At 43.3% G+C, this 72,089-nt stretch overlaps 3 protein-coding genes across 3 annotated transcripts; 1 reads left to right on the plus strand and 2 right to left on the minus strand.

The window, feature by feature from the left end:
• The first annotated feature begins 10,574 nt into the window (after positions 1–10,574).
• LOC143924274 (gamma-crystallin-3-like) lies at positions 10,575–13,072 on the plus strand. The gene is made up of 3 exons (XM_077448479.1): positions 10,575–10,647; positions 11,369–11,611; positions 12,736–13,072. The coding sequence occupies exons 1-3, from the start codon at positions 10,639–10,641 to the stop codon at positions 13,009–13,011; spliced, it is 528 nt and encodes a 175-aa protein (XP_077304605.1). The 5' UTR covers positions 10,575–10,638; the 3' UTR covers positions 13,012–13,072.
• Positions 13,073–28,379: 15,307 nt separating this feature from the next.
• On the minus strand, positions 28,380–33,162 carry LOC143924275 (gamma-crystallin-3-like). The gene is made up of 3 exons (XM_077448480.1): positions 33,075–33,162; positions 30,388–30,630; positions 28,380–28,788 (listed from the first exon to the last, which is right to left on the minus strand). Exons 1-3 carry the CDS (start codon positions 33,081–33,083, stop codon positions 28,513–28,515), a joined length of 528 nt encoding a protein of 175 aa, XP_077304606.1. The 5' UTR covers positions 33,084–33,162; the 3' UTR covers positions 28,380–28,512.
• A 19,310-nt stretch (positions 33,163–52,472) lies between these two features.
• On the minus strand, positions 52,473–53,649 carry LOC143924276 (gamma-crystallin-3-like). The gene is made up of 3 exons (XM_077448481.1): positions 53,511–53,649; positions 52,966–53,208; positions 52,473–52,789 (listed from the first exon to the last, which is right to left on the minus strand). Exons 1-3 carry the CDS (start codon positions 53,517–53,519, stop codon positions 52,514–52,516), a joined length of 528 nt encoding a protein of 175 aa, XP_077304607.1. The 5' UTR covers positions 53,520–53,649; the 3' UTR covers positions 52,473–52,513.
• Positions 53,650–72,089: the final 18,440 nt, after the last annotated feature.

Here is a 72,089-nt window from a genome sequence, read left to right on the forward strand (position 1 = left end):
GGCATTTTGGAAACAAGTTCTGTGGACCGATGAGGTTAAAATAGAACTTTTTGGCCGGAATGAGCAAAGGTACGTTTGGAGAAGAAAGGGCACAGCATTTAATGAAATGAACCTCTGTCCAACTGTTAAGCATGGGGGTGAATCAGTCATGCTTTGGGGTTGTATTGCAGCCAGTGGCACAGGGAACATTTCACGAGTAGAAGGAAAAATGGATTCAATACAATTTCAGCAAATTTTGGATGGTAACTTGATGCCATTTGTGAAAAAGCTGAAGTTAAAGAGAGGATGGCTTCTACAAATGGATAATGATCCTAAACACACCTCAAAATCCATGGGGGATTACATCAAGAGGCATAAACTGAGGGTTTTGCCATGGCCTTCACAATCTCCTGACCTCAACATTATTGAAAATCTATGGATAGACCTTAAAAGAGCAGTGCGTGACAGACAGCCCAGAAATCTCAAAGAACTGGAACACTTTTGTAAGGAAGAATAGGCAACGATACCTCAAACAAGTATTTAAAGACTCTTGGCTGGCTACAAAAAGCGTTTACAAGCTGTGATACTTGCCAAAGGGGGGCAGTACAAGATATTAACTCTGCAGGGTGCCCAAACTTTTGCAGACACCATTTTTTTGTTTCCTGTAATTTTGAAAGTGTAAATGATGGAAATCAAATCTAACTTTTTTTTGACATATTATAAGAATGTCTAATCTGTAATTTGATGCCATTTGGATATCTTTTCCATCTTTCCTTGGCTTCGTTATGCACATTAATACACACTTTTACATGGGGTGTCCAAACTTTTGATCCCCACTGTATATATATATATATATATATATATATATATATATATATATATATATATATATATATATATATATATATTATTACTTTTTTTTGTATTGTTGGTTGTTTGACACACGTAATAGGGTGCTATAAAGCCCCCTCCTTAATTATACTTTGAATAATGTTTTGCATAAATTGAGTTTTGGTTATGAGTAGGCAAGTGGATGGGCTTTTCCTTTTTTTTTTTTTTTCTCTCTCTTTTTTTCTTTCTCTCTTTTGAAGAGGACATGATCAAGGATCCGGTGTGTTTCCTTGGGTGGAAGTGGGATTGGGGGGGGTTAGTGTGGTGTATGTTAATGAAAAGATTTATATAGATATATTGTGCAATGTGTATTTCTATGTTGCATGTTGGAATTTGTCTTAATAAAGAAAAAGTGATTATAAAAAAGAATGATTTGTTTTCTGAATTGATTCATATTTTTGGAAGTTCTGTTATTCTTTTGCTATTTCGGAAGATTAGTTATATTAGTTTTAACACAATCATTTGTTAGTTCTGTAAATTAGTTATTTGTATATTGTATTGAATTTAACAGAATATGTAAAAAGGAAATCAAGGATGCAAAAATTCAAAATGAAAGACAAATTGCAAAAGACAGTAGGACAAACCCCAAAAAATTCTTCAAATATATTAATAGTAAAAAGGTTAAGTCTGAGCATGTAGGCCCTTTGCAAAATAATCTGGAGTGGGTGACTGGGGACAAAGAGAAGGCTAACTTATTAAATACTTTCTTCAGCTCTGTGTATACAAAGGAGCATGGGGGAGCTCATGTCCACAATGGGGGTGGTACTGACGCAGCCCCTAATCCACAATGGCTCATAAGTGATATAGTCCAGAAATATTTGGACAGAATAAAGGTGGAGAAAGCACCTGGACCTGATGGCATCCACCCACGGATCCTAAAAGAATTGAGCTCTGTAATTTCAAAGCCATTGTATCTAATTTTTAGGGACTCATTAATGACAGGAATAGTACCACTGGATTGGCGCAGGGCCAATGTGGTGCCTATATTTAAAAAGGGAACAAAGTCTTTACCAAGTAATTATAGACCCGTTAGTTTAACTTCTATAGTTGGGAAGATACTGGAGGGATTAATAAAAGACCACATAGATGAGTTCTTGCAGGAAAAAAATATTTTGAGCAACAGACAGCACGGATTCATGAAAGACAGAAGTTGTCAGACAAACCTGATTTCTTTTTATGAGGTGGTAAGTAAAACCTTGGACAGAGGGGTGGCGGTGGACGTGATATATTTGGATTTTGCAAAAGCATTCGATACTGTTCCGCACACACGGCTCATGTGTAAGGTAAAGTCTACAGGTTTGGAAACATCAGTTTGTAGATGGATAGAAAACTGGCTAAAAGACAGAATTCAGAGAGTCGTGGTTAATGATTCTTACTCTGAATGGTCTAAGGTTATGAGTGGTGTACCCCAAGGTTCAGTGCTGGGACCCTTACTTTTTAATATCTTTATAAATGATATTGGGTCTGGGATCAAGAGTAACATTTCCGTCTTTGCAGATGACACCAAGCTATGTGGTGCAATAACGTCCTTACAGGATGTCACCAATTTACAAGCAGACCTCAATGCTCTGTCTAATTGGGCGACTATGTGGCAGATGAGGTTTAATGTTGAGAAATGTAAGGTTATGCACTTGGGGGCTAAGAATATGCATGCATCATACACGCTAGGAGGAGTACAACTGGGGGAATCCATAGTGGAGAAGGATCTGGGGGTTTTGGTAGATCATAAGCTCAATAATAGCATGCAATGCCAAGCTGCGGTTTCCAAAGCGAGCAAAGTCCTTTCCTGTATTAAGAGAGGTATGTACTCCAGAGAGAGAGATATCATTTTGCCCCTGTTCAAATCATTAGTAAGACCTCATCTGGAATATGCCGTTCAGTTTTGGGCACCAGTTCTCAAAAAGGATATCGGGGAACTGGAGAAAGTGCAGAGAAGGGCAACCAAACTGATAAGAGGCATGGAGCAACTCAGCTATGAGGAAAGATTAGAGGAACTGAATTTATTCACTCTTGATAAGAGGAGATTAAGGGGGGATTTGATCAACATGTACAAATATATAAAGGGTCCATATAGGGAACTTGGTGTCGAGTTATTCACTTTAAAGTCAACAAAGAGGACAAGGGGGCACTCTTTACGTCTAGAGGAGAAGAGATTTCATCTCCAAATACGGAAAGGTTTCTTCACAGTAAGAGCTGTGAAAATGTGGAATAGACTCCCTGCAGAGGTGGTTATGGCCAGCTCAGTGGATTGCTTTAAGAAAGGCCTGGATTATTTCCTAAGTGTACGTAAAATAACTGGGTACTAAAATTTATAGGTAAAGTTGATCCGGGGAAAATCCGATTGCCTCTCGGGGGATCAGGAAGGAATTTTTTCCCCTGCTTTAGCAAATTGGATCATGCTCTGCTGGGGTTTTTTGCCTTCCTCTGGATCAACTGTGGGTATAGAATTGGGTATATGGGCTGGTATATGTATGTGTGTATATATATATATATATATATGTATGTATATGTATGTATGTATAGTTTATTTTATTTTATTTTATTTTTTTTGGTTGAACTGGATGGACTTGTGTCTTTTTTCAACCTGACTAACTATGTAACTATGTAACTATGTAACTATGTATATAAAGGAAATATTCAGAATTATGTTTTATTTAGATGCAATGGAATTAAAGTGGTTGTAAAGGCTAAAGAAACCTTTAGTGTGCAGTTCCCCCACAGCCCCCTCTAATACCTAACCAAGCCTGATCCTGATCTAGCTGTAATCGAGAGCAGTGGGTTTCCTGGGTCTCTCTCTCTGCAATGGCTAAGACAAAGCAGTAGGAGCTATTGGCTCCTGCTACAGTCAATCACAGCCAGTGAGGAAGGAGCATGCACAAGTGTCTTATGGGTGCACAGAGGGGGCTCGGAAGTGAGCATGCACAAGTGCCTCTTTAGCAAGTGGCTTACTAAGGGGGCACTCAGCAAGGGGGAGGGGCCAGGAGCGCAGGCCATTTGAAGAGGCAGTTTTCTTGGGTCCTAGCAATGTTTGGTGTAGACAAGTTAATATTCATGGCCTCGGACTTAGGTTTATTTTAAGATTGGAGACAAATCCATAATGAGCAAAAGCTTTTATGAGATTGGGTAGAGTGATGTGCGGTTTTGTCATGAAAAATAAAAGTTTGTCCACATAGGCTGCAGTCTTGTATACCCTATCAAGGAGAGAGATGTCGTTCACTGAACTATCCCTGTTGACCGTTCGGGTGAAGAGTTCTAATAAGAGAATGAAAAGTAGTGGAGACAGGGGGCAGCCCTGTTTTATACCATTCAAAATCTCTCAAAATCTCTAGTCTGTCTGACAAAGTACCGCTAATGTTTATTCTAGCTGAGGGTTTTTGATAGATTGCTGTGATCCACAACATTATGTGAGGAATTAGTCCTATGTGATTGCAGGTCGCGATCATGAAGTCCCAGGAGACTCTATCAAAAGCCTTCTCTGTGTCTGTGGACTGGAGAAGACTCTTGACGCACAGAGTCTGGAAGACATGTGTTAAAAGTAGTGCTTTAATGATGTTGTCTTTCACTTCCCTGCCAGGCATAAAGTTGACTTGTTCTGGGCCTATGATGATGTCTAAAAGTGGTCTCAGCCTATAATCCATAATTTTAGCTAGAAGCTTCAGGTCTATATTCAGTAATGAAACACACCTGTAGTTGGAGCAGTCTGTGGTATCCTTGTTGGGTTTAGGTAGGACCGTGATGTGCGCAGTGAAGAAGTCAGGGGGCACCAAGCAGGGGCTGGACATGGAGTTAAAGGCTTTCCTTAGTGGATCCGTCAGTATGCTCAAAAAGTCTTATAATACTGTAGATGGATGTGTCACCTGGGCCGGGCTTTTCCCTGGTTTTAAGGCTTTGATGGCCTGTTGGATCTCAGTGGAAGAAATCTGGTCTTCTGGTTGGGCTGTGTCAGCATCTGATAATTTGGGGAGACCGCTACTATTCAAATAGTCTTGTATTGCCTGAGCTGTATACCCCATTACATCAGGGGGCATGTGTTGTGGGGGTAAATTATACAATTTGGAGTTATATACATGAAAATGAGTCACAATGGCCTCTGTCGTTACGTCTAGTGTTCCATGCGGTCGTTTGATGCCCAAGATATTCTTGGAAGTATTAGGTTCTCGTAGAGCCCAAGCAAGTAATCTGACGATTTGTATTTAGTAAATCTTCCTTTTGAAGAAAAGTAGACGTTCCCTTTTATTTTATAATGTCTGCTGTAGTGCTTTCCTCGCTTCTAGTAGTTCTGTAGCAGATGTCTCAGTCAGGTACTGTTTATGTTTTATCTCTAGATTATATTCTGCTTCATTTTGTCCTGGAAGAGATAGGAACTACCGTCTGGGCAGGTTCCTCTGTGATATAAACAAGTAATCTATGCAGGCGTAATGGTTATGTGGTATGGAACGAAAGGTGAAGTCCCTAGCCTCCTGGTGAAGGAATCACTAGGTGTCAATTATGCCGCGTACACACGGTCGAACTGTTTGACGTACTTAGTCCATCATACAATCCGACGGACAATCCGTCGTACTTTCCACTGAACGGACTTGACCACACACGGATGCACAAACAGTCTGTCGAAAGCTTGCGCGATGACGTGTACAGCACGTACGACGGGACTAGAAATAGGAAGTCCAAGACACAGCAAAGCACCCTTCCGCCGTGTAAATCCTTTCTGGGCATGCGCCATTCTTAGTCCGTCGAACTAGCATACTGACGACTGTATTGTCTGCTGAAACCAAAGTACGACGGACAGATTTTTGGAAAATCCGAAATTCTTAGTACTCCGGACTGCACGCTGAAAAAGTCAGCTGAAGCCCACACATGAGCGGATTGTCCGCTGAAATGTGTTTCAACGGACTAAGTACGTCAAACAGTTCGACCGTGTGTACGCGGCATTAGTTGCATTGAGCGTAGGAAGGACTTAACCCTTTTAAGGATCTTGCACTTGATGCATGTTTTTCCCGAGGAAAAGTTAACTAGGGGATTTAGAGGGATATTAACGAGGCAGCCTGATGTGAACCCTTGGAGTTCTTGTATCATGCGTTGGCAAAAAGTTACATGGGCTGAATTAAGGAAGTAGATATTCGCTAGGGTAATGGGTGGGCCCCCATACTTGTCCTTGAGGAAGATGTATCTTCCTTCTGGGTCCACAGGCAGTCTGTCAGAATGAAGGGGGCTCCTTTGCTCACCAAAATCGAAACTCCTTTCGCTTTGGCAGAGTAATTTGTGGCATCAAATGCCTCCGTGAAAAATGAGTTTGTCAGTTTTGGGATCTGGTTAGTCTTGAAGTGGGAAAGCAACGTGTGGCCTACCTTTCTTGAGTTGTTTTAAAAGTGTAGACCTTTTTTCTGGTACATTCAGCCCTTTCACATTATGCACTATGAATGTAGGGCCGGGTCCCAGGGAGCAATGAGCCATCTGGAGGGCTCATGAGTGCGGAGATCTGATCTAAACCTATAAACTAAACCTTAAAGCAGGGAGGGAGAAATATGAGATAAGGGAATAAGAAAGGAGTTAAAAAGAAAGAGGGAGAGAAAGGCAGACTTATCAGAACACTTTAGAAAGTGTTAACTGTACTAAAGTATGCAATTAGTGGTTCGTGGGTCCAGAAGTCTCGGACCCAGACCCACATTGTGGCAACGTGGGTAGGCTGCAACAGAGATGTCAAAGAGATAATGTGCACAGCCTCTTATACAGATTTATTCACAGCCAATTACCCACCCTTATTAAAATAAATAACGACATTGTTAAAACAATGGTCTCAACTCCCATTATCCTGTATAGGAAGAATAAATGCAAGTAAAATTACCATTTTGCCCAAGTTATTATATCTATTTCGAGTGTTACCAATTTCTATCCCATCTTATTATCTAAGATTGGTGCAACAAAGAGTATCAAAATTTGTCTGGGGCCCTATCAAACCATGCATACTGGTATATACATTATTTGCACCTAGAACTAATCTTGGTCTTCCCAATTTTGCCAGCTATTACAAAGCCGCCCACCTGGCCAGTATCACCAAGTACCATACAAAAAAAGAAATCCCATTATGGGTATTAATAGAAGCGTCGGAATGTGATCCACTTTCAATCACTAACTTAATATAGCTTCATCCTAAAGATCGTTGTGCACTAAGAAACCTTGTAACTAAATATTTTGTATCTCTTTGGGACAGTCTGAAAACAACATATCAACTGCAATCAAAACATAATCCTCTATTATCCTTTTTCAAAAATCCTGCCTTCTACTCGGCCTGGATATATCAGAAATCTTTTAAAGCCTGGTCAAATGCTAATCTCTTAAAACACCATGCATTTATTACTCTTAATTCCTTCCGATCATTTCCGGAACTTAGGGAAAGCTATGGTTTACCGCAGTGTGAACTGTTCAGATACCTACAAATCAAAAACTTTTTTACACCTCTCACAAATACTGAACCACCCCTACCTCACCTTTCCACTTTTGAATCAATGTGAAAAAATGACCCACTTGCTAAAGGTATGATATCATCTCTTTACACAAAAAAAAGGATTAAACCAAAATCAGATAAATTAACCTATGTCCAAAAATGGGAGGAAGATTTGGGATGAAAACTGGACGATGCAGAATGGTCCACAATATGGTTAACTACTAAATCCTCCTCACCCAATATTACTGTGATGGAAACAAATTATAAAGTCCTAACCCGCTGGTACCTTGTACCTGCCAGAGTAGCTAAATACACTCCCAATTATTCAGCCCTCAGTTTCAGGGGTTGTACAGATCCAGGTACACATTTACATATATGGTGGACATGTCCAGTAGCAAAATCTTTTTGGGAGAAAATCTTTGAACTTGCCTCCAAAAGGTTCCAAATGCCACTAATACCGGACCCTTTCATTGCATTGTTTAATCTAAAACCTGACCATCTAACACTCTCCCAATTTAAGCTTTTTGTTCAACTTTCAACCACTGCTAAACAAACAATGGCGAAAGCATGGAAATCAACAATACTGACATTGGCTGAAACTAATAACAGAATTCTGCAATGTCTCATGCTAAAATGTCTGCTATTGAAGGTAACCAGTTTCCAAAATTCAAGAAAATATGGAATCCATGGATTAAAACTCATTTACCCCCAAATCTCAATGACTTAGTCCTTCAGCCATAGTAACTGATTATTGAACTGATTACCTGATTAGTTAACAAAACCGTATAGTCACGTCTTTTTCATATATATGGAATAACTAAACTGAACCATGCTCTGGTACCTGGACTGACCTTGTGAACTTACTCCCTATCTATTCTTCCCTTTCCCTCCTTTCTTTTTTTTCTCATTTTATTTAACTGTACAATTTTTGATTATCCATATCTGCTATTCAATAATACATACTAGAACTATGTATATGCTAAGACTTTTAGGATAACCTTTGTTAGATGTTTATAGTTGCAACATCCATACTAACTTGATAAAATAACATAGAGCAGTTACTTACTTACATGTATGTGATGAAGCTTATTACAAATCAACATACTATGTGATTATATATATGTGATTAGTTATTGTTTAATAAAGAGCGTATGTTTACACATCTTTGTACATGTAACTACTGTACTTCCATTTTATTGTGAAATCAATAAACCTTTTTGACAAGGAAAAACCACATACATATACATACACAAATTTGCAGGAGAAGAGATATATACTCACAGGAGGAAAAAGGAGGGACAAGGGGGAAAAAAAGGAGAAAGGGAAACCTATACCGTACCTAGAGTGTTCTATAATTTTAAATGATTATCATGTAATTTTGTGGATTTCAGGGTCTTCATTGAGCACTCCGGCCTAAATAGCTTGTAATTTCCACTAACATAGTAAAACAGTAAAACATTAACTGGAATGCTGATGCATTAACCCTACAAGAAAAGAAATAACTGTAGATTAATCAATCCTGAACATGGGCACTATGGTATGAAAGAATGGCCTAGAGACACTGTGGTGCGAAAGTGGGTAATCCCCATCTCTTGCCATTGTTGTTAGCTGTTCATTTGTTGTCCTCCATTTGCCAAATTACACTGTTCATGAGTGAAAGCTAGTTCTCATAGCACGGGGTAACCTTGGCTGGAAATGTCTGCGGTGACTGTCACACAGTGTCTGGCTCAGGCCTCTAACTAGAAAGTTCTGTGTACCTCAGATCATCCTCCAAGTAAAAATATGGAAGTCAATGCGAGAGTCACAGTGAGCCGATCAGCATTCAAGCCTAACAGGAAATGTCTGACCATGTTCAACTAGGCGGACAATGTGTATGGTATCCCACTTAAATATACCATATGTGATCAAAAGCATGTGCGGTAGGCCTCAGTTACCAGGGGTGGGTGCCCACGCTGTCCTCATCTGAGGCCCTGGAGGGGGGCGCTCTCAGGTTGAGAGTCCCAGCATGTGAGCTGGAACCACAATTATGTTTCATCTTTTTAGACAATCGTTTTTCAGGGGAGGAGAATGGGGTTCGGTTTGGGCCTCCTTCAGCACGAGGGAGTGCAAATTCCTGGTACATTCCAGGAGAGCTATGAGATCCAGGCTCAAGGATTCATAGAAGTCAGGCAGATCTGTTGGGCTACGCAGAACATGTTGTTTGCCTGCCTGGGTGACAATGAGGGCGAAGGGGAATTGCCATGTATACTTCAAGTAGTTTTCCCTTAGTTTGTTTAGCAGGGGGTGTAGTGCCCTACGGTTATTGGTGACAGGTCTTGAAATAGCATAATGGTTTCCCCATTGAAAACAATGCTATCATTTCTTCTGACTTTGTTCATTATGGCTTCCTTCACTTGAAAACTTTGCAGGCAGCAAATGATGTCCCTAGAAAGGGCTGTGTCAGGGCCTTTAACTCTAAGGGCTCTATGAGCCCGCACAAATTTGATTTCAATGTCCTCCTGTCTCTCTAAGAGGCTGTTAGGATTAGATTTAAGGTCTGTTATGGCTCCAGGGAAGGTAGTTTTGATGTTGGCTGCAAAGTCGGACATGTCAGCGTAGGTTAGGGGTTGATCCGTCTGTTTATATCCCCTACCTGTGTCCTCTGCTGTAGACTGCAAGTCCTCACTGAAGTCCTCCTCCTCCCTCTGTGTTCCCGCCATTTTGCTCCCCGCCATGCTGCTACGGGAGACTGACTGGGATTTGAACAGATCTGATATGTAGTAGTTGCCGTGCTGTGTCTGGAATGAGACTGCAGGGTTTGGTGAAGCTTTTTGCCAATTTCCAGGGTGATAAGCCTGGTTTCTTTACGGAGCTCTGCTAGTGTGCATCCATCTCTGTTGCACGCCAAGCCACGCCCCCTGGTTTAAGAGTTTTTTTAGCGTTGGTTATTATGATTGTAACCTTTCTTGTTTGTCTAGTAATACCTGATCACCTTTGCGCAGCTTATTTGCTTGCCTTTGATATCCTGCACTGATTCTTAAAAAACAATAAATACATTGAAACAGAAAATGTATGCTATGCTGTATATTAACTTTCCAGCATTTTCTGATGATCATTGGACAGCTCTTTTTTTCCATGTGTGTAACAATGAACTGTAGCTTCTGGCATAACTAAACAACAATATACGCAGGGAACAGACAAAAGATATACATTTTCCTTAGTGGACAGAAATGTCACTATTCTTTCAAATGTACAGTATGCATGCATCAGCGTTACAGAACTATATAACTGGGCCCCCTCTGGTCCTGATCAAGTATTGAGTTTCTTGCTGTCAGGACTAGATCAAAATGGGGAAGGTAAGTGGCTTTTGTTAAACCAGTTAATTGGAATTTCATATACCGTATATAATAGATATCATTTTACAATTTTACAGACAACACCTATACTGTATTAAAATGTGTGTTTATGAGAAAGAAGAAATCCTATACATTTTTTTTTTTTAACTGCATAAAATAAAATTTGTAATAACGATGAAAGTTATAGTCTAACTTCATATAGAATCTTTTCTCAGGACATAAATGCACATCATGTAAATATGATTGATGTTCTGTAATTCACTACCCACAGATACAGATAATACATACATAAAGCTGGAAAGTGCAAAATAAGACTCACTTCTGCTTAGAAACGAATGAGCTTCTAACCTCGGCTTCTTCAATTAAGCTTTGGTAATAAAACCTGGAAGCTCATTGGTTTCTATGCAGAAGTGAACCTGGTTTTGCACTTTACAGCTTTAGTAAATAAACCCCATTGTGTAATTAAAAGTGGGGTATGCCTGTACATAAGTCTTTGTCAGGGTCGTGTAATTAGACAAATGTAAGATGATTTCTGATTTACTGATATAGCTAGATGCGTAACATTGCCTGTTACTAATACAGGTTTTGAGTTTCTACAGTAATAAATGTACAATAATTGCTTTTCCTGAAGTACTCAAAATTTAGTTTATTTGGTTTATGTGTTACATTTTAATGTAGATTTTTGTTTAGCATAATTAATAGTTTTGCATCTTTTTTGCAGATATATTTCTATGAGGACAGGAACTTTCAGGGCCGATGCTATGAATGCAGCGCTGATTGTAGTGATATGTCCTCTTATTTTAACCGCTGCAACTCCATCCGTGTAGAGAGTGGAAACTGGATTCTCTATGAACACACCAACTATAGAGGACGCCAGTATTATCTGTGGAAAGGAGAATATCCTGACTTCCACCAGTGGATGGGTTTCAATGATTCAATCAAATCTTGTCACCTGTCACCTCAGGTATTACATTATAGAGTTATTGTATATTACTTAACTTTCCCTCAGTTCTAAATCTGTTATATTGTCAATATAACCAAGGATTTATAGGTATCAACACAGTAAAAAAAAAATGGTCTTCTTAACTCCCTCAGTGGTCATTCAAGCCTAACACAAATTTAGCATCACCAGTTTACATCAGGTAGTTGGTAATAACTTTATAGCTAATTTTCTTAGGTATATGATTTTCACATGTTTTTAAAGCAGAGCTTCACCCAAAAGGGGAAGTTCTGCTTGTTTGCAGCCTCCCCCCTCTACTGCCACATTTGGCACTTTTTGGGGGGAGGAGAAGGTACGTGGTTTTGACAGTTCCAGGTAAGATTGCTGATCAGTGATCTACGACATTTCCGGCCCCTCCTCCTCCCCCCCCCCCCCACTGTCTTCTGGGACACACACAGGTCCCAGAAGATGATGGGACCATTTAGAAAGTTTTGCCTAATGTTAAGCAGGAAATACACAGACAGAATATCAGCCAGTTCAGCAGAAATCAGCCAAATTTTAGTGCGTGCGTACCACTCTCTGTTCAACAGAAGCCGGTCTAATGACCTCCTGCCAAATGCCTGCTCTGCACTTTGACATTTCTTATATAGGTAAGAGGCGACAAAGACTGGTGCGGGAAAACCCATTGACAGCTGATGACTCATTGGTTGTTAAGGACACTGCAGCCAACTTCCCGGCCTAGCTTCTTAACAAGCATCTTACACTTTGCCCAATCAGGGTGCAGAATCCACTGTGCAGTGCTCAGTGCATTGCAGGGTTTTCGTCTGGGCGAACACCCGGCAAACACCTTGCAAATTCGGGTGTTAGGTGAAAGGCCAAGCAGGAAAACGTCCGCCCATCCTTGTTGGAGACCCAACTTTCGATCAGCGCTTGTAGCCTTAGGTGGGAGGGCACGTTTATCAGAATACAAAGACACAGTGGGAGAGATCACTGTATCAACATTTCTTGTGTTAATGCAAGGATCTGTGAAGATCTGTGAGTTTTTTTAAGCCGCTGGTTGAGCAAAAAAAAAACCCTCAACGTATATACCCTGCTTTATATACATGACAACGTTAAGCTCATATACATTATTTCTTTTCCTTTTTAAGCATAATGGCCCTTTTAAATTAAGAATTTATGAGAGAGGAGACTTCAAAGGCCAGATGATGGAATTTACAGAGGACTGCCCCCATGTCTATGAGAGATTTCGCTACAATGACATTAATTCTTGTAACGTACATGAAGGTCATTGGATGTTTTATGAAGAACCCAACTACAGAGGACGTCAGTATTACCTGAGACCTGGAGAATACAAGAAATACTCTGAATGGGGCGCTGTAAATGCTCGTATTGGATCCTTAAGAAGACTGGATCAGATGCATTAAAATGAAATAGTGTTCTACAGCATGTATCAATGCCAATTAATAAAACTGGATTTTTCCTGTATGTGAGTTCTGCATTTATGATGTTTCACTTTACAGTGTTTTTTGACTACTATTTTTTCATACTCAGGATTGAAATTAGCCTATACTAAATGCCAAATCATAGAAAAATGTGGTGATACCATAAAATCAAATGCACTTGATTTTTTTTACAAATATAAAGCAGTTGATTGTTTTACAAATATAAAGGAGTTGATTTATGAAGTCCAACTTATGTTATCAGTAAAGGATGAACAGTGCTTGCTTCCACTTGGCACAATGATGCTTGGTTTGCTTACCTGTATTAGCAATGACAAATTTGAACACAATCATGCTTATTGGTTCATCTCTTACATATAGGTTGCAATAGATGATTATAGTGGACCTAAAAATGCAAGGTCCACTTATTTACCCAGGGCCTCCTTCCCCAGGACAAAATACTGCATTAAAAAGAAAAAGAAATAACCTGTGGATAAAAAGGTTAGTATGCTTACCTACCCCCACTGCCACCTGCAGAGCTCAGACGAGGCACTGGGAACTTTTAGACTTGCAAATGGCGTCAGATGTGGGAACACTTCGAACAATCTCAATAACTCTGGGGAAGTGACTCCCACGCAGCAAGGTTTCCTTCAATGGGCACCCAACAGTAGATTAAAGCAGGGTTCCACCCTAAAGTGGAACTTCCGCTCATCGGAACCCTCCCCCCTCCGGTGTCACAGTTGGCACCTTTCAGGGGGGAGGGGGGTGCAGATACCTGTCTAAGACAGGTATTTGCACCCACTTCCGAGCATAGACTCCCAATGGGAGTTTATGCCTCTTCCTGTCCCGGTGCGCTCTCTGTCCCGGCGTGGGTCCCAGAGACGCGCTCTCTGTCCCGGCGCTCTCTGTCCCTGTCCCGGCGCGGGTCCCAGAGACAGCGCAGACCATTCCTATTGCGTTGCACGACTTGCGCATGCGCAGTAGGGAACCAGGAAGTGAAGCCGCAACGCTTCACTTCCTGATTCTCTCACCTAGAATGGCGTCGGCAGCAGCCAAGAGCCGAGCGATCGATCAGCCTTGGCTGCCGTCATTGCTGGATCCTGGGACAGGTGAGTGTCCATTTCTTAAAAGTCAGCAGCTGTAATAATAGCTGCTGGCTTTTAATATTTATTTTTCCAGTGAAATCCCTCTTTAACCTTTTCGCTGCCAGGCTTTTTCCATTACAGCTTTCAGAGTTTTTGAAAGACCCCTCAAACCATACAATTTCCGAAATCATAGGACCAGTAGAATCAAAGAAAGGTGCTACTGATTTTCTTAGACCCTGCGATATTTGCGGAAATGTTTATCAAAATATTTTTTTGCTAAAAATACACAAAAATCAATATTAGTAAAACATTCCTGCTAAATTCCTACTAAATATAAAAGTTAAAACTGCATTGAGTTCATAAATAACAAACATTTGTATTTATTACATTTTTACTTTTTTGTGAAATGGTGAAAACTGAAGCTGCACAAAACAGTAAATAAAAACAATTCACTCTAAAAATCTGTAGGTTGCCATTTTTCACTTACAGTCTCCAGAATTTATAAAAGATTCCTCAAACTATATATTTTGTGAAAGCACACAAAATATAGAATTAAAAAAATTGCTACAGATTTTTAAGGCCCTGAGATATCTGCGTAAATGTTCATCAAATCACAATTTTCACAAAAATGACACTAAAATCATTACTGAAAGGATCCCCTGTGTGGTGGACTTTTAAGGCACGAACTGAACCAAAGAAGTTTAAATAGCATATATGGATAATTTCAAAAGGTTTATTTAGAAAAATATAAAGAATAATATGTATAAAAACATGAAATGTTGGAACATCTCTTAGAACCAATACACCGTCATACATGTGGATATACAATACAGTTTTAGGTTTCTCACACCTGTTGGGTGGAAAGCTGGTGGCTGCAGGGTAGCCAGGGTAGCCACAGGGGCTCGGGGTTGCAGGGGGGGTATCGGAGCAGGAGGGAAATTGGTGCAGGGGGTTGCATTGGCAGAGAAAAAGGCAAAAGAGTGTGTGGTGGCATTGAACAGTGTGGAAGGTGAAGAGGCTGGAGATACTGAAAAGCAGACATCAGCGGCATCGGCGGGTGGATCACATTTTAGGTGAATAACTCTGATCAGCAGATTGTCATCTGGATGAACAGAGCAGGAGGAGGAATGTCAGGTCCTTATGACGTACAGACCTCGCCAGCTGGAAGCAGTGCTGTAGGTCCGTATGGCATACAGACCTGGTAGCAAAAGGGTTAAACCATAAAAATATAGCATAGAGTGCCAGACCAAAATCAGATAAAACTGTGCAAGACAATTTTACTTGAACAGTTTTAAAGCGGAGGTCCACCCTAAAATGGACCTTCCGCTCATCGGAACCCTCCCCCCCTCCGGTGCCACAATCGGCACCTTTCAGGGGGGAGGGGGGTGCAGTTACCTGGATAATCCAGGTAACTGCACCCACTTCCGGGACAGCTCTCTGCGGAAAGGGGCGTAACTTACGCCCCTTTCCGCAAGTGCCCGCCCCTTTCCGCAAGTGCCCCGCTGCCTGCTGGGGAACACACAGCTCCCAGAGGCAGCGGGGAGCGTCCTTATTGCGCAGCGAAAGGCTCCATTTCCTGATTCCCATACCCAAGATGGCGGCGGCAGGACCCGACAGACGACCTAGCGATCGGCTTCGGGTGCCGACATCGCGGGCGCGCTGGACAGGTAAGTGTCACTATTTTAAAAGTCAGCAGCTGCAGTATTTGTAGCTGCTGGCTTTAAGTCTTATAGAAACATTCAAGCTGTTTCAGGGGCAATGCCACTTTCCTTTTATCAGGATAAGTGATTGTCCGTCCATAGGGGGCGCATGGGCGCCGCCCCCCCCCCCCCCACCCAGCAGTCACATGAAATAAATAAAAAAAAGGTCCCTTTAAAAAAAAAAAATAGAAAAAAATGTTCTTTAGGTGCACTGTGTTCGGGCACCGGACATAGTGCACTATGTAAAGTGCTACATCAATTCAATGACGAGGTTGCAGACGATGCGCTTCATGTGCAGGCTTTTGGCCTGCTTTGCTGTGCAATCCAAAGCACCGAGCAGCTCCCCCCGTAGTATTACTATGGAAGGGAGCTGCTTTGTTCAAGTGAGGATGGGACAGGAGAAGAGCGGAGCATGCTTGGATTGATGTTATGCACACCACGTGACTCAGACCAGGAAGCAGAGTGAGTGTACAGCTCCTAGTTGGGGGGTAGAGGAGCTGCCTATTGAAGTGTGATGGACGGTGAGGACTGACACATCATACAGAAGACAGTTTGTGCAGGTAGGACCAGAGACTAATCAGTTTTGCTGTTTGCTGTATGTAAAAAGGGATTGTGTGGGTGAAGGATAGAGCAGGGAGAAGAACCAATGTAAATAAAGAGCTCTGGAGAAAGGGATTGATTATAGCTCAACCTGGCTATAATCAATCCCTTTCAACATGCATTGCACTAGTTTTATTCCATTTTCGGTTTAAGGGCAACAGCAGTAATCAAGGAGGAGATTTTTATACACAGTGACTGCCACACACAAGCAGTTCTAAATATGAGCAGTAAGGGTTGCTTTGCTGTATGAGTTTACTTGTGCATGTGTATTTTTTTTATTTCATTTTGGTTTTTTTAACATCCAAAATTTTACGTTTTAAAAAAACATGCCTGTGCACATATAGTTGCGTATGACATTTTTTGTAATACATGTCTATGGGCAAAACTACGCTCTTTAAGTGCACTGTGTACGGGCGCCGGACACAGTGCACTATGGGAAGCGCCACGTTAATGTAATCACAAGATTGCAGACGAAGCGCTTCATTTGCAGGCATTTGACCTGCTTTACGGCACAATCCTAAGTGCTGAGCAGCTTCCGCCCGCAGTATTACTACGGGTGGAAGCTGCTTTGTTCAAGTGAAGAGGTTACTTCCGGGTTTCCCTGTTCCAGGTGAAGTTCAAAAGTCCTAATTTTAGCAACTGCAGCTCCGGAAGATTTACACCCTTTATGACCTGGCCATTTTTTGCAATACGGTACTGTTTTGCTTTAACTGACAATTGCGCGACCGTGCGACGATGTACCCAAACAAAATTGATGTCCTTTTTTTTACCACAAATAGAGCTTTCTTTTGGTGGTATTTGATCCCCTCTGTTTTTATTGTTTGCACTATAAACAAAAAAAGACAGACAATTTTAAAAAGAAAAAACAATATTTTTTACTTTTTGCTATAATAAATATCCCAAAATAAATGTAAAAAAACAAATCAGTTTAGGCCAATTTGTATTCTACTACATATTTTTGGTAAAAAAAAAATATTCAATAAGCGTATACTAATTGGTTTTCGCAAAAGTTATAGTGTTTGTTGTCTGCAAAATAAGGGATACTGTGTTTCCCCGAAAATAAGACCTACCTCAAAAATAAGCCCTAGCGTTATTTTCCAGTAGGGCTGTAATATGAGCCCTACCCCGAAAATAAGTCCTAGTTTAAAATGCTTGTGCAGTCCTAAAATACACTCTATTACAGTAGTATATAATGCACAATGTGTGTGTTTCTGTAATATAATTGAGGGGAAGAGAACTCTGGCGGGTCACAGAAGTATTTGGCACAATTATATTACAGAAACACAAACATTGTACATTATATACTACTGTAATAGAGTGTGTTATAGGATTTTACAAGCATTTTAACTCAGTTCACACTGGGGATTCCTGTCAGGCAGGGAGGGGGGGAGAAGACAGCACATTACATGGTAAGATCTACCCTGAAAATAAGCCCTACTGTGTCTTTTGTTGACAAAATTAATATAAGACCCAGGCTTTTTGGGTATATTTATGGCATTTTTATCATTTTTTTATACTAGTAATGGTGGTGATCAGCGATTTTTAGCAGTACTTTGATATTGCTGCGGACAAATCGGACACTTTCACACTCTGTAAATATGCACTGTATAAATGACACTGGCAGAGAAGGGGCTAATACTAGGGGCCTATCAAGGGGTTAAATGTAGTCCCTGGGAGGTATTTCTAACTGTGGGGGGACTGGACTGAAGGGAGTACAGAGAGATCGCTGTTCCTAATCACTAGGAACAGATGATCACATGGTACTCCCCTGACAAAATGGGGATCAGTGGCCCAGGCACCGCCCCCTCTATCCTCACCACCTTCTATATGAATAATGGATAGATTCATGCATAGCATGACCAAAAGGGCCTGGTATGGATTCTGGAGTGGACCCCATGCCGCTTTTTTTTCTTAATTCTGTCATAGGGTTCCCCTTAATCAATTCAATGCAGTGCACTTTTACCCACTTCCTGCCCAGACCAATTTTCAGCTTACAGTGCTCTCACACTTTGAATGACAATTACTCAGTCATGCAACATTGTACCCAAACAACATTTTTATCATTTTTTTTACACAAATAAAGCTTTCTTTTGGTGGTATTTAATCACCATTGGGTTTTTCTTTTTCTTTTTTTTTTTTTTTTGCGATATAAGTAAAAAAAGAGAAAACATTTTCTCTATTGTAAAATTTTGCAAATAAGTAATTTTTGTCCATAAATTTGGCCCAAAATGTATACTAGTACATATTTTTGGTAAAAATAACCAAATTAGTTGTTATTATTTAGTCTGTGTGAAAGTTAGAAAGTTTACACGCTATGGTGCAAATCATAAAAATGTATCACACCTGATATACTGATGGCCTATCTCATTTCGTGAAGCCCTGAAATGTCAGGACAGTACAAATATCCCCCAAATGACCCCTTTTTTGAAAGGCGACAGTACAAGGTATTTAGTAGGATAATGGTGAGATTTTTTAAGTTGTCATTTTTCCTACAATTCTTGGGAAAATTAAAAAATACATATTTTTTTACACAATCTTTTCATAATAACAAGTTATTTCTCACAAACAGCATATGCATACTTACAATTACACCCCAAAATACATTATGCTACTCCTGAGTATGGCGATACCATATGTGTGAGACTTTTTCACAGTCTGGCCACATAGAGAGGCCCGACATGTAGGGAGCACCTTCGGGCGTTCTAGGAGCATAAATTACACATCTAATTTCATTCCTATTTGTCACACATTTGAAGGTCCCGGAGCACCAGGACAGTGGAATTACCCCATTTTGGAAAGAAAACACCCCAACATATATTCTATAAGGCCCGGGCTGCAGATAAGTACACGGGTACTCTGATGTGCTGTAGATAGGTACTCGGTTGGTCTAATGGGCTGGAAACAGGTACTTGTGTACTCTGATGGGCTGCAGGAGGGAGGGAGTATTCCTGCTGGCCTCATTTTACAATGTGCTGGTAGGGAAGTGGTTAAAATCCCTATATATGAGACCCAAAGGGTCCCCCTCACGCCGTTTTTTCCCCCAATTTTTTAAATTTACATACAGGTGCGAAAAAATTGGACCTTGGGTGTCGGTGGCGCCTGAACACTTTAACTCCTCACAGTTACTCTTGCTTGGTGCAGGCCCCTGCTGTTAAAACGGAGAAAAAGAAAATTGAATTGAATTGAATTGAATTGAAATTACATGCACCTGTCAAACAGGTGCAGAAGAATTGGGCCTTCTCTGCACGTTGTGGCTCAATAACAGGGCAAGCTCTGGAAAAGAAGAAGTGTGCCCCGCCTGCAGAGGATGAACCATGTCCACCACTTTTCACTGTAGACACAGAGGCTGCTTGCCCTCTTTTACTTTTTATTATAGAGTGTGGGATGGGAATATGGTGCTTGGGTGCAATACTTTTGTGCTTGTGCACTATAAACAGTTTTATTATAAAAAATAAAAAAAAAAATAATAAAAAAAATAAGGGTGCAGCATTTATGAAGATTTTTTTTTTTTACTGCTGCAAAAAAATAAAAATAAAATAAATGTAAACAAAATTAAGAAAGGATAAAAAAAATAACCGTGGTGATGCAGAAGGAACAGCAATAATGATGATTTTTTTTTTTTTGCTGCTGCTGCTGGAAAAAGAAAAAAGCCCAAAAAAGAGAATAAAAAAGGGAATCACTGCTGACACAGAAAGAGGAACACCTGGGATGCAGAAGGGGGGCAGAAATTATGCCCTAAATATTCTTAGTGCTGCTGCCCTGACGCAGAAGAAATAACACCTGTGACACAGAAGGGGGAGTACTAAGACAGCAGCGACAGAGCCTGATACTGAAAAAAATGAAAACAATTATTAATAAATAAAAAAAAATGGGATCAGTGGTGACATAGAAGTGTTGTACACACCAACACTTCAGTAGCACTACAACGCTGTGTTATTCACACCACACTATATGACTCTTGGCTGTCTTCTTCCCTGGAGATTTGCCCAGCAGTGTCCTCCTGCTGTCCTCTCCTTGCTCCTGTGCCTCCTGGTCAGGATCCCTCCATGTGTCATGAGAAGGGTCCCTTCTGCACCAGGCCTGAGTTCACCCCCCAAGACTAGGGGGTTACTCTCAAAGGCCTTCGACAGCCTAAGGCCGCGTACACACGGGCGGATTGTCTGGTCAACTAAGTTCGTCAGACAATCCGACAGACAGTCCGTCCTACTTTTGAATGAACGAACTTGACCACACAGACAGTCCGCTGAAAGCTTGCGCGATGACGTGTACGGCACGTACGACGGGACTAGAAATTCGACGTCCAATACACTGCAATGCAACCTTCGGCCGTGTAAATCCTTTCTGAGCATGCGCCATACTTAGTCCGTCCAACTTGCCTACTCACGAGCGGACTGTCCGCTGAAACCAAGTTTGGACGGACAATATTACGGAAATTCCGAAAGACTTAGTCCACCAGACTGTCCGCTGAAAGAGTCCGCTGAAGCCCACACACGAGCGGATTGTCCGCTGAAACACGTTTCAGCGGACTAAGTTGGACGGACAATCCTCTCGTGTGTACGCGGCCTGACACTCCATCTCCATTTTCTGTTGGCGCTATATCACCCATGCTGTGAAGCACTGCACAAACTGTTGGTGATATATAAATCCTATGTAATAATAATAATCTTCCACCCAAATTCCACACTGCCCCATCTGGGCAGACCCTCAGTATTTGAGGGGGCCTGCCCCCTGCCAGTCAATCTGTTAGAGATTTGTCAGGGCCCTCAGACCACTCCAGACAGCTCCTCCTAGACTCCTTCCAACTGCTTCTGGAATCTTCTTTAAGTTTCCAGCAAGCAGAGGGAGTCACCAGAGATGCTTCTGCTGAGTCATACAGCCTGCCTGAGTCACTCAACCCTGACCCAGAAAAAAACAAACAGGCTTGGCTGCCAGCAAGCCTGAATTTACCTACACTAAGAAAAATCCTAACACTCTAGCCAGGCTAGGGGATGCTACACATTTATTGTGCAACCTCTGAAATGTGTTAGTAATTTAACCACTTCCCATCCACGCTATAGCTGATATACATCTAAAGCGTTGGTTCTCCAGTGGTAGGAGGGCATCCTCCCATGTGCACACCTCATGTGCGCATCAGGAGCACTCTGTGACCACTGCGTGCAAACACAGATGGGGGTAAAGGAATAATCACAGTGGCCCTTTACCAGGTGATCAGCTGTGTCCAATCACAGACGTCACAGTGTAAACAGACTCAATTCCTTTACCAGTTATCGGTTTTCCTTTCCTCACACAGAGTCCGAATCTGTGAGGGGCACAGTGAATACATTATCTCACACTGATACACAGTGCCTTGATCATCAGGGCAGCCTCATCAGTCCCTGATTATAGGTGCAGACTCATCAGTGCCAATCAGTGTAGCTTATCAGTGCACATCAGTGAAGTTATGAGTGTCCATCAATAACCATCAGTGCCACCTCATTAGTGCAGCCTCATCAATGCAGCCTCATTAGTGCACATGAGTGTAGCCTCATTCCTGTCCATAAGTGTAGCCTCATTAGTGCCCATAAGTGCAGTACAGTCATATCAATTCAGCCTCATCAGTGCCCATCAGTGCATATCAGTACAACTTCATCAACGTACATTAGTGAAAAAGAAAAATTACTTATTTGCTAAATTTTATAACAGAAACTAAGAAAAATGTTTTTTTTTTCAGAAACTTTGGTCTTTTTTCATTTATTTAGCAAAAATAATAAGCCCAGTTATGATTAAACACCACCAAATTAAACCGTCATCTGTCTCAAAAAAAATGGTCAAAATTAAATTTGGGTACAGTGTTGCATGACTGAGTAATTGTCATTCAAAATGAGATAGTGCTGAAATCTGAAAATTGGCCTAGGCAGGAAGGGGGTGAAAGGAAAGTGTCTGGTATTTAAGTGGTTAAACACATAATTTTTATTACACAATACTTGTTTGCATACATACTGTATGTGCTTCCTAATTACACATACAGTACATATGTTTAATATATGTTATCTAACTAGATTAATACTGTCAAAAGGAGGCTGACAAGCCACTTATGTGATAGAAAATGGACAGTGACAGGCACTCTTTAATCTATATTATCTATTTTAATCTATTGTTATTTTAATGCCTCTTCTGTATCCAGAATATGCAGATGGTAACAGATAGCCTCTTGCAGGTACACTATATTGTCAAAAGTATTGGGGCATCCCAGTCATAGTCCATAGGGTTCAATATTGAGTTGGCCCACCCTTTGCAGCTATAACAGCTTCAACTCTTCTAGGAAGGCTGTCCAAAAGGTTTAGGAGTGTGTCTATGGGAATGTTTGACCATTCTTCCAGCAGCGCATTTGTGAGGTCAGGCACTGATGTTGAATGAGAAGGCATGGCTTTTAGTCTGCACTCTAACTCATCTCAAAAGTGTTCAGGGGTTGGGCTTGGCCCCTTAGTTCCAGTGAAGGGAACACTTAAGGCGTCAGCATACTAAGACATTTTGGACAATTTCATGTTCCCAATTTTGTGGAAACAGTTTTGGGGTGGCCCTTTTCTGTTCCAATATGGCTGCACACCAGTGCACAAGGAATGGTCCATAAAGACATGGATGAGCAAGCTTGGGGTGGAGGAACTTGACTGGCCTACACAGAGTCCAGACCTCAACATCACAGAACACATTTGGGAAGAATTAGAGTGGAGGCTGAGAACCAAGCCTCGTTCAACATCAGTGCCACTATGAAGAAGTAATTAGTAGCTTAGACTTTTATTCATCTAGCAGCTATTTTTTTTTAACTTTTGTCTGCCCCACCATTAAAGCTGCAGTGGTAGCAGTAAAAGGATTTAGAAAAAAAATAGAATAATTTAGCATATATGTTCTTTTTTTATCTATTTATTATAGAAAAGGCCAAAAATAAATATTGAAAATATGAAATATCACATATCACAATATTTTGTGTTCTCATTTTCAGCCAGCAAGTGAAGATTTTCATATTTTCAGGTGAGCATGTATTTGAGGACCCTTTTAAGGAGTGATATTATAAGATTAATAGGATACTGGTCTGTTTAATTTATTTATTTTTTTATTATATTTTGAAAAAAACTTAAGAATAAAAGTTGAAGAAAACAAATGACAGGATGAGGACTTCTGCTGTCCTCAGGTCCTCACATGGAGATTGATGTGCAGTAAACTGCTGTCAGGAGCTCAGGGTTACATTTTAGTTTCTAAAAGTAAGCTTTCATTTTTTCAGCATTATTTATTTATAATGTACATTATATTCCCTGGTCAGGACAAGTGCTGATTTATTCTGGTGGTCCAGCGTAATCTTATTAATTTAAAGCATATTTTAATAAGGACCACTATATTTGGTAGCTTGTATATTTTACCTATAAATGATTATTGGCATATTTCCATTAATGTAGTAGCTAGTAGAAGACCCTTTTAGTGTGCGCGTGAGAAGCAGCTCATTACCTGGCAGTGAATTTACCCCTATTCTAGAGCATTTCAAGACCGGTGAATATTAAATGCACTGTTGGATAGTGATGGACGAATTTCCGACGGGACGTTTCGCGAACGCGGCCGATAGTTCGCGAACCGTAACATTCGCGGCGGGCCCCATTGACTTCAATGGGAGGTGAACTTTGCAAACCTACAGGTCAAATTTGCAGCCACAAAATAATTAATAGCTGTGCAAAGTCCCACCACATGGCCAATGACATAACACACGTATGAGGTGAATCTGGGATCGACAACTACAAGCATTCTTTTTTTATATGTGAAATTGTTGTGACAATTCAGGACTGTGGAGTGCATGAAGGCAATGGAGGAGAGGGAAGGTCAGGGTAGGCAAAAAAGAGGGTGCAGGAGATGATCACCAGCAGCATGACATACAGCAATGACACCTGCACCGTGATAGAGTCATCTGACACCAGCACCGTGATAGAGAGCACTGACATCAGCAGCGTGACATACAGCAATGACACCTGCACTGTGATAGAGTGATCTGACACCAGCACCATGAGAGAGAGCACTGACATCAGCAGCGTGACATAAAGCACTAACACCAGCACCGTGATATACAGCACTGACAGCAGCGCCGTGATAGAGAGCACTGACATCAGAAGCGTGACATACAGCAATGACACCTGCACCGTGATAGAGTGATCTGACAACAGCACCATGATAGAGAGCACTGACATCAGCAGCGTGACATAAAGCACTAACAACAGCACCGTGATATACAGCACTGACAGCAGCACCGTGATAGAGGGCACTGACATCAGCAGCGTGACATACACCAATGACACCTGCACCGTGATAGAGTGATCTGACAACAGCACCGTGATAGAGAGCACTGATATCAGCAGCCGTGGCCGTGTAAGATCTTCTGAAATGGGCCGAGATTTTCCTTTCCTGCCGCAAGATGTCCTGGACCCCAGGGTATTTGACAATGAATCGCTGCACGACCAAGTTTAAGACGTGTGCCATGCATGGCACGTGCGTAATTTTGCCCTGTTTCAATGCGATAAGCAGATTGGCACCGTTGTCACACACCACTTTACCAACTGTCAAATTGAGCGGTGTTAGCCACTGATCTGCCTGTGAACGCAAAGCTGAAAGGAGTGCCGGGCCAGTGTGGCTCTTGGCTTCCAGGCACAACAGACGCAGCCCGGCATGGCAACGTCTCACCTGGCATGTCGAATAGGTTCTGGGGGAGCTTGGGCGGCGCAGCGGAAGAGACACTAGCAGCAGAAAAGGAGGAGTCAGCCAAGGAGGAGAGGGAGGAGGATGGAGTAGGAGGAGGAGGAGAAGAAGAGCCAGGCCTGCATGCAATCCGTGGTGGTAAAACCAAATCTACACGGGTGCCACGGGTTACATGCTTGACGGCCGTCAGAAGGTTCACCCAGTGGGCAGTAAAGTGATATACCTTCCCTGCCCGTGTTTGCTAGACCACGTGTCTGTGGTCAGATGTATCTTGGCACCGACACTGTGTGCCAGAGATACATTCACTTGCCGCTGAACATGGCCATATAGCTCTGGGATGCCCTTCTGTGAGAAATACTTCCTTCCTGGGACCTTCCATTGTGGTGTTCCAATGGCCACAAATTTGCGAAAGGCCTCCGAGTCCACCAGTTTATATGGCAGTAGTTGGCGGGCTATGAGTTCTGACAAGTCAGCCGTCAACCGTTGGGCAAGAGGGTTATCCAGGGTCATCATTTTTTTACGCTCAAACATTAGGCCCACGGAAGCCTGCCTTTTTGCAGAAAAACGTGAGCTTGGCGTGATGGAAGGTGGAGTGGAGGACAATTGTGAGGAGAGAGGAGAAGGAGAAGTAGAAGACGAGGCTGGACGGTGAGCGCCTGGAGTGTGGCTTTGTGTTTTCCGTTGCTCCCACTGGGCTCGTTGATGGCTGCTCATGTGCCTTCTTAAGGCGGTCGTCCCTAGGTGAGTGTTGCGCTTACCGCGACTAATGCGTTGACTGCAAAGATTGCAGATGACAACGCTATTGTCAGCAGCGGACACGTTAAAAAAAGCCCACACTGCGGAGCCATGTGCCAGTGTCCTGGAAGCGCCAGATGTGACCGTACATGGTCGATGACTCGCTCCTGATACATTTGCAGTCTGCTTTGTCCCTCCTGTGCAATGTAAGTTATTCCTGCTTCTCCTCCCTATCTGCTGGTCCAATGTCACCTTCCCCACCGCTTTAAGTAGAGATCTTGGAGTAGGCAGCAACACCGGGGACCAACCTCCTCCTTGGGCTGATCTGGGTACTGTCGTCAGACTGCTGAGTAGCGGTTGTTGCTACCTCCTCTTCCTGATCCAATACCAAGAGCGGCTGCGCATCAGAAATGTCTTGATATGAATCGGAAAATAATTCCTGTGACTCAAGCGGAAGGTATGTGGTGGTGGTGGTGCTGTTGTTGTTGGTGGTAGTGTCTTTGGGGGTGCACATAGCAGAGAGTGAAGAAGAGGGTGCAGATCGAGAGGATGAGGAGGGTGCAGAAGAGTAAGGCTGAGTGAGCCACTCAACCAAGTCTGGTGCGTCCTTTAAATGAATTGAACGCACCTTCTGCAACTTCCCACTTTGGCTCAAGCCTGTTGCTCCTGCCCTATCCCTACCACCCCTGCAGAAGGGCCTGCCTCTTCCTCTGCCTGTCATTTTTTAAATGACCCTGTGACAAAACTCTCAGTCCCTATACTGATAAAGGACTGCTGCAGTATAGGGCAGCGGTCAGCAGTAGTGCACCTCAACCCTATGTATTGTGGACCTATACCAGTCCTTATGGAATAGCAGACTGTACCTCACTCAACCCTATGTACTGTAGCACCCTAGACCTTACCAGTCCTTATAAGGACCTTTGTGGAACAAGTAAGTTGTGAATGATTAGCAGACTGTACGTCAGTCCCTATGTTGATGAAGGACTGCAGCAGTATAGGGCAGCGGTCAGCAGTAGTGCACCTCAACCCTATGTATTGTGGACCTATACCAGTCCTTATGGAATAGCAGACTGTACCTCACTCAACCCTATGTACTGTAGCACCATAGACCTTACCAGTCCTTATAAGAACCTTTGTGGAACAAGTATGTTGTGAATGATTAGCAGACTGCAGCAGAAGGGCAGCAGTCAAGTATAATATTCTTTCTATATTTAGAAGAAAGAATATTATATGTGTACAAGCCTATTACCATACCAGTCCTGAAAAGAACCTTTGTGGACCTAATAGTAACAGCTACTGATTAAACTGACTGTCCCTCACTGCCTCACACACAGCTTCCTGCCTGTCCCTATATAAACTGACAAAACAGAGGCTGCTGGAACAATAACTTGAATTGCACTTTTGTGGACCTAATAGTAACAGCTAATGATTACACTGACTGTCCCTGCAGCACACAGCGTCCTGCCCCTTTCTCTACACTGACAAAAGACACTCAGGCTGCCGCAACAATCACTAGCACAGCACTGCCTCAAACCTATATCCTGAACTATACCTAACACCTATACCATGATACCAGTCCTTAAAAGAACTTTTGTGGACCTAATAAATAGCGATTTGGGTCACAGAAGTCTCTCCCTGCTCCACACAGCAACCTCTCCCTATAGCGACAGAAGAAAGAATGTAAAATGGCCGCCGGATCGGGTCTATTTATAAGTTAGGGGGAATGTCCAAGTGTCCATGTGCTGTAATGTCTCAATTGGCTGTCCTGTACCCCATAACGGATGTGTCATCATAGGTCAAAGTTCTTTTACACAGTAAACACGTAAGTCCGCCGGGCGAACGGCGACAATAGTCCGCGGATCGGGCGGACAGCGAACAGCCGAAATTCGCCGCGAAACGACCGCCGGGCGAACCATTCGGCCATCCCTACTGTTGGATATAAAAAGTCTCCATGGCCAACCCAAGAGTTCACATTCAGTTCTATTTACTGGGTATCCCATCCACATAAACCATAAACAAATGTTGATCCCCATATAGGGGGATCCCCATAAGATGCAACTAAACTTAAAAAGTATCTAAACACCAGCCAGATGTTCCACTCCTTCGGATTTTTGAATGCTGAAGAGTGTGGCTCAGCTGCTTGTTATTTAATGAAAAAAACTGACCAGTGTAACACATAAAACCCTGTGATGATTTAAAAAGTATATGTAGAACAGGCCAGGTCTTGTACTAAAATTGAGGTGTTAAAGGACTTGGCTCTTTTTTTAGCTACAACTTGTATTCCATCGTTTGCTGATTCTTTGAACACCACTAATTTGTAAGCTTAGATTGAGTGTGAATTGTAACTTTTTTTTTGTTAAGTTCTTTCTCTTAAGTTCTTTTTTTCCCTCTGTCTATTTGACCTTTCAATCTCCATTTATCTTATAGTTGCCTTCTACTAATTTTTTAACTGGTCCTCACCCCTAAAATTTCTTCCCACCATCTAATGTGAATGACTTAAAATATTCCCTGTGTACTCAGATTGGGGTATTTAAATGTGTTTATTTACAGTAAATCAGCCATTTTTTTTGCTAAAGAAATAACTAATGCAGTCAACTATGAAACAAGAACATTGTTCAAATTATTGATTGCACTGATGTGAATGTAATGCTTCTCTAGTGGAAATATTGAACATGTTTGAAGGAGCCAATTTTGGGGCTTGTGGCTCCCCATTCAGTGTATCTTCTGTACTCTCCAGGTCTCAGGTAATATTGACGTCCCCTGTAGTTAGGTTCCTCGTAGAACATCCAGTATCCATCTTGTATTTGGACAGAATAGATGTCATGAAAGCGGAATCTTTCATAAACATGAGGGCAATCTTCAGTGAATTCCATCATTTGACCTCTGAAGTCTTCTCTCTCATAAATTCTAACCCTAAATGAACCTCGATGCTGTGTTAATAAAAGACAATAGTTAACATTTAATTACATTTCCAAAAACATCATAGTATACTTGAATTGTAAAAAAAAGTAATAGAGAGTAATAGAGTAATTGACCTGTTATTAAAATTCACTTCTATTTAACCACTTTCAGACCGGACCAATTTGCTGGTCAAAGACCAGACCACTTTTTGCGATTCGGCACTGCGTCGTTTTAACTGACAATTGCACGGACGTGCGACGTGGCTCCCAAACAAAATTGACGTCCTTTTTTTCCCACAAATAGAGCTTTCTTTTGGTGGTATTTGATCACCCCTGCGGTTTTTATTTTTTGCGCTATAAACAAAAATAGAGCGACAATTTTGAAAAAAACGCATTATTTTTTACTTTTTGTTATAATAAATATCCCCCAAAAATATATAAAAAAACATTTTTTTCCCTCAATTTAGGCCGATACGTATTCTTCTACATATTTTTGGTAAAAAAAATCACAATAAGCGATTATTGATTGGTTTGCGCAAAAGTTATAGCGTTTACAAAATAGGGATCGTTTTATAGCATTTTTTATTAATAATTTTTTATTATTTTTTTTTTACTAGTAATGGCGGCGATCTGCGATTTTTATTGTAACTGCGACATTGTCGGGGACCCATCGGACATTTTTGACACATTTTTGGGACCATTGTCATTTATACAGTAATCACTGCTATATAAATGCAGTGATTCCTGTGTAAATGACACTGGCAGTGAAAGGGTTAACCAGTGGGTGGCAGTGTAGGGGTTAAGTGTTCCTAGGGGTGTGTTACTAACTGTGGGGGGGTTGGGCTTTCATTTAGTGTACACTGATCTCTGCTCCAATCACATGGAGCAGAGATCAGCGTCACTAGTTGCTAGGCAGAATGGAAAAATGTTGTTTACACAGCATTTCCTCCATTCGGCCGCTCCGTGAGACGATCGCGGGGATGCCCGCGGCGATTGAGTCTGCGGGTCCCGCGACCGGACTCACGGGGGTCCCGACCAGCGCGGGAGCGCGCCGCCGGCGGCGCGCTCCCGATGGCAGGGCGGCATCGAATTTTGGACGTACCTGTATGCCAATATGCCTGCCCGTGCCATTCTGTCGACGTATATCGTCGTGCGCTGGTCGGGGTTAATCAATAAGTTGATGCCAGCATTGACAAATCAACAAAAATGCTGTTTACTAACTGACAGGTTAGTAAGCCCAAATCACATGATCTTTGGCTACCACCCATCAAATACAAAAGTAAGTAACTAAGAAAGACTTGAGTAGACATGTAGTGGAGGAACAGCAAACCCCAAAGGAAACTGAAGCGGCATATGTAATGAGCATATACAGCTGCCTCTATGTGCATACCATTTATAAATAAAGCAAACAACTAATATATTAACATCCATGTATAAGCAAATTTTAGTTTGAACATTTTAATGTGAAAATGACATAATATCATTACGGTCAGAATTTGAACTGCTAGAGACCATAAATCAAAATAAACCATCCAAACCAATAATATGACTATGTTCTACAAGTTTAGGTATTTTTACATCTTGACAAACATTTATTAAACAGCAGCTGACAAAACTATTAAGTATTACCTGGGGGCTCAGACGACAAGATTTAATGGAGTCATTATAGCCCATCCATTGCTGAAAGTCAGGATATTCCCCCCTGTTAAGGAAATACTGGTGTCCTCTGTAGTTGGGGTGTTCATACAAGATCCAGTTTCCGCTTTCTACACGGATGGAGTTGCAGTGTCTGAAGTATGAGGACAGGTCTGGGCATTCAGAGTTGCACTCATAGGAGCGACCCTGGAAATTTCTGTCCTCGTAGAAGATGATCTAGGAAATGATGTTTAGTCAATTTTTGTACATTTTTAACTTGGAACATTTGCAATAATCAGATCTAAAGTTATATTTTTATTTTAAAAGTTTAATTTTGTATGACACAATGGGGTAGATTTCCTAAAACTGGTCCACACAGAATCTCGTGTAGCTGTGCATAGTAACCAATCAACTTCTAACTTTAACTTTGTTCAATTAAGCTTTGATAATAAAACCTAAAAGTTGATTTGTGGTTATAATACACAGCCATGACTTAACCCGGGCTCGCCCTCATATGCCATACTCGGAAACCCACTATCACGCCCCGCTATATCTTTCTCCCCCTCCACTTTACGAAACCTAACATACCCCTATGACAATCCTATCTATGCATACTCCTTAACCAGCACCACCTATCCAACAGAAAAGCAACTAGTCCATCTCCCCCTTTACAAGGTCCAAGACCAGACAACAAATTCCCACAATGCAAGTGGGAGAATGTCAGATCTCCTCCCCACTTACTTGAGCACACATAACCAGGTTACTTCTATGTTTTCAGAACTCCTCTACAACACATCTCGACATAACTAAGCCCCTACCGCACTATTCTGTGTTTCCGCTATAAATCGCTACTCCTTATCACCCTGCACCCTACCCAGAATAGTAGGGTGGGACATAACCCCCGACCCCTACCCACCTTATCTATGATTTTGTACTATAAGCCATCTAATATTGTGGAAGTCTTTGGCCTTGTAACCCCCTAACATGTGTATATTTATGTTGTTTAAATTTCCTGTAAATGTTTTCATATTTCTCAATAAAGTAAAATTTTGGGAAAAAAATAAATAAATAATACCCAGCCACACCAGATTTTGTGTGCACTAGTTTTTGCACTAGTTTTTGTAAATTTCCTCCAATGGCTACATGCACATTGGTGTTTTTCATGTTACTGTTCTGCACTGCATCAAACTATAGTCATCTATAATAGTGTAAGCATACTAAGGTGATACTGCATAGAAAGTAACAAATGCACCCCCTCTGATACACTAGCAGGCATGAACATTTAAAGCGCAGGTCTACTTAAATACAGATACACTTTAAATAGATAGATGCATAGATTTACAAAAAATCCTGTTCCTCTATCCACCTAGTTTCTATTAGATCAAAAGACAGTCCTAAGATACAGCTTGGTACATTTTATATTGCCTGGCTCTCTGCTGTGCAGGGCATGTCCACATCTCAATCTCTCCCTGGATATTGTGCTGCAGTTCGCAGGCACAACTACAATATCTCTAGAGATGAGTGGGGGGTGAATGGGGGATGAATGGGGGAGCTAAGATGGCTGTACAAAAATGCAAAAACATCTCTAAAACCTGAACTCAGTGAAAATCTGATCGTTCACGAGGTGACGTACAACACGTACAACGGGACTATAAAGAGGTAAGTAGCCAATAGCTTTCGTCCCGTAATTTATTCTGAGCATGCGTGGCACTTTGTGTGTCAAAATTGTCTACATGCGATCGGAATTTAAACTATCGGATTTTGTTGTCAGAAAATTTTAGCTCAAGATCTCAAACTTTGTGTGTTGGAAATTCAGACGGAAAAAGTTAGATGGAGTCCACAGACAATCGGAATTTCTGACAACACAGTCTGATCACACATTTTCCATTGGAAAGTCCGACCGTGTGTACAGGGCATTGGAGTAAGAGACATTTTTTCCACTTTAAGGCTGGGTTCACACTATAGCGATGCGGGAACGCCGCGAATCCGCTGTGTTTTCCCGCATCGCATGACTCCCGCCGGCAGTTCACACTGCCCTATGCGGACTGCTGGGAGTGTCAATGAAATCTTAATGACACCCCCAGATCCGTCCGCATATCGCAGTGCGATCTGCACACTCGCACAGGAATCGGATCACATGGTGTGAACACCCATGCGATCCGATTCTGCTGCGGACCAAAAAAAGGGTCCCGTGCGAGTTTGCTGCGGGAGCGATGCGAATTCAGCCATACTATCTGTATGGCTGAACTCGCATCGCTACAGAGATCCGATGTGATTTGCACAGCAGTGCGGTGCGAATCACATCCGGATCTCCCCCCGCAGCAGTGTGAACCCATCCTAAAGGAGACAAATTAAAACAATATCATTGTTCGGATCTACATATACTTTAAAAAGAAACTGCTCATTATACTGTTTACAGAGTATAATTCTAAATCAAATACTTTTGAAATTTCCAAATATTATTTTTAAAACAAATTTACTCGAAAGAATTTCCTATATATACAGTTCTGCTGATTATATTGATATTTGTTTCACTTTTTAAATAACCTTAACATCTACATGTTATGCAGTGCATGATGAGCATTAATTGTAACATGTTATGAATCGTAATTCAGCTTTAAAATCCTTATTTCTAAATGTATATTCATCATCTGCTTATCATATTATAATTCAATTATTACCTTTCCCATATTGTATAGACTATTGAGATCTGTTCAAGTGAACTTCTCTGCTTGAAAAGAGGGAGCCTTTTATGCTGTACCTTATTTGCATGTGTTTGAAATAATGCTGATCTTTTTAGTGGATACAAATGTATAGCTATTGTATTCATTGTTAAGTAAATTAGTGCTTAGTATGTATATACTGTATGCTTAATGTCTTTCTTTGTTGGATACCTATATCCCAAAGCTTTACCTAAACAGCTATCCAGCATTTTTAAACAAAATCTATTTTGTAAGTGTGTGAATAGTCTCTGTTGCAGTACTGAGCAGTCTGTTAGCAGTTTAGGGCAATAATACACAAAAAGCCTTTATGTGTTTTATTTCTTGAAAATTCAACCTGTGTTCAAATTAAACTAATGTTTAGTACACTGTTGCTTAGACTGTAATTAGTGAGAATAAATTATAGAGTATATAAAATATTGAAAAAATTTAACAGGACAGGAAGATTTTTTTGTCTTTTTTTAATAACAGTTATGATCATTTACAGTTCTTAGGCCCCTTTCACATGATCGGACCGCTCCGATCCGCATGTCCATTTTTCAGGCAGATCCAAGCAGGCCACCTATTGCAATGTGATGTAATGTGCTGCAATGCAAGTGCATTGCAGACTACTGTACATGTGTAGCAGGGTACGATTTTGGATGAATGAAACTGCAATTTACCCAAAAAAAGTCATACAATTCTTTGGGGTTAATTTACTAAAACAGGATAGTGCAAAATCTCATGTAGCTGTGCATGGTAGCCAATCAGCTTCTAACTTCAGCTTGTTTAATTAAGCTTTTAATAAAAAATCTGGAAGATGATTGGTTTTTATGCACATTTGTGCCAGATTTTACACTTTCCAGTTTTAGTAAATCAGCCCTGTTTTGTTGTTTCTGCAACACACAGGTTTGAAGACAGCCTAAGGCCGCGTACACACGCGGGGACTGTCTGCCGAAACTAAGTTCGTCAAACAGTCCGCTCAAACTTTTGAATGAACGAACATGCCCACACACAGCACTTTTTGAGCGGACAAATACGGCAAACTTTGTTCGTCGTACTAAGTCCGCGCAACTTTTGAAATGAACGGACTCGCCCACACACGAGGCAACAGTCCGCTCATTTCGAGCGCGTGTGCAGGTAGGCGGGGCCCGCGAAGGAGACGTCGCGGGCCCCGCCGCCTGGTATGGACTTAAAGGGGAACCCCAACGCCGAAAAAAATCGGCGTGGGGGTCCCCCCAAAGTCCACAACAGACCCTTGTCCGAGCACGCTACCCGGCCGGCCAGGAAAGGGGGGCGAGCGAGCGCGCCCCCCCTCCCGAGCCGTACCAGGCCGCGTGCCCTCAACATGGGGGGTGCCTTGGGGAAGGGGGGGCCGCGCGGCCCCCCCACCCCAAAGCACCTTGTCCCCATGTTGATGAGGACAAGGGCCTCTTCCCGATAACCCTGGCCGTTGGTTGTCGGGGTCTGCGGGCGGGGGGCTTATCGGAATCCGGGAGCCCCCTTTAATAAGGGGGCCCCCGGATACCGGCCCCCCACCCTATGTGAATGAGTATGGGGTACAATGTACCCCTACCCATTCACCTGTAAAATAAAAGTACCCCAAAAAAAAAACACAACACACGAGATAAAATATTTTATTGCACAGCTCCGGGGGTCTTCCGTCTTCGGGGGTCTTCTCGCCGGACTCCTCCGCTATCTTCTTGTAGCTCTTTTGCTAGCGGAGGAGTCCGGCTTTCTTCCTCCCCGCCGCCGGCCTCTTCTCCCGACTTCGGGGGTCTTGTCCCCCTCTTCGGTTCTTCTGCCGGGCCACCGCGCCTTCTTATAGCTCTTTTGCAGGCGGTGGCCCGGTCTTCTGTCGCCGCCGCCTTCCGTTCTTCTGCCGGGCCACCGCGCCTTCTTATAGCTCTTTTAGAGGCGGTGGCCCGGTCTTCTGTCGCCGCTGTCGCCTTCCGGTCGCCTTCCGTTCTTCTTCTTGTTCTTCTTCTTCTTCTCCAGGAGATGTTGACACGTCGCTCTCTCCAGCCGGAATGCCAGAGCCGCGCTGTGCGGCCACTTATATAGTGACAATGGGGCGGTGTCACATGGTATATGTCACATGGGTTGGTCACATGCGTTGATGTCACATGGGGACTATGACATCGTAAGGGGGCGGGGTCACCATGTGACCAACCCATGTGACATATACCATGTGACACCGCCCCATTGTCACTATATAAGTGGCCGCACAGCGCGGCTCTGGCATTCCGGCCGGAGAGAGCGACGTGTCAACATCTCCTGGAGAAGAAGAAGAAGAAGAACAAGAAGAAGAACGGAAGGCGACCGGAAGGCGACAGCGGCGACAGAAGACCGGGCCACCGCCTCTAAAAGAGCTATAAGAAGGCGCGGTGGCCCGGCAGAAGAACGGAAGGCGGCGGCGACAGAAGACCGGGCCACCGCCTGCAAAAGAGCTATAAGAAGGCGCGGTGGCCCGGCAGAAGAACCGAAGAGGGGGAAAAGACCCCCGAAGTCGGGAGAAGAGGCCGGCGGCGGGGAGGAAGAAAGCCGGACTCCTCCGCTAGCAAAAGAGCTACAAGAAGATAGCGGAGGAGTCCGGCGAGAAGACCCCCGAAGACGGAAGACCCCCGGAGCTGTGCAATAAAATATTTTATCTCGTGTGTTGTGTTTTTTTTTTGGGTACTTTTATTTTAAAGGTGAATGGGTAGGGGTACATTGTACCCCATACTCATTCACATAGGGTGGGGGGCCGGTATCCGGGGGCCCCCTTATTAAAGGGGGCTCCCGGATTCCGATAAGCCCCCCGCCCGCAGACCCCGACAACCAACGGCCAGGGTTATCGGGAAGAGGCCCTTGTCCTCATCAACATGGGGACAAGGTGCTTTGGGGTGGGGGAGCCGCGCAGCCCCCCCTTCCCCAAGGCACCCCCCATGTTGAGGGCACGCGGCCTGGTACGGCTCGGGAGGGGGGGCGCGCTCGCTCGCCCCCCTTTCCTGGCCGGCCGGGTAGCGTGCTCGGACAAGGGTCTGTTGTGGACTTTTAGGGGGACCCCCACGCCGATTTTTTTCGGCGTTGGGGTTCCCCTTTAAGTCCATACCAGGCGGCGGGGCCCGCAACGTCTCCTTCGCGGGCCCCGCCTACCTGCACACGCGCTCGAAATGAGCGGACTGTCCTCCGAGCGGGAACAGTTTGCTCATTTCGAAAGTGGCCTACACACGGGCGGACTGTCCGCTCAAACCAAGTTTCAGCGGACAGTTTTTCGGAATTTCCGAAAAACTTTGTTCGTCAAACTGTCCGCTGAAACTGTCCGCTGAAGCCCCACACACGAGCGGACTGTCCGCTGAAACACTGTTCAGCGGACAAAGTTGAGCGAACAGTCCCTGCGTGTGTACGCGCCCTTAAAGTTTTAAAATGGATTTTGTTAAAAACAACAGTTGTCCAATTGATAGAACATAGATTCTTTTTTATGCCATAAATTCAACCTTTACCAAACCTTTGTGATATGAATGTATATGAATGTGAAACTATACTCAAAATCACATTGTCAGATGTTACCGGTAGGAGTGAGCTGACAGTTCTTCCCAAGCAGGAGTTGAGTATTATATATAGAAGTGGGATTTCTACTGTTTCCTTATGTAGCGCCGGCTCCTGAAGAGTACGCACTATGTTTTTTTTTTTCTATTTAGATTTTCTGAAGCCATAGTTGGGCTTTAGGGTTAATTATACCAAATTATGGTTTCAGTACCGGTGTAGCTGAATTGCACTGGGTTCTGCTTGGCCACAGGTGTTAGCTGTCACCACTGGCAAGTGTGAGAGAGCAGTTAAGCTAGGCGTATTAAGTGCCACTCTTTCTCGGAGCCAGCCCAGTGGGAGTGTCATCTTGCTGTGCAATCTGGGAGAGGGTGCTTAACCACTTGGCACCCATACTACGTCTATTGACGTCATGGGCTTTGTGGTGTAATATCTGAATGATGCCTGTGGCCACAGACATCATTCAGATATCAGAGTTTTCAGCCGGCGATTCCCTGCACCATAAGAATGATCATAGCGGCTGTTCCACTGCTTTTTCGTTCTTACGGGCAGCGGGAGGGGACACCCCCCTCCCGCCGCCCTCCGGTGCTTGTACCGACTCACCGCTTCCATCGGTGAGTCGGCCCCCGGAAGTTACCATAGAAATTTCCGGCGGACCAGATCGTCCCCGGAGTCTCTATGATCGTTCGGAGGCCGGGCACGATGTTATGACGTCACGCCCGGCCTCTGCATTCAAATTATTGGCGCCGTTTTGGCTGGGAAGCCAGGATCGTTTTTTTTTTATTTTAGGCTTCCCAGCCTAGAGGTGAGATATGGGGTCTTATCGACCCCATATCTCACTGTAAATAGGTCCGATCGTGCCATATTCCTATTACAAGGGATGTTTACATTCCTTGTAATAGGAATAAAAGTAATCACTTTTTTTTTCTTTTAAAGTGTCAAACTAAATAAATAAAAATAAAATTAACAATAATAAAAAAAAATCATTTAAAGCGCCCCTGTCCCCGTGAGCTCGTACACAGAAGCAAATGCATACGTAAGTCCCGCCCACATATGAAAACGGTGTTCAAACCACACATGTGAGGTATCGCCGCAAACTTTAGAGCGAGAGCAATAATTCTAGCTCTAGACCTCCTCTGTAACCCAAAACATATAACCAGTAAAAACATGTAAAGCGTCGCCTATGGGGATTTTTAAATACCAACGTTTGGCGCCATTCCACAAGCGCGTGCAATTTTGAAGCGTGACATGTTGGGTATCTATTTACTCGGCATATCTTCCTCTTTCACATTGTGCAAAAAAATTGGGCTAAATTTTCAGTTTTTTTTTTTTTAAAGCATGAACTGTTTTTTTTTTTCTGAAAAAAACATGTTTGAAAAATTGCTGCGCAAATACCGTGCAAGATAAAAAGTTGCAACAACCGCCATTGTATTCTCTAGGGTATTTGCTAAAAAAAACATATATGATGTTTGGGGGTTCTATGTAATTTTCTAGCCAAAAAATTATGAATTTTACATGTAGGAGAGAAATGTCAGAATTGGCCTGGGCACGAAGTGGTTAAGGTACTGACATCACGTGCATCTGGGTTCCGGTCTAGAAGATATTTCTGTCTGCTTGGTCCTGGTCCTCCTGACCAACCCCCATGGCCCTCATGACCTGGGGTGGGGATCCATCCAATTTCAAGTCTCCGGACTGGCTAGCCCGAGGCAAAGTAACTGGGAGGAGGATTCAAAGGTGGTCCGGTGCCGTCTCATCTGTGGAGAGGCCCAGCAGCTGGAGAAGCAACCAGGGGAGGACTCTTCGGGACAAGGCCACGCATAAGGCTGGCTTCTCAGAAGGAGCCTGAAGGCTCAGTTGAAGGACACCAAGTGAATCTACACTCATACCATATCGCCGAACCGGCTGCAAGATACTGGTACCGTATGATAGCTCTCTAAATTTATCTACGTCCCTCAGTTACATTCAAGTCTGTGGCAGAGACTTTCGTTCAAGTGTTCTACATTCAAGTCTGTGGCAGAGACTTTGTTCAAGTGTTCTACATTCAAGTCTGTGGCAGAGACTTTGCTTTACTTAAACACTCTATCGGCTGCTAGGCCTAGTGAGAGGAGGTCTATCCAGTAGCTGTGAGAATCCAGTTGTGAGCAGTAATTCTCTGGATTTCTATTCTTCCTATCTTTTGCAATTCCAAGAGTACCTGAACTTCCTACCCAAACCTCTGCCCTTCTTTGAGAGACTGTTTTGTCTACTTGTTTTCAAATAGCTATCCCAAAAAGTGGATCCAGTATTAGTTTCTGCAATTCTTTGCCTTCCATCTACCTCGGGAAACCCCAAGACGCACACGAGGTCAAGAAGGTAACAGTAAGCCCAAAATAACTAGCCGCTCCTTCGAGGGTCAGTGCTACACTTATATGACAACTTTCCCCTGTCACTGATTCCTAGGAAAGCAGTAGATACAGCGGGTAGGAACTGTTGATATAATGGCACTTTGCGTTACATAGGAGGCGTTCCCCAGCCACATAAGCAAAGAAGCAGAGATAGCAGTGACACCACTGCATAAATATGATCCCTGACATGTCAGTAGACAAGATGGCCCTGAGTGGACTTCTATGAATCATCACAGGATAATTTACATTCCTTTCCATGCATATAGAAGATGGGTACATGCCCATGCATGTGCATGCACACCTGTGCACATATATCCCTGAGCATTAGCACGCTCTTGTGCACTATTGACAGACAATGGCACCGAATGGGCTATTTAAACTGAGCCAGTGCTCCGTTTCAGTGCTGTTTTGTCTACAGCATTCTGTGTCCTGAGACTCTGTGATCCTGTATCCTGACTCCAGTTGCTGCCCTGGCTCATTCTTGACCACATTCTTACCTGTACCTGAAACATCTGCCAGGGTATGACCTGGCTATTATTCCTTCTGCTATCAGTACCTGCCTATCATCCAGCTGAGCCTGCTTATCTACTGCCTGCTACCAACATATACCTCATCTGCCTGCTGTTGCCAATGCCACTTTGCTTCTGTCTGCTGCTCACCAGCTGCCTTCCACCTGCCTGCTTCACTAAAAACCACTGACTACTACCCCCACCTGCCATGGCCACCTGCTGTGAGGGGAGATTTGCATAAATGAAATTTCCCGGGGCATAGATATGTGCATGCACAGCCCAAAAACTGGCCAGGCAGATGTGCATGGATGTGCGCATAGGCGTGCACACGTGCGTATATGCACACTCACGCATCCAGGCATGTGCTTGTCACCAATTCTGGCGCCAAATGGGATATTTAATTGTGTTTGACCTCTGATCCTGACCGGGCTTGCTCCCGACCTGCGTTTGTCTGCTACCTGTCCTGACCTTGACTTCGGATTCTGCTTCTGTCTCCTGTTGCTGACTGGCCTACCCCCCGTAACTAACTTGGCTTGTGATCTGACAATCCTGCAGCCTGCCGTCTATGCCTGCCCTGCCCTGCCCGACCATTACTGATCGGGCTGTCTGACCCTGCATCCTGCTCATTCAGCCTGGTACATCTCTGGAGTCCAGTGAGCTCACATCTGGTTACTGCTTCCTGCTGCATATCTACAATCTGCCACCAGCGAAGCTCTTTCCAGCTGATCTGCCCCAGCCTGTTCTGCTGCCACATCCACCTGCTGACTGCTGCTGCCCACGCAGACTACTGGACTGATCCCAGGCACTTGTACCTCGCTGTGCTCCCATGGCTGCTGTCTTACTACCAGTTGCCCCAATTCAGAGCTATATGAGAGTCCTTCCTCTTCACGTCAGGTTCACTAACCAGGTACGTGACACCTGCTCTGCAGCTAGCAAGACCTACAGGCACGCATGACTGAAAAAATAAATAAAGTGAGCGCTAAACAAAAAAATAAAATAACAGCTGCTAGAAAAAAAAGGCAATTTGTCCAATCCTCCAAAGCAATAAACATAAATTGTGCAGCAGTGTGATGATTATAAATGCGAGTTACATAAATATAAAAAACATAATAAAATCCTTCTGTGTTAAACACAAAAGTCCAAAGTTCCCACTCAGGAAGTGCAAAAGAAACTGACCACCATAAGGATTGAAGGCTTACCAGAATTCGTAGCTACACAATTAACCAATTCCGGACCGTCGCACACCGATGTACGTCCCTACATTGGGGACGAATATCGTTGTCATGGCAGCAGTTATCTGTCATAACCCTGGCATCTCCGTGTTCGGCCGGCGGTCTGGTACAAGATAAAAGTGGTCTTCGTGGCAGATTCACCGCAAGATCACTTTTATTGGCGGAGGGAGAGGGGCCCCCTCCTGCCGCGATCCTGTGCCCTCTGCCGCTTACCGGAGCCATCAGCAGCAGCAGAGGCGATCGTATCTGTCACCTGGGCTGCCAGTGAGGGGAAGATTTACCCTACCCGTCTCCATGACACTGCAGGGCGGGGGGCGACATCAAAATGTCACTTCCGCCCATAGCTCTTAAAGGGTAATTTTTATTTCTTTTTTTAATGGACAATTTTTTTTTTTATTGCATCTTAGTGTAAATATGAGGTCTGAGGACTTTTTGACTCCAGATCTCATATTTAAGAGGTCCTGTCATGCTTTTTTCTATTACAAAGAATATTTACATTACATAAGAATAAAAGTGACACTTTTTAAAAAAAAACTGTGTAAAAAATAAAAAGTAAAGGGTAAAATAAATAAGGACAAATTTTGTTTTAAACACGCCTCGCGTGCAGAAGCGAACGCATACGTGAGTAGCGCCCCCGCATATGAAAAACGACGGTCAAACCACATATGTGAGGTATCGCCGTAATCTGTGGAGCAAGAGCAATCATTATAGCCCTGGACCTCCTATGTAATGCAAAACATGCAATCGATTTTTTAAATGTCGTCTATGGAGATTTTTAAGGGTAAAGGTTTGGCCCCATTCCATGAATGTGCGCAACTTTGAAGCGTGACATGTTGGGTATCAATTTACTCAACTTAACATTATTTTTCACAATATAAAAAAAAATGGGCTAACTTTACTGATGTCTTATTTTTTAATTCAAAAAGTGTATTTTTTTCAAAAAAGTGCGCTTGTAAGACGGCTGCGCAAATACAGTGTGACAGAAAGTATTACAATGACCGCCATTTTGTTTTCTAGGATGTTAAAAAGAATGTATAATGTTTCGGGCTTCTAAGTCATTTTCTAGCAAATAAAATGAAAGATGGCTTGCAACACTTTATAGAGGTGCTGGAGCTCCCTCTGGTGGATTTTCCGGATTGGAGCTTGAATAACTATAAACCATCACTACAACAACCAGAACGATGGCAACAAGTGCCAGTTAAAGTTCGTCGGAATATTGATGTGGATGTGGATAAGACAGGACTATAATTGGGTCATAGAAAGGTATGCCTAAGTAGTGGTGTAAAGTGAAAGAGGAAAGGAGCAGATTGCCTAGAGTTGACTGGGGAGGATGTTTTGGGTGGAGGGGAGAGGTCATTTTTCCCCTCTGCTCCCTCTTAATCCCCCACCAACCTTCCCCCTTTTTTTTATCCCTTTTATTATCCCCTTTTCTTGGGGGGTGGGGGAGGGGGGAGATGTTGTTTTTCCCTCTGTCCTCTTAGTTCCCCACCATACTCCTCCCCCCTTTTTTTATCCCTTTTATTACCCCCCCTTTTCCCCCCTAAATATTTTTTATTTTTTTTATTGTTTTTGTTCTCCCTTTTGGTGGGAATTTTTTAAGCAATATGCTGAAATACTGCAAAAAAAAAAATGATACAAAAATATAAATGGAAGCCCCGGGTTCACGAGGTACCCTTTTCATGTTTTTATTCATCTTTTCCCCCAATAGGTCAGTCTTGAGACAAGGGACTTTGTTTTCTGGCAAAAAATGGAAGGGGGGACTCCAGGCACAGGTGGTGCACCTCTGCCCGGATTCACCCTCCCTTTAGGGGGATGTGCCACAGACAGTGGCATAGTAGGTTATGGTTTTTAGATGATTTTGTGTATTTTTTTCCCTCTTCCTCCTTCTTCTCATCAGATACATCCAAGGCAAGAGAGCTCAGAAGGCCAGGTGCAAACACCGATCAGGCACAGCAGTATAATAAGAGACTCATGGGAGTAATGAGAGAATGGCGAGTAGAATGAAGATTGTATCATATAATGTGAGAGGGCTTTGTTCGATTGGTAAGTGGGGCTGCCACTGGCATGAACTGCGTCACATGAAGGCAGAGATAGTTTTTTTGCAAGAGACACACTTCGTGGCAAGGTCGACCCCTCATATGCCTCTTTTTCCATATAATCAATGGTTTCATGCACCTTTACCCAGGGCTAGAGGAGTTACAATATCTATACACAAACAATGTCCCCTAGTACCTACAGAAGTACAAGTAGATCCTGCGGGCCAGTTACTTTTTGTTAAAGGAAAGATCCAGGGCCAGTGTTATACCCTAGCTACTATATATGCCCCAATAGCCATACCGTTACATTTCTATCTAAAACTTTGGATATGCTGGATATGCAGGGGAAGATTCGAGAAGGTCTATTGGTTATGGGAGGAGATTTTAACATTATCTTGGACCCTAGTCTGGACACCTCTTTGGGGAAAAATTTTCTCTCTGCATTTGGTGGACAGTTGGAGAAAGACAGGGATTTCAGTTATCTCTCCAAAATACACAATGTATATTCAAGGATCGATATGTTGTTGATGGATCAATATTATCTGAATTATGTAAATTCATCAGTAAATGAATTGAGTCAATCACCATGTCAGACCATGCTCCAATAAGTTTAATGATATATCCTGCATCAATTGGGCACCTGTAAACAACATAGCAATTGAATGAATCTATTTTGAATGATAAACAGAATGCTTGTCCCGCACATTAGCATTATATTTTGAGTCAATATATCAGAGGACATGTCTGGCCAAGTAGTATAGGAAGCCCACAAGGTGGTCATCAGAGGGGAGTTCATTTCAATGGGTTTGCGTATTAATATAGAGAGACAGAAGGAAATGGTCGGGCTCTTAGAGGAAATACATAAACTTGTAATTAAATATAAGGCCCATTTAAAACCTGGGGACATGCAGAGACTGGAGAAACTTCAGGCAGACTTAAAACAGCTTCTCGATTGAAAAGTTCAAAATAAAGACTGATACTTTGCCCACCAATTCTATGAACAGGGGAGTAAGGGTGGGAGACTATTGGCTAGGCAACTAAAGAAACAAGAGAATTTACGCCATGTTAACACTATAAAGCAGATAGTGGACTCCAAAGCAATAGCAGCTGAGTTTCATCGCTTTAATGCATCTCTATATAACATAGACTCAGTTCCTGTCGGGGTGGAGGAGGGTGGACATTTGGATAGAATTCGGGAATATCTTGAAGCCTCAGGGCTACAGGCCATTCCATCTGTGGTCTTGGAGGAAATGGAAAAAGTAATCTCCATTGAAGAACTGGGCAGAACAATTGCAGCTTTGTCATTAGGTAAAAGCTTGGGACCTGATGGTTTCACAAATATGTATTATAAAAAGTTTTCCTCAGTCCTGTTGGTTCCTCACCTTAACTATATCTCTGTCCCTAATCCATTACCTCCAGAGGCACTGTTAGCTTATGTCACGGTTCTCTCGAAGGTAGGGAAAGACCCTCAGTGCTGTGCCAGCTACAGACCCATCTCCCTCCTTAACTCTGACACTTAGCTCCTGGCTAAAATTCTGTCCCTAAGGTTACAAGAACACATAGTTAACTTGATTCACCCAGATCAAACAGGGTTTATGAAGGGCCGAGAGGATAGAGATAACACTATTCGGGCCCTGCATGTATTGCATTGGATGCATAATGGACCGAACCAGACCCAGAGAGTAGTAATTTTAATGGATGCTGACAAAGCATTCAATAGGGTGGAGTGGGAGTTTATGGTTGGAGTTTTGAGGGAGATGGGTCTGAGAGAGCGGATGATGGGATGTGTGACGGCACTGTATGCAGATCCTAGAGCAAGGGTTAACGTTAATGGTAGACTATGAGATTATTTTGAGATATGGAATGGGACTAGGCAAGGATGCCCACTGTCCCCATTGTTATTTGCTATGGTGCTGGAGCCCTTTCTGCACAGGAAATAGGAAGATCAAGGGGATTTGTATTGGATCAATGGAACGTAAGATCTCAACTTACAAAGATGATCTACTGTTGTACCTCTCCTCTCCTCAAGAGTCTTTGATGGAACTGATGTTGGAAATAGACAGGTTTGGCCTATATCAAATTTTAAAATAAATAAATAAATATTGAGAAAACAGTGTTAATGCTGAGCCATGTGCCTTTGAGGATGAAGAGTACCTTGGAACAATCTTTTCCTTTTGTTTGGCACCTTGATTTTATATTCTATTTAGGGACCGATGTTGACACCTCTCTCCTGCTGTAATGCCATGGACACGGTGCACGGCGACTTATATAGGCATAAGGGGCGGGGCCACTGGGTGATGTCACACAGTGACATCGCCCCTTATGATGTCACAGTCCCAGGGGATCGTGCTGGAAACATTCTCGCAGGCAGTGGCTGCCGTTGCATCGTAGTTGGACCAGCATACAGACGAATGAACTTCCCAACAGGAACTGGGTCTGGCGGACTTTCGGCAGGAAGATTTAAAACATGTTTTATTTCTAGGTCTGCCAGACTTTGTGGAAGAAAAAGTCTGCTGGAGCCCACACACGATCAAATTGTCCGAAGGACTCTTGTCCGCCGGAAATTCCGATCGTGTGTACGCGGCATTACTTCCGGTCGGAACACTATATTCGTAAGTGTAACGTCCGCCTGTGCATGGATGTGGGATGTTCTGGGCGCTTCTTATGTTATCTGGGGCTCTTCTGGCCATGCAGTACATGTAGTACTGCAGTATGGGATGTGTCCGGAGGTATCCAGGACCAGCGTGGAGCACTAAGTACAAATTGTTCGTAACTCGGGGACTCTCTGTATAATGGATTGGAAAAAGGAGGTAGAAAAAATAATGGAAGCAGAGAGATGGATACATATGGTTAACACTATAAATTTAAAGATACATGGGCAGGATGGCTGTATTACGCCTCAGTAATAGGGGTGAATTAAACCCTTTTGGGGGCAATGCTGCATTACGGATCAAATAGTCTGTAAGATGCATCTGGTGGGGGGAAATTGGGAGGAGGTGGGGTTTTTTTTCTTTTTTGTGTTGTTTCTTTTTTCCTCCTCTTTGAGGTACAGTGGAGAGATGATTGATGTCATTAAAGAAAGAGGATAAGTTATAATAGTGAATTAGGCACGGGATGGGCAACACGTAATGGAATCACATAAAGAAGGGTAGATTGAAATGAAAGGTGGAGAGGTATAAAAATGAAATAATAGAGTGAGATTATATTGAATTAAAAATCTAAACATAATAGGACACCAAAATAGTAATTCGAAATTATACACTTTTCTTTTTCTTTTATTTATATTTTTTTAATTACTTTTTTTTATTGTTGGTTGTTTGACACATGTAATAGGGCGCTGTAACGCCCCCTTCTTAATTATACTTTGAATATTGTTTTGCACAAATTGAGTTTTTGTTATGGGTAGGCAGGTGGGTGGGCTTTTTCCTTTTTTTTTACTTTCTTTTTTTCTTTCTCTCTTTTGAAGAGGACATGATCAAGGATCTGGTGTGTTTCTCGGGGTGGGGGGGTTAGTGTGGTATATGTAAATTAAAAGATATATATATATATATATATATATATATATATATATATATATATATATATATATATTGTACCATGTGTATTTTTATGCTGTATGTTGAAATTTGTCTTAATAAAGAAAAAGTGATTATAGACGCTGAGCATGGGGATGGCTGGGACCGAATTTTTTTTTTTTTTCGGTTCAGCAACTGGGGTAGGGAAATGTGCCTGCTAAAATCAGTTGGTGGTGTACTGCTAGCAGATTGGCTGCAAGTACTTGGAACTTCTATTGCTATACCTTCATTCCTCTCAGTGCAGGTTTTTGAGAGGACTGGAGGTATAGTAGGGTTGGAGATCCCAGATGATATAGGCTACATTGGTCGCTATGTACAGTGGTGTGAAAAAGTGTTTGCCCCCTTCCTCATTTCCTGTTCCTTTGCATGTTTGTCACACTTAAGTGTTTCGGAACATCAAACCAATTTAAACAATAGTCAAGGACAACACAAGTAAACACAAAATGCAATTTGTAAATGAAGGTGTTTATTATTAAAGGTGAAAAAAAATCCAAACCATCATGGCCCTGTGTGAAAAAGTGATTGTCCCCCTTGTTAAAACATACTATAACTGTGGTTGTCCACACCTGAGTTCAATTTCTCTAGCCACACCCAGGCCTGATTATTGCCACACCTGTTCACAATCAAGGCATCACTTAAATAGGAGCTGCTTGACACAGTAAGGTCCACCAGAAGATCCTTAAAAGCTACACATCATGCCGAGACCCAAAGAAATTCAGGAACAATTGAGAAAGAAAGTAATTGAGATCTATCAGTCTGGAAAGGGTTATAAAGCCATTTCCAAAGCTTTGGGAATCCAGCGAACCACAGTGAGAGCCATTATCCACAAATGGCGAAGACATGGAACAGTGGTGAACCTTCCCAGGAGTGGCCGGCCGCCCAAAATTACCCCAAGAGCGCAGCGACGACTTATCCAAGAGGTCACAAAAGACCCCACAACAACGTCCAAGGAACTGCAGGCCTCACTTGCCTCAGTTAAGGTCAGCGTTCATGCCTCCACCATCAGGAAAAGACTGGGCAAAAATGGCCTGCATGGCAGAGTTCCAAGGAGAAAACCACTGCTGAGCAAAAAGAACATCAAAGCTCGTCTCAATTTCTCCACAACACATCTTGATGATCCCCAAGACTTTTGGGACAACATTCTGTGGACCGATGAGACAAAAGTGGAACTCTTTGGAAGGTGTGTGTCCAAGTATATCTGGCGTAGAAGGAACACTGCATTTCATAAAAAGAACATTATACCAACAGTAAAATATGGTGGTGGTAGTGTGATGGTCTGGGGCTGTTTTGCTGCTTCAGGACCTGGAAGACTTGCCGTGATAAAAGGAACTATGAATTCTGCTGTCTACCAAGAGATCCTGAAGGAGAATGTCCGACCATCTGTTCGTGTACTCAAGCTGAAACGAACTTGGGTTCTGCAGCAGGACAATGATCCTAAACACACCAGCAAGTCCACCACCGAATGGCTGAAGAAAAACAAAATGAAGACTTTGGAGTGGCCTAGCCAAAGTCCTGACCTGAATCCTATTGAGATGTTGTGGTATGACCTTAAAAAGGCCGTTCATGCTCGAAAACCCTCTAATGTAACTGAATTAGGACAATTCTGCAAAGATGAGTGGGCCAAAATTCCTCCAGGACGCTGTAAAAGCCTCATTGCACGTTATCGCAAACGCTTGGTTGCAGTTGTTTCTGCTAAGGGTGGCCCAACCAGTTATTAGGTTTAGGGGGCAATCACTTTTTCACACAGGGCCATGATGGTTTGGATTTTTTTTCACCTTTAATAATAAACACCTTCATTTACAAATTGCATTTTGTGTTTACTTGTGTTGTCCTTGACTATTGTTTAAATTGGTTTGATGTTCCGAAACACTTAAGTGTGACAAACATGCAAAGGAACAGGAAATGAGGAAGGGGGCAAACACTTTTTCACACCACTGCATATGTATATACATTGGCTGCTATGTATATGTATATATCAGAGTACCTGAGTACCTGTCACCAGCTCTTTAGAGTACCCAAGCACCTGTCATCAGCCCATCAAAGTACCCGAGTACCTGTCACCAGCCCATCAGAGTACCCGAGTACCTGTTACCAGCTCTTTAGAGTACCCAAGCACCTGTTATCAGCCCATCAGAGTACCTGAGTACCTGTCACCAGCCCAGAGTACCCAATACATGTAACCAGCCCATCAGAGTACCCGAGTACAAGTCACCAGCCCATCAGAGTACCGGAGTACCTGTCTCCAGTCCAGAGTATTCGAGTACCTATCTGCAGCCCATCACACTACCTGAGTGCCTATCTGCAGCCCAAGCATCATAGAATATACATTGGGGTGTTTGCTTTCCAAAACGAGGTAATTTTGTGGGTAATTCCATTGTCCTGGTGCTCCGGTGCAATTTATGCTCCTAGAACACCTGACAGTGCTCCCTGCATGTTGGGCCTCTGTATGTGGCCAGGCTGTGTAAATGTCTCACACATGTGACATTGCCATACTTAGAGTCCATTCACACAGGAGCAACTTTGGATCCGACTTGAAGTCATCCCAAGTTGCCTCAAGTCACGCAACATGATAAAATCTATTTAAGTGAATGAGAGCCATCTTAATGCACACTACTGTTGTCGCTCCGACTTCAGAAAAGGTTCCTGTACTACTTCAATCCGACTTCTAGGCAACTTGTACCCATTGATTTCAATGGGAGTTGCCTCCAAGTTGAATCCCCTGTCTTAACTGAAGCAACTTTCCAGGAAGTAAAAATAGTTTTCTAGGCAAACCCCTCCCTCCCACAGAGCTGATTATTATGTGATTGGCCACTGGCAAAGTCCCCTGTCCTGGAGGCAACTTCAAGTTACCTTGTAAGTTGCCTCAAGTCGTGCTGTGATTCATACTCAAGTCATGTCTAAGTTGCCTCCCAAAGCCTTACTGGAAGTTGTGTTGCCCCTGTGTGAATGGACTCTTATGCCGCGTACACACGATCAAACAACCAGGTGGAAAAGTCTGGCAAACTCAAGTCCGCCGGAAAATCCCCCGTGTGTAGCCTCCGGCGGACTTTTTTTACCCGAAAGTACGGCGGACTTAGAAAGTATTTTTGCACTCCAATCTTCCCGCCGGACTTGCATTTCGGCGGACAATCCAGCCATTGGTATGCCAGTCTGCCGTACTTTTGAAATGAGCGGACTTTTCCCACGCAGAGAAAAGTCTGCTCATTTTGAGTGCGTCTCCAGGTAGACGGGGCCAGCAAGAGAAGAAGAGAAGAAGAGAAGAACAGAAGGCGGCGATAGCGGCGATAGCGGCGACAGCGGCGACAGAAGACTGGAAAGCCTGTAGAAGAGCTAGAAGAAGGTACGGTGGCCCAGCAAGAAGAACCGACGAGGGGGACAAGACCCCCGAAGTCGGAAGAAGAGGGCGGTGGCGAAGAAGAAAGCCGGGCTCCTCCGCTAGCAAAAAAGCTAGCAGAAGATAGCGGAGGAGTCCGGCGAGAAGACCCCCGAAGACGGAAGACCCCTGGAGCTGTGCAATAAACTATTTTAACCCTTGTGTGTTGTGTTTTTTTTTCTTTTTTCCACAGGTGAATGGGTAGGGGTACATTGTACCCCATACTCATTCACATAGGGTGGGGGGCCGGTATCCGGGGGCCCCCTTATTAAAGGGGGCTCCCGGATTCCGATAAGCCCCCCGCCCGCAGACTCCGACAACCAACGGCCAGGGTTGTCGGGAAGAGGCCCTTGTCCTCATCAACATGGGGACAAGGTGCTTTGGGGTGGCCTGGTATGGCTCAGGAGGGGGGGGACGCTCGCTTGTCCCGCCCTTTCCTGGCCGGCCGGGTAGCGTGCCCGGACAAGGGTCTGATGTGGACCTGGGGGGACCCCCACGCCGATTTTTTTCGGCGTTGGGGTTCCCCTTTATGTCCATACCAGGTGGAGGGGCCAGCGACGTCTCCTTCGCGGGCCCCGCCTACCTGGAGACGCGCTCAAAATGAGCGGACTTTCCTCTGCGTGTGTGGGCAAGTCCGTTCATTTCAAAAGTACGGCGGATAGTCCGGCGGACTTAGTATGCCATATTAGTCCGCTGAAAAAGTGCTGTGTGTGGGCAAGTAGTCCGTTCGGGAAGTCCGGCGGATAGTCCGGCGGGAAGTTCGCCGGACTAAGTCCGCCGGGAAGTCCGCCGGATAGTCGGCTACGTGTGTACGTGGCATTAGGAGGAGTAGCAGAATGTATTTTGGGGTGTAATTTTTGCTATGTACATGCTATGTGTTAGAAAAATCTTCTAAATTGACAACTTTGTGTAAAAAATATAAGCTTTCATTTTCTTTCCACATTTTCCAAAAACTTGTGGAAAAAAAATACATAGTGCATAGTGTATATATACACTAATTTGGGTTATATTTACCAAAGATTTGTAGCACTATAAATTTTGACTTACTCACCTATTTGTAAAATTTTTGTTCTTTTTTCACTTACATCCACAAAAAATTTAAATAACAGGTGTTGATTAAATACCACCAAAATAAAGCTCTATCTGTGTGAAAAAGATGATAAAAATGTGTTTGGGTACAGTGTTGCATGACTGAGTAATTGTCATTCAAAGTGTCGGAGTACTGAAATCTTAAAATTTCTCTGGGCAGAAAAGGGGTGAAAGTACCCTGTATTGAAGTGGTTAATATTTTTACACCTTTAACATATATTTACACATTTCTCACTGAAAAAAGTGCAAATTAAAAAAAAAAAAAGTTTAGGGTGCATCCTTATTTAGAATACCTAAAGAATACATTACACAAGCAAAACTTTATATGGTAGCAATGGGATTGTGACGTCATTGGCCAAATATGGTCATGTCTTTATTTGGTTATGTCCTTTACAATCACCTGTAGGGCTCAGCTATCACTCATGGGGCGGCACAGTGGTGATGTGGTTAGCACTCTCACCTAGCAGGAAAAAGGGTCAATGGTTCAAACCCCAACTACGACACCACCTGCCTGGAGTTTGCATGTTCTCCCTGTGCTTGCATGGGTTTCCTCCGGGTACTCCGGTTTCCTCCCACACACCAAAGACATGCAGGTAGGTTAATTGGCTTCTGTCCAAAATTGGCCCTAGTATAAGAATGGGGACCTTGGATTGTGGGCTCCTTGAGGGTAGGGACTGATGTGAGTGTGCAATGTACAGAGATAGGGACAATTGTAGACACTCACTCAGGTTGAACTGTATGGACTGGTGTCTTTATTCAACCTTACTAACTATGTAACTATGGTGAGCAGCCTGTTTATTGTTTGCTTTTTATGGTAGATTGGTATCATTCATCACAATTGACGTTGATCTACATAGCATGACAGCATGATTGATTATGGATTTGCATTGTAGGGGTTTTTTTTTACATACATTACTTTGCCACAGATGTTTGTGTCTTTCTTTTACAAAAAAGTATCAGTGTATTTATTGACAATTTGACTTTTTGTGAATGAGTAACAAAAGGTTACTCCTCCTTGGCAAGGTACTCCCCCTATGCCCCAGGTTGAGGGGATGTGGCCTTCTGCAAGACTCTGCCTTCAGAACTACCTTATGCAGTAGATAAAGGTAAATAGGTACTGCACAATACTTGCACTTTAACCAACAGTGCAAACATTTCCAAGTGTAGTCCTAAATGTTAAACCCATTTGAGCTCATGTCAAGTAAACAATACATTAGATTATAGGACAGGTCAGTCCCAGTTATCATGAACATTTTAAAGATATGGGTAGATAATGGCATACTGTCTTCTATAGCCCATGCAAGTGTGCACTGTGTATTTTATACTGTGCAGTTTGTTTTATTTTACTGTTGTGTTTTTTGTTAACGTTTATACTTGACAAAAAGAATAAACCAATAAACAGATATAAAAAAAAAAAAAAAAAAGATATGGGTAGATATATAAATACTATTACTTCAAAAGATGTGTCATTCGTTAAACATACAATGATTTTATAAGTTGTGTCCCCCCTCCCCAATCTAGTTCTGGCTGTGGATGTGTGTACTAAAATGTTTTAAAATTAGTTCTTGTGACTCAGATTTTCTTTTTTTTGCAACATATCATTATATTAGAATATTCAATGTAAATGAATGTTCATAAAGCATATAACAGACTATTTACATTATTTAAAATCATTTATTAAATGCATTTAGTTAACTAGTAGGAATGATGGAGACGTCTGATGGATCCAATTCTTGGGTCCGTGGCTCCCCAGTCAGTGTATCTTTTGTACTCCCCAGGTCTCAGGTAATATTGACGTCCTCTGTAGTTGGGCTCCTCATAGAACATCCAATATCCATCTTGTACATTGACAGAATGAATATCATGATAGCGGAATTGCTCATAGATATGAGGACAATCTTCAGTGAACTCCATCATCTGGCCTTTGAAGTCTTCCCTCTCATAGATCCTGATTCTAGATGAACCCTGATGCTGTAAAAAAAAAAAAAATATGTAGCCAATGCTTTAAAAAATCTTAATTTTAATTTACCAGTTAGTAACATCCATAAATATTTATAAAAGTATAGTAAATGTCCTCCATAATAGAAAGATATTTATTTAGATAAATATGACTGTAATTAGAGATATTTTACCAATTAACTGTTTACCTGGGGACTAAGACGACAAGACCTAATGGAATCATTGTAACCCATCCATTGCTGGAAGTCAGGATAGTCTCCCCTGTGAAGGAAGTACTGGTGTCCTCTGTAGTTTGGATGTTCATACAGGATCCAGTTTCCACTTTCTACACGAATGGAGTTGCAGCGTCTGAAGTATGAGGACATATCAGAACATTCAGAGTTACACTCATAATAGCGACCCTGGAAATTTCTGTCCTCGTAGAAGATGATCTGTTAAAGGAATGTATTGAACATTATAATATTCTGCTTTTCATTTATGGCATAATAAATACTTAATTTAGGTAGATAAAGGCCCCTTTAACACTGGCGGATCAATCAGGTCCACCTGTCAGTTTTTTAGACGGACCTGATTGGACCATCAGTTGCCCTCTATGGGGCTGCAGGTGTCAACGGACATGTGTCTGTGACAAGTTACAGACACACGACTGAAGTAATCACTAAAATATAAATTTTATAACATTTCTAACAGACTTTTGTAGCCATATTTATTTATGTTTGGGATAGCATCTTACCTTTCCCATTATGCTTGTGTAGCCTTGTCCAGCTATACTGTGCTGCTGCCGTTACATAGAGCAGAGGGCTTTATATAGTGTATGTCAAAGTCTGGTAAAGTCAAAGGTAATGCTGACATGGTATTACCTTTAAGCAGAATGTAGAGCAAGCTTTTCTAAGAATTTGCTTCACCCATTATACAACTATTTAAACAACCCTAATCCCACAATGCAACATTTTTCACTTTGAGCACAATAAGCTGTGATTCTTTAGAGGGAATATTTACAAAGTGTCTTTGTGCATTATCATGTGATTTGCTTTTAGAAACTGCGAGTGTACATTAGGCACAACTGACTACCTGACCATTTTGTTCACCCAAAGTAACTTCATGTTTAGACATTTTAAATCCAAAAAGTTGCAATTTAACAACAGTGTGCTGACTAGATAAAATAACGTGTCACCACATCTCAGTGTACAGACACATATTGTATATGAAAATATATGTATATACAGTAAACCTATACAGTCATTTTTTAGCATTGATCGCTGTATTAATGCCAATTGTCTCAAAAATGTGTCAAAATTGCCGGATGGGTCTGCCATAATGTCGCAGTCATGATAAAAATTGCTGATCGCCGCCATTACTAGTGAAAAAAAAAATTATCAATAAAAATTCCATAAATCTATTCCCTATTTTGTAGACGCTATAACTTTTGTGCAAACCAATCAATAAATGCTTATTGCTATTTTTTTTTACCAGAAATATGTAGAAGAATACATATCGGCCTAAACTGAGGAAAAAATATATTTTTTAAATATTTTTTGGGGTTATTTATTATAGCAAAAAGTAAAAGATAATGCTTTTTTTTCAAAATTGTCGCTATTTTTTTGTTTATAGCGCAAAAAATAAAAACCACAGAGGTGATCAAATATGACCAAAATAAAGCTCTATTTGTGGGAAAAAAAGGATGTCAGTTTTATTTGGGAGCCACGTCACACGACCACGCAATTGTCAGTTAAATCGACGCAGTGTTGAATCACAAAAAGTGCTCTGGTCAGGAAGGGGGTAAATTGAGGTTCACCAAAAAAAAAAAAAAATCAGCAGCTACAAATACTGTAGTTACTGACTTTTAATAAAGGACACTTACCTGTCCAGCGATCTAACTCCATCCTCCCCTGGGCTAGGTCTTCACTAGCCTTTGGGTTCCCGGGGTTGGCATCCTAACTGTGGAAAGTTGGTTATACGGCTTTTGCCTTCATAGCCCACTGCACTTACGTGAGCTGCGCTGCACTTTGTGAATTGTCCTGCTGTCTTCTAGGACCTGTTATGGGTCCTAGAAGACTCTAGTGAGAGAGGGGAGAGGAGAACTGTCAAAACTAGGTATCCTCCCTTCACAAATGCATACAGTCAATGGCAACCATAAGAAAGAGAGCTAGTCAAGCCAGTCTTGTGCAGACAGATAACCAGGCAAAAATCAATAAGATAAACCATGTATTGATTTATTGTTACCATAAGATGATTTAAAAAAACAATTAAAATTCTCCTTGCATAAATAGATGACAGTCGGCTTGCTCACTGCTGTGGTGGTACCTTATGGTGGCGGCCAGAGATGACTTGTTGAAGATTTGCTGCAGTGGTGGAACCTTCATGCACCCCTTATGAAATCCACAAAAATGGGGAAGGGGGAGGGTGAACAAAACTCATGTAGGGACTGGGAGATGATGTAGAACCTCAACTGAGTCCCCAATGGTAACCAATGGTAGCCAGTGGTAAATGGCAGCACGGCTAGCCAGCCATAGGTGGAGAAGGGGCCAGGAGACAACCAGAGCAAACTCCAATAGAAACCAGTGAGCGTAGGACTCCCGAGCATGACAACAAATGCTCAGGGAGACCGAATCCAAAAGGAGGCTTGGAGCTCAAGATGGTGGAGAGCAAGCCGAGGGGAGCAAGGAAAGAACGTGGCTGTTGTCTTGACAATGCATTTTGGGGTGGGCCCTTCCACAAGTCATGTGACATGACCAGCCAATGGGAATTAAATAGGAATTGGCTGTGGGGTGATTAGCATTTTTAAAGGAACCATGACTGGTTACTCCACAACAGCAAAACCTCTATTATTAAAAAGCTTAATAGAACAAATTCATATTAAAAATATTAAAAAGGCACTGGAAAACTATGACATAAATCAATAATAAACAATGATGAAAACTACTAATATTAAAAGAAATTGATGAATATAATTAATATTAAAATGACTACCATGGAATGAAAGAAGTGGAGGGGGGGGGGGATTTGAGAAAAAGAAAAATACATGTCCGTGTACAACTAAGTGGTTACAAGGTAACACCATGTGAACCAACAGAAGGTTATACCTGTGACCAGACAAAATATATAAATGTTGTACAACAAAAATGAACAACCAATGATGCAGGGTCTAGATGATGCTATGGCTCTCAAGACCCTCATTTAACCCATTAGAGGACAAAGAGGCCAATTTATAGATCCAGAATGATTCCCGTTTACACAATAAAGAGAACCTCTCATTGTCAGTTAGGGAACCACGTGGAATAAATTTAATGGCTACAACCTTTAGACACTGGATGTTTTTGGCATGGTGACAATTAAAGTGGCGGGGGACAGTGTGTTCATGGAGGCCCTTCTGTATGAACCATCGGTGCTCACCTACTCCTTTTCATACAGTTCGTGTCGTCCAGCCCACATAGAGCAGATGGCAACGGCATATTAATACACCACATACTCAGTGGAGCAGGTGATAAATTGCTTTATATCATATGTATTGCCAGACCTATCAGAAAAAGAGGATTGACCATGTTGGATAAACTGACAGGTCAAACACCTTTTCTTACAGTGCAAAATACCAGTTCTACTATCAAAGTAGGACCTGATGTCCATGACTCTCTCCCTTTGGTAATTTTTTTTAATTTACTGAGGGCTACAATATTCTTAAGAGTGCGAGTTCTTTTAAATGTGACCTGTGGACCTGGAGGTAAAATGAGTGCCAGTTTCGGATGCATATGCAGAATATGCCAGTGTTTTTGACTATATTCTGGATGGATCTATATTTGCTGTTATACTCAGTTACATAACTGATGGTGTTAGCATCTGGTTTTTCATGGATCTTAGGAGATGGTACGCTATCCAGGAATTTATTGTGAGCCATTTGTATTAATTCCACTGGATAACCTTTTTGCAGGAACTTATTATTATTATTATTATTATTATTATTATTTATTTATTTATTTTTTTAATAATAGATTTTTTATTGATTTTTACATTAGATAGTACAGTGCAGGTTGTACAAAATAAAACAGTAGGTGTACAAATTGTTAACACAATACAGGTTATCAAGGTATAAGCATGTCTAATGATATGCAGGCTCTTCATAATGCAATATAAGATGGTGTCGCATTGAGCTAAGACCTGTCACCCCCTTTGGTTAACACTGTGAGCAGTCTTTGAAATATACATTAGTAAGAGGCCCACCCCCAAGCCTGGAGAAGGCCTGAGGAGCTCATTCACTTCACAGATACTTATGTTTATTGTTATTAGTGGATAAACAAACTCATAAACGCATGCATAAGGCTCGGTTCACACAGGGGCGACTTGTCCAGGCGACTTCGCCGCCTGACAAGTCGCCCCCGTTCTGTACTACAGAACCGTTCTAATAGGAGCGACTCGAGTCGCTCCGACTTAGAAAAAAGGTTCCTGTACTACTTTGGCGGCGACTTCGGGCGACTTGCATTGACTTCTATACAGAAGTCGTTTTGCAAGTCGCCGCTGAGGTCGCGGCAGGTCGCGGCGCTGCAAGTCGTGCCGCGTCCTGTGTGAACCGAGCCTAAGGAGTAGATCTATGCACATTTTTCTCTGGTAGGTTGGAGTAACCATCAGTATCACCACTGGAGGGCGGATCCTTTACACATTATGTCATTTAGTATCTATCATGGATGAATTGATTGTACATCATATATGCGAAGAGGCATTTGGGAGTTTCTCCAGATATCTCAGTGTTTATGGAAGCCCAAGTCTCAATTCTTGGGGATGTCTTAGAGCACCATTCCTTTGCTAGTGTAATACGTGTAGCAAATAGAATATGCATAACTGCTTTCCTCGTTAGTGGGGGGAATTGCTCAATACCCAAGCTTAGTAATGCTAAAGATGGGGTTATCGCACACCAATGCCCTGTTGTTTCTTGGATAAGGGACATAACCCTTTCACAAAAAGGACATATCACTACACAGCTCCAAAGTATGTGAAGGAGATTGCCAGTACCACAGCAATCTCGCCAACAGGTTGGTGAGGTATTTGGATCCATTTTGTTTATGAATAGTAAAATGCCATTGGGGTAGTGAAAATTATTTTTGTAGATCCCTTTCCCATTTGATCATCTTTGGTGTTTTGACCTGAATATACAGGGGTAGGTAGACTTATAAATTAAAGATGTCCCTTTTACTTTACTTGGTTGCTTGTTCTTTAGATAGTTCCATACCGATATAGGTATCTCTATTAGACATGTGCAAAAGGAAAAAATTTGTTTAGTTTCGTTTCGTTTTAATTCGTTAATTCATTAATTTCGTTTAGTTATATTCGTTAACTTCCTTAAATTCGTTTTTGGATTTCGTTTAGTTTTCTACCAAATTCGAAAAATCGGCCACATTCGAAAATATTTCAACCAAATTCGAAAATATCTCTACAGGATTCGAAATGATTTCAACATGATTCGACATTATTTCAACCACATTCGAAAATATTTTATGACCTGACTTTAGGGCCATGTATCTCGGGGTCACTTGGTGCTAGAAACCCCAAATTTGAATATGTTGTAGTGCTAGTACTATTGTGTTTGCATACCAAAATTTGGGGTTTCTAGCTATAAGTGACCCCAAGATATGTGGCCCCAAAATCGGGTCACAAAATGTTATTCTCTGCTCTAATAACTAATAACATTTTGCGACCCGATTTTGGGGCCACATATCTCGGGGTCACTTATAGCTAGAAACCCCAAATTTTGTATGCAAACACAATAATACTAGCACTACAACATATCCAAATTACATGGCCCTAAAGTCGGGTCACAAAATATTTTCGAATGCGATTGAAATAATGTTGAATCATGTTGAAATCATTTCGAATGCAGTTGAAATAATGTCGAATCATGTTGAAATAATTTCGAATGCATTCGAAATTATTTCAACATGATTCGACATTATTTCAACCACATTCGAAAATATTTTGTGACCCGAATTTAGGGCCATGTATCTCGGGGTCACTTGGTGCTAGAAACTCCAAATTTGGATATGTTGTAGTGCTAGTACTATTGTGTTTGCATACCAAATTTGGGGTTTCTAGATATAAGTGACCCCGAGATATGTAAAGTCGGGTCACAAAATATTTTCGAATGTGGTTGAAATAATGTCGAATCATGTTGAAATAATTTCGAATGCATTCGAAATTATTTCAAATCATGTCGAATTCATTCGAATACATTCGTTATATTTCTTTCGTATTCGTTGTAATTTGTTATTTTTTTATTCGGACATTCGGATGCATCCGAATGCCCGAAAGATGCAAAATTCGGCCGAATTTCGATTCGTTACGAAACGAATTGCACAAGCCTAATCTCTATGGGGTGGGACCAGTTTGAAAGTTTATAGTGCTGTATCTGCTAAGTTTTATACCTATCTAGTGCATTTGGATCTGGTATGTCAGCTGTAGAGAAGTGCACCCCCTTTTTTGCTCAGGATTAAGTGGATAGCCCCGGAATTAGGTATTCATATGATGCCAAGGGTACTGGTAGTGTACATATTGGTGTATCAGCAAATTTTTGCTTTGTCAAGGAGGACCATGCCGTTGTTGTGGTTTGTATGGTCGGGTAAGGAGGAATGGATGGACTATGGTACAGGCTGGCTGCTATTGCTAAGGCTGGAAGGTTGTGCCCTGGAGTAATTTTTCTTTCTATTTGTGTCCACCTGTTGTCTGGCAAGAGAACCAATACTTCATATGGTCAAGTACTGCAGCTTTATAGTATTCTTGCGCATTGGGAAGACCTATGCCCCCAAGCTGTTTAGCTTTATGTAGATTTGTTAGTGCTATCCTAGGTTTTTTCCCTGTCCATATGTGTTTTCGCAGGCATGTTATTAGCTGCGAGAAGAATGACTGAGGTATGGGGATAAGTAGTGTTCTAAAGCAGTATAACAGTTTGGGAACAAATTGCATTTGATAGGCAGCAATCCTTCCAGGCCATGTCAGGTGGAGTTTGCCGATCTGGTTCAGTTCCTCTTCCACTTTGGTGAGCAGAGGTTGCAGAGTAGTTACTGGGGTAAATTTTAGTGGAGGATGAGGTTAGCTGTATACCTAGGTGGGTAATCGAGGAGGGCTCCCAATTACATGGGGAACACCTTTTTGAGTTTGTTGACTGCTTCTTTTGTCACATTTAGCATGAGGGCATAACACTTAGTCGTGTTAACTTCATAGAAGGAGACCTCTCCAAATTTGTTCAGTAGCGATTGTATTATTAGGATAGATGATTCTAGTTTAGTTATATTCAGTATAACATCGTCAGCAAATAAACCTAGATTGTGACTTTCAGTGCCTATGTTGATACCTTGTATTGCTTTATTGGATCTTATGTATTCTGCTAGGGCTCTATAATAAAAATGTGAAAAAATGATTGGGACAATGGGAATCCTTGTCGGGTCCCATTTGAGAGAGAAAATGAATCTGAGAGTAAACTGGAAGTATAGACTCGGGCCGAGAGGCTGGAATTAAATGACATGATTGATGAGTGGATCATACCAGGTATACCAAATTTATGTAAGGTCTAAGCCCTTGTACACACGGTCGGACATTCCGATGGAAAATGTCAGATCGGACCGTGTTGTCGGATAATCCGACCATGTGTGGGCTTAATCGGACTTTTTCCATCGGAATGTCTGACCAACAACGTTTGAGAGCTGGATATAAAAATTTTCCGACAACATGATCCGATTGTAGAGAATTCCCATCGGACAAAGTGCCACGCATGCTCAGATCAAATTCCTAGACCAAAGCTATTGGCTACTAGTCTGAATGTAGTCCTGTCGTAACTAAATAACGTCATCACGTTACGAACGATCGGATTTTCCGACAACTTTGTCCGACCGTGTGTATGCAACACCAGTTTCGGACAAAATCCGTTGGACGAAATCAGATGGATTTTGTTGTCGGAATGTCCAACCGTGTGTACAAGGGCTTAGACAGGTATCCCCAATGGACCCTGTCAAAGGCCTTTTCAGCGTCCAGGGCTAGGAATATGCTAGGTTCTTCAGTCACTTCTGTAAAACGCAGTAGGTTGAGCATTCTCCTAGTTTGGTCAAGTGCCTGTCCGCCTTTTACAAAACCAACTTGATCTAGGCCTATGAGGGATGGGGTGATTTCCATTAATCTGTTAGCTAGGGTTTTGGCATATATTTTAAGATCCATGTTCAGTAATGAAATGGGCCTAAAATATTGTGGGATTGGCAGGTCTTTGCCAGGTTTGGGTAGTGTTACTATGACTGCTTGTAGCATTTTACTGGGGAAAGAGACAGATTTTGCTGCCCCATTGAAGACTTCAACTAGTTTTGGGGGTAAACAGCTTAGTAAAAGCCTTGCAGTATTCAGCGGAAAAGCCGTCCGCTCCGGGTGCCTTAGGCATAGGAAGGGTTTTAATAATCGCTTCAACTTCTGTTACCGTAACTGGGGAGTTAAGTTTCTGCAGAGTGGTGTCGTCAATCGAGGGTAATTGGATACCATTAAGGAACTTATTGATCTCGGCTTCAGTGTGTTGGTGAGTGCCAGGATCAGCGTTAAGATTGTAGAGGGAGTGGTAGTAGTCTTTGAATGCATTAGCTATGGCTTTCGGATTACGTAAAGTGGCGTTAGTTTGATGTTGTTTAATCTGTGTGAGGTTGGAGCATGCTTGGTGTTTTTTGAGTTGGGAGGTGCATAAAATGATAATGTAAGTCTTTTGAAATATATGTCATATTCCACCCTAAATTCCTGTCTCAGTTCCTCATGACAAGAATTAAGGTTTATTAGTACCAGGGTAGAGGAATAAGTGGGATTTTTGTGTTGCGCTTCTTAGTCAGCTATGGACTTTTGCAGTGTAGTTATGTGCTGCAGTTTCTTTTTCTTTACCCTAGAGGCAATTTGTATAAGAGTTCCTCTGACGACTGCCTTATGTGCACACCAAACTGTCGCAGGGGAACAGTCACCAGTGTTATTAATTGTGAAATATTCCTGTATTTTTCCTTCAATCTCATCTCTCAATTTAGGTTGTGATAGAAGGAAGGTATTATTGCATCACAGGGGTTGTAATACAGGAACTTATTTTTAAGAGACACACTTTGTAACTCATACTCTTCATAATTGGTACAGTTTCTCCTCAGCCTTTGAAACTGTCCACTCTGAATTTTTTTATCCAGGATGGATGGTGGCAACTATTATAATGTAGGTATGAGTTGCCACTGGTACATTTACAATAATTTTTTGTGCAAATGGACCCGCCTTCCTGGCATAAAACCAGGTCCAGAAACACTAAATCAGTAGAATCTAACACATGTAAAACTGAGATCCAAAGTATTGTCATTACAGTAAGGGACCATTACTCAAAAAGCTCCCATTCCAGATTATCAGAACATCATCAATATAGCACCCGAAGAACACTATGTATCTTGCCAAAGGATTATGTGTCCATACATATCTCTCCTCCCATTAGTAGCCCATGATGATATTAGCAAATGAAGGGGCAAAATTGGCTCCCAAAGCTGTTCTGTGTTTCTGAATATAACATTTGTCCTGAAATACAAAATAATTGTGTTCCAGGACAAATCTTGTGAAATCAATTAATAATTGGGCTTGCCTGGAATTCATATTGGAATCCTTGGAAAGTTTGAAGTGCCTCTAAGCCTACTCTGTGAGGAATCGAGGTATAAAGAGACACACATCCAATGAGCCCCAAAGGTAATCAGTCTCCCATTTGTATTTTTGAAGGGTCTCAATAACATGACCAGAATCATTAATGTATGGCAGTACTCCTGAAACTATGGGCTGTAAAAAGAAATCAATATAATGGGATAATCCAGAGGTAAAACTGTCGGTACTGGCTACAATGGATCTGCCAGGGGACATGTGGTGGATTTGTGGATCTTCGATAAATGATAAAAATAGGGAGTGCTGCATGTTTAGGGCAACAAGAACTTTTTCTCTCTTTTACATAATATCTCATTCTCAGCTGCCTTATCTACTAGTGATTTAAATTTGGAATTCTGGTAGAGGGTCCCTCTTTAAAATGTCATATGTCTTACGATCAGATAATAGACGATGGGCCCCTTTTTCATAGACAATTGTTGTTTAACAACTTGTTTAATAACTAACAATTTGTTGTTCTTTAAAGTACTCAAGGCTATATGTTCAGCACTAGACAAATTGGGTTGACTATAAGCCCTTGTACACACGGTCGGAGATTCCGACAACCAAATCTGTCGGATTTTGTCCGTCGGATTATGTCCGACGGATTTTGTCCGAAACTGTTGCATACACACGGTCGGACAAAGTTGTCGGAAAATCCGATCGTTCAGAACGTGATGACGTTATTTCGTTACAACGGGACTACCATCAGGCTAGTAGCCAGTAGCTTTGATGTAGGAATTTGATCTGAGCATGCGTGGCACTTTGTCCGATCGGAATTCTCTACACATGATCGGAGTATGTCCGATAGGAGCATTTTGTCGGAAAATTTTACCAACAAGTTGGAAAAGTTGGTCCGTCGGATACTCCGACGGAAACAGTCCGATGGAGACCACACACAGTCAGAATATCCGACAAAATGGTCCGATCGGACACATTCCGTCGGAATCTCCGACCGTGTGTACAAGGGCTATGACTTGGTGTTACATAAATTCAGAAGGTCTCTAAAAGTGGCCTGATAGTATGTCTCAACATAGGGGAGTTTACAAGCTGAACGCAGGAACATGGATTTTGGTCTAAACCCAGTGTGTAAAGTCATTTAACACTGCTTGCGGCTGTAATGTATTGTCGGGTCCCTGTAATATACTGTAGATGAAAATCATTGAGAAAAACAGCATGGGTTCCCCCATCCTATTACCAGGCTCTTTGGATCTGGTATGGATATTAAGGGGAACCCTGCACCCAAATTTAAAAGAAAAGTGTGTGGGGGGGCCCAGGCACTATATACTCTGAACAGAAGTATATATACTATATGGCCTGCCCTAGGGCCGTCTTTAATATTGATTGAACCCCAGCCAAAAAAAAATTGGGGGGCCCCCTCCGATGCAATTTCACTCTCCACCTGCTTTGAGACATACAATAAATAGAAGCTGGACTTAAAATCAGTTTACTGTATCAGATCAGGCAGCAATTGCGATTTGTTGCCAGAGGTTACAGCATATCATTACTGCTTACTGACTGGTTGCTAGAAGTTACAGCACACATTACGGCTCACTGATTAGTTTCTAGAGGTTACAGCAAATGATTTCTGCTTGTTAATTAGTTGCTAGAGATTACTGTACAGTAATACTGCTCACTGATTGCTAGAGGTTACAGCACATCATCTTCTCACTGCGGGGAAGCATGATATACATATGAATGCCACCTTTATTTACATATCAATGCAGCTGGCCACAGCTATTTTCTTAGTAATGCTGCTGCTATTTACATATGAATGCCAGTTATTTACATGTAAACACAGGGTCTGCAGGTGAGTCATCTGTACACAACAACAGGGCTTAAACTGGGATAGTTGGCAAGTATGAGGCAGCTACTTTGGGCCCCACAACAATGACAGGGCCCAGGGCAGCTGCCCCTTTTGCCCTGCCTTAAAGACGGCCCTGGCCTGCCCTATATACTCTGCAGAAAATTGGGTCTTAGGTGTTGGTGGTACTAGAACACTGTAAGCCCTCACAGTTACTCTTGGTGAGTGCAGGAATGGGCCCTGCCATGAAATATTAGATCAAGAATTGTAATTACATGCCACTGTTAAACAGGGGCAGAAAAATTGAGCCTTTGGTGGTGGTGGTGGTGCACAATACTATAACCCCTCACAGATGGGTGCAGGAATGGGCCCTACTGTGAAATATTAGATCAAAATTTTTAATTACATGCCCCTGTTAAACAGGGGCAGAAAAATTGGGCCTTGGGTGGTGGTGCCACAACACTGTAAGCTCTCACAGTTACTCTTGGTGGGCACAGGAACAGGCCCTGCTGTGAAATATTAGACCTAAAATTGTAATTACAATACAGTGTAGCTGTAGAGCAGTTGCTACTACTTTTCTGGTGGTGTACACAGTACACAATACAGTGAAGCCGTAGTGCAGTTGCTACTACTTTTCTGGTGGTGTACACAGTACACAATACGTTGCAGCCGTAGTGCAGTTGCTACTAAACGTCTGGTGGTGTACACAGTACACAATACAGTGTAGTGTGGTGTTGCAAAACAAAATATATCATGTCTGGAAGGCCACCAAGGAGAGGCAAATGCTCACAGGCCACTAAAAGAGGGCCAGCAATCTCTCTGTCAACAGTGCTGGTCGTGGACATGGTGCATCCTCTGCAGGTGGTCGTGGGGCATGCTTGTCCTTTTTTATGCTGTTGGTCGTGTTATTAAGCCAGAACATGCAAGAGTTGGTGGAGTAGATAACAAAGCTGTTCTCATCCTCCTCATCCTCCTTCACACAGGCTAGTTTTTTTCCGTCCAATGCAGCTGCCAAAGTGACCTATTCCACTGGCTCCTTGTCCACAGTCACTCCTTCCGTAGCTCAACCATCATGTACAGAGGAGTGCCCCGAACTATTCGACCACAGTATCGGGTACATGCTGCAGGAGGATGCGCAGCAATTTGAAGGCTCCGATGTAGGTTCCCAGGTTGAGGGAGGGATTAATGTGAGCCTAGAGCGAGGGGGTGCCACAGAAGGACAAGAAACTGGTAGTCATGTTCCCCTAGCTGCAGCATACTGCCAAGTTTGCTCGAGTGACGAGGAGGGAGGGGATGATGAGGTCACTGACTCTACTTGGGTGCCTGATAGAAGAGAGGAGGAGGAGGCGGCACAACTCCAACAAGGCAGAATGTCCTCTAGGGAGCAGCTTAAGGGCAGCCACCCTACTGCATCACAACGCAGAGCTCCGCAGGTGCAGGGCACTGCTGACTCCCCGCTGATTTTGAAAAGTACCTTGGTGTGGGCTTTTTTGACATGTGTGCAACAGATCGCACCATTGCAACTGCAACTATTGCCGCTTGGGCACCACATGCTTGACCAGACATATGATGACCTCCCATGTTGTCAGTTGGCAACAGTCCTTGAAAGACCCACATCAAAGAAAAAGGCGGACTTCTCCTTGCTCCTCACTATACCTCCAGTCCTCTCGAAAAACCTGCACTGAAAGGAATGAAGGTATAGCAATAGGTGTCACAAGTACTTGCAGCCAATCTACTATCAGTACACCATCATCTGATTTTAGCAGCCAAATTTCCCTACCCCAGCTGCTAAAGCATAAAAAATATTTGGTCCCAGCCATCCACATGCTCAGCATCTGAATGCTAGCTTGGCCAAATTGCTAGCACTGCAACTGCTGCCTTTTCAGATGGTAGATTCTGCCCCCTTTCATGAGTTTGTGGAATGTGCTGTACTTCAGTGGCAGGTTCCAAAACGCCATTTCTTTTCATGGAAGGTTTTTTTTTCCGGCTCTCTACCGGCATCTGGAAGGCAATGTTTTGGCCCCGTTGAACAGGGCGGTCAGCAGTAAGGTGCACCTTTCCCTCACGGCGCATTGGGTAACTCTGCTGGCAGCTGGGAAGGATGCAGGACGTGTTGGAGCTGGTTCTGCCACCACGCCTCCAAAATGCTAGTTCTGATTCTGTCACAGCTCTCTCCTCTACCGCATTCCTCTTCTTCTTCCTCTATGGCCTCTTCTGCAGATTTGTCCTCCGTAAGCATTCAAGGGACTACGCAAACACTCAGGCAAAAACATTCTATGAGGTGCTTGAGTTGGTCTGCTTAGGGGACAGGAGCCACACTGGAGCAGAGATTCTGTCAGCTCTGCAGGGGCAGGCTCAGAGGTGGTTGACACCATGCCAGCTTCAGCCAGGAATGGTTGTATGCGACAATGGCGCCAACCTTCTCTCCACCCTCCAACAGGGACACTTGACTCATGTTCCATGCTTGGCACACATTCTGAATTTGGTGGTACAGTGGTTCTGGAGCAGGTACCCAGGCTTACAGGATATCCTGAGGTGGGCCAGAAAAGTCTGCTGGTCATACAATGCCAGTGCTTGACTGGCTGACATTCAAAGGGAATGCAACCTGCCCACCAACTGCCTCATTTGTGACATGCCCACCAGGTAGAACTCAACATTGGCAATGCTGCAGCGGCTGCACACACACCAGAGGGCCATCAATGAGTACCTGTGTGAGTATGGCACCAGGACAAGGTCAGAGGAGCGTGGCTTCTTTCCGCCACGCCATAGGCTACTGACCAAGGATGCATGCATTGTCCTGTCAACATTCAAGGTGGCCACGGGGATGGTGAGCAGCGCAATGCATGCATCAGTGATACTGTCCCTCTAGTCTTCCTGTTGGAGCACACGCTTCATGGAATAATGGACAGGGCACTTGAGGCAGAACAGTGGGAGGAAGAGGACTTCCTTACCTCACAAGGCCCCCTTTATCCAGATAGTATTCATGTGGGCCCACCAAACACACAGGAAGAAGAGGAGGAGGATTGTGTCAGCATAGATGTGGAGGATAACACTCAGCAGCAGCCTTCAAGGGAGGGTTTTCAGTCCCCAGAAAACAAGGTAGTTGTACATGGCTGAGAGGAGGTTTCATAGTTTCATAGTTTCATAGTTTCATAGTTAGTAAGGTTGAATAAAGACACCAGTCCATCCAGTTCAACCTGAGTGTCTACAATTGTCCCTGTACATTGCACACGCACATCGGTCCCTACCCTCAAAGAGCCCACAATCCAAGGTCCCCATTCATATACTAGGGCCAATTTTGGACAGAAGCCAATTAGCCTACCTGCATGTCTTTGGATTGTGGGAGGAAACCGGAGTACCCGGAGGAAACCCACGCAGGCACAGGGAGAACATGCAAACTCCAGGCAGGTAGTGTCGTGGTTGGGATTTGAACCAGGACCCTTCTTACTGCTAGGTGAGAGTGCTAACCACTACACCACTGTGCCGCCCGTGGGTGCCGCCATGTTATGGATCATGTGATCCTTAGTGACCCAGAGGACTCAGAATCAAATGCCTCTGCAAACTTACACTGTATGGCCTTGCTGATTCTGCCAAGCCTGTGAAAACCCTAGGATTTGTGATATCATTACTGGCTGGAAACCCTTCTTGATCCACTTTAGAAGGGTAAGGTTGCAGAACTCATCCTGCCTTTGCATAGGGAGCAGAGGATGAAACATCTTTAGGAGGCCTTGAAGAAAGGTTTGTGCAATGCATTTCCAGACCCTGGAAGGTTACAATTTCCTGGTGCTGGAAATTGGGGGTTATTTACTAAATGAAAATCCATTTTGCACTGCAAGTGCACTTGAAAGTGCACTTAAAGTGCACTTGGAATAAAAGTTGCTGTAGAGCCAAGGGGGACTTGCAAGGAAATAAAACAGCATTTTAGCTTGCATGTGATTGGATGATAAAATCAGCAGAGCTTCCACTCATTTTAAATCTACCCCTTAGATTTAGAGCGTCTGCACTTCCAAGTGCACTTTCAGTGCACTTTCAAGTACACTTGCAGTGGAAAGTGGATTTGCTTTTTGTAAATAACCCCCAATGTGTTGCTGCGGCTTCATTCAGTCAGAGGAAGAGCGGTGGAGAAGGTGGCCGGCTGACCGATGCCTTTAGACAATTTTTCAGTCCTCAGAGCCAAGGTCTGATCGGTTCAAGCAACCACTGCCAACGTCTGCATTACATGATGCATAGCAAGTGCCGGAAATGAAATTGTTTTATGCAGAGCCTTTAATATTGATTGGATCCTGGGAAAACATTTATTGCCCCCACCCCATGCAATTTCACTCTCCACCTGCTCTGAGACATACAATAAATAGCAGCTAGACTCAAAATCAGTTTACTGAATTAGATCAGGTAGCGATTGCGATTGGTTGCCAGAGGTATCATTAATGCTCACTGACTGGCTGCTATAGGTTGCAGCACACATTATGGCTCACTGATTATTTGCTAAAGGTTATAGCACATGACTTCTGCTTGTTGATTGGTTACTAGAGGGTACTGCACATTATTACTGCTCACTGATTGGTTGCTGGAGGTTACTGCCAGTCTGCAGCTATTTACATATCAATGCTGACAATCTGTGGATATTTGCATATTAATGCTGCCTCTATTTACATATCAAAGCAAGTGATTTACATGTAAACACAGGGTCTGTAGGTGAGTCATCTGTACACGGCACTAAGGCAAAGCTGGGCAGCATTAGTAATACCACGTACACACGATCAAATTGTCCGGCGTACTTAGTCCACCGAAACGCATTTCACCGGACAATTCAATCATGTGTGGGCTTCAGCGGACTTTCTCAGTGTAAAGTCCGGCGGACTTAGAAAGTATTTTTGCAGTCCAATCTTTCCGCCGGACTTGGGTTTCAGAGGACAATACGTTCGTCAGTATGCTAGTCTGGCGGACTAAGAATGACGCATGCTCAGAAGAAAGTACAAAAAGGAAGCTATTGGCTACTGGCTATTGAACTTCCTTTTTATAGTCCCGTCATACGTGCTGTACGTCATCGCGCTATCAAACGCCGGACTTTCTGTGTGTCCGTGTGTGGCCAAGCCTGTTCGGTAGAAAGTCCGCCGGACTATCTGCTGGATTGTTTGCCGGATTAAGTACGCCGGACAATTCGATCGTGTGTACGCGGCATTACAGAACTCCACGCTGAGATATCAGGACACAGCACTGGGTCAAAACTTCAATAGACAAGGGAATTTAAACTGGGATAGTTGGCAAGTATGAGGCAGCTGCTTTGAGTCCAACAACAATGATGGGTCCAGGTCAGCTGTCCCTTTTGCCCTGTCTTAACCACTTGAGATCCGCGCTATAGCCAAATGACGGCTACAGCGCGGATCTCCTTTTCCGGGACTACGTCTATTGACGTAGTCCCGTGTACGAGCGGCCTGCGCACCCCCTGAGGGGCGCGCGCGGCGCGCTCTGTGATCGGCGAGTCCATGAGACTCGCCTGATCACCGATCCGTGCAAGGGGTCGATCCCGACCCCTTATCACGTGATCAGCTGTCAGCCAATGACAGCTGATCAGGTGACATAACGGAGCCGGTAATCGGCTAGTATTCCTCCTCGCGCTGACAGCGCGAGGAGAAAAAAAAAAGCCGATCACCGGCGGCCGTGATCGGGACATTAGTCCCGATCACGGCCAGCAATGCAAGCACCCACCTGCCCCCTGCCAGTGCCAACCTGCCCCCTGCAGTGCCACCCTAATAAAAAGTAAGTGCCCCCCATCAGTGCCACCCAGCAGTGCCCATAGTGCCACCCAGCAGTGCCCACAGTGCCACCCAGCAGTGCCACCCACAGTGCCACCCGCAGTGCCCACAATCTGCCTCAAAGGTGCTGCACCCCAGTGCCGCCCACCAGTGCCCAGCAGTGCCGCCCATCAGTGCCCAGCAGTGCCGCCCATCAGTGCCCAGCAGTGCCACCTATCAGAGCCACCTATCAGTGCCACCTATCAGTGCCCATCAGTCCCATCTATCAGTGGTACCTATCAGTGCCCATCCGTGCCACCCATCCGTGCCACCTATCCGTGCCACCCATCCGTGCCATCTTATCTGTGCCCATCTTTGCCCATCAGTGCCGCCTTATCTGTGCCCATCGGTGCCGCCTTATCTGTGCCTATTAGTGCCGCCTTAACTATGCCTATCAGTGCCCACCAGTGCAGCCTATCAGTGCCCACCAATGCAGCCTATCAGTGCCCACCAATGCAGCCCATCAGTGCCCACCAGTGCAGCCTATCAGTGCCGCCTAATCAGCGCACTTTAATGAAGGAGAAAAATGACCCGTTTGCAAAATTTTATAACAAACTATTAAAACATGATTTTTTTTTTTTTTTGCATCTTTTATTGTTTGTTTAGCAAAAAATAAAACTCAAAGCTGTAACTAAATACCACCAAAAGAAAGCTCTATTTGTGGGAAAAAAATGATAAAAATTTCATTTGGGTACAGTGTTGTATGCCCGCGCAATTGTCATTCAAAGTGCATCAGCGCTGAAAGCTGAAAATTGGTCTGGGACTGAGGGGGGTTTAAGTGCCCAGTAAAGCAAGTGGTTAAAGACGGCCCTGGTTTTATGGATGGGCTTACTTCTGCTTTAATATACAGTTCTTTACCCATATGCTTCTCAAACACCAATTCAAACCCTCATGAAATCTGCACCACATGGAAGGCCGCGTACACACGGGCGGACTGTTCGCCCAACCTTGTCCGCTGAACAGTGTTTGGGCGGACAGTCCGCCCGTGTGTGGGCTTTCAGCGGACAGTTTCAGCGGACAGTTGGACGGACAAAGTCTTTCGGAAATTCCGAAAAACTGTCCGCTGAAACTGTGTTTGAGCGAACAGTCCGCCCGTGTGTAGGCTACTTTCGAAATGAGCAAACTGTTCCCGCTCGGAAAGTCCGCCCATTTCGAGCGCGTGTACAGGTAGGCGGGGCCCGCGAGGGAGACGTCGCGGGCCCCGCCGCCTGGAATGGGCTTAAAGGGGAACCCCAACGCCGAAAAAAATCGGCGTGGGGGTTCCCCCAAAGTCCACACCAGACCCTTGTCCGAGTACGCTACCCGGCCGGCCAGGAAAGGGGGGCGAGCGCGCCCCCCCTCCTGAGCCGTACCAGGCCGCGTGCCCTCAACATGGGGGGTGCCTTGGGGAAGGGGGGGCCGCGCGGCCCCGCCACCCCAAAGCACCTTGTCCCCATGTTGATGAGGACAAGGGCCTCTTCCCGACAACCCTGGCCGTTGGTTGTCGGGGTCTGCGGGCGGGGGGCTTATCGGAATCCGGGAGCCCCCTTTAAGAAGGGGGCCCCTGGATACCGGCCCCCCACCCTATGTGAATGAGTATGGGGTACAATGTACCCCTGCCCATTCACCTGTGAAATAAAGTACAAAAAAAAACACAACACAGGGAAAAAATATTTTATTGCACAGCTCCGGGGGTCTTCCGTCTTCGGGGGTCTTCTCGCCGGACTCCTCCGCTATCTGTGTGTAGCTCTTTTACTAGCGGAGGAGTCCGGCTTTCTTCCGCGCCGCCGGCCTCTTCTCCCGACTTCGGGGGTCTTGTCCCCCTCTTCGGTTCTTCTGCCGGGCCACCGCGCCTTCTTGTAGCTCTTTTGCAGGCGGTGGCCCGGTCTTCTGTCGCCGCTGCCTTCCGTTCTTCTGTCGCCGCCTTCGGTTCTTCTGCCGGGCCAACGCGCCTTCTTGTAGCTCTTTTACAGGCGGTGGCCCGGTCTTCTGTCGCCGCTGTCGTCGCCGTCGCCGCCGCCGCCTTCCGTTCTTGTTCTTCTTCTTCTTCTTCTTCTCCTGGAGATGTTGACTCGAC

Source organism: Lithobates pipiens, unplaced genomic scaffold, assembly GCF_037356315.1.
Source record: "Lithobates pipiens isolate NorthernLeopardFrog02 unplaced genomic scaffold, aLitPip1_a1.2 Scaffold_22, whole genome shotgun sequence".
Classification (NCBI taxonomy): Eukaryota; Metazoa; Chordata; class Amphibia; order Anura; family Ranidae; genus Lithobates; species Lithobates pipiens.

Bases quoted from the DNA above. Each gene is read 5' to 3' on its own strand.
- LOC143924274 (XM_077448479.1), top strand. The intron at 11,612-12,735 runs GTATTACATTAT...TTCCTTTTTAAG, and splicing joins CTTGTCACCTGTCACCTCAG to CATAATGGCCCTTTTAAATT.
- LOC143924275 (XM_077448480.1), bottom strand. The intron at 28,789-30,387 runs GTAATACTTAAT...TTATTAACACAG, and splicing joins CTTGTCGTCTGAGCCCCCAG to CATCGAGGTTCATTTAGGGT.
- LOC143924276 (XM_077448481.1), bottom strand. The intron at 52,790-52,965 runs GTAAACAGTTAA...TTTTTTTTACAG, and splicing joins CTTGTCGTCTTAGTCCCCAG to CATCAGGGTTCATCTAGAAT.